The 72,089-nt window shown below is 34.8% G+C and overlaps 4 protein-coding genes across 12 annotated transcripts in view; 3 read left to right on the top strand and 1 right to left on the bottom strand.

Annotated features, from left to right (window-relative positions):
• LOC144978236 (uncharacterized) overlaps positions 1–1,669 on the top strand; it is a 34,035-nt gene extending 32,366 nt beyond the window's left edge. For all 7 annotated transcript variants that reach the window (XM_078924051.1, XM_078924047.1, XM_078924053.1 and 4 more), the window contains exon 9: positions 1–1,669. This exon is cut by the window's left edge and continues 612 nt beyond it. In XM_078924051.1, the coding sequence (XP_078780177.1) occupies positions 1–1,173 (1,173 nt within the window). In that variant the 3' untranslated portion in view covers positions 1,174–1,669.
• An 8,412-nt stretch (positions 1,670–10,081) lies between these two features.
• Positions 10,082–21,497, top strand: LOC144977788 (heat shock protein 27-like). Of its 2 annotated transcripts, none has more exons than XM_078923183.1 (4): positions 10,082–10,215; positions 17,947–18,190; positions 19,413–19,515; positions 20,545–21,497. In XM_078923183.1, the coding sequence occupies exons 2-4, from the start codon at positions 17,958–17,960 to the stop codon at positions 20,704–20,706; spliced, it is 498 nt and encodes a 165-aa protein (XP_078779309.1). In that variant the 5' UTR covers positions 10,082–10,215; positions 17,947–17,957; the 3' UTR covers positions 20,707–21,497. The 2 variants fall into 2 exon arrangements, with proteins under 2 accessions (XP_078779309.1, XP_078779310.1); XM_078923184.1 differs by having other exon boundaries at positions 10,102–10,215; positions 17,950–18,190.
• A 5,635-nt stretch (positions 21,498–27,132) lies between these two features.
• LOC144978239 (protein YIPF3-like) lies at positions 27,133–54,317 on the top strand. Of its 2 annotated transcripts, XM_078924058.1 has the most exons (11): positions 27,145–27,217; positions 30,841–30,922; positions 31,489–31,580; positions 32,990–33,096; positions 34,314–34,452; positions 37,271–37,402; positions 39,782–39,904; positions 40,738–40,861; positions 41,255–41,341; positions 44,745–45,027; positions 51,163–54,317. In XM_078924058.1, the coding sequence occupies exons 1-10, from the start codon at positions 27,182–27,184 to the stop codon at positions 44,978–44,980; spliced, it is 1,158 nt and encodes a 385-aa protein (XP_078780184.1). In that variant the 5' UTR covers positions 27,145–27,181; the 3' UTR covers positions 44,981–45,027; positions 51,163–54,317. The 2 variants fall into 2 exon arrangements, with proteins under 2 accessions (XP_078780186.1, XP_078780184.1); XM_078924060.1 differs by lacking the exon at positions 44,745–45,027 and having other exon boundaries at positions 27,133–27,217.
• Positions 54,318–66,518: 12,201 nt separating this feature from the next.
• LOC144978235 (dihydropyrimidinase-like) overlaps positions 66,519–72,089 on the bottom strand; it is a 25,900-nt gene continuing 20,329 nt past the window's right edge. Inside the window, exons 15-16 of the mRNA XM_078924046.1 lie at positions 70,174–70,366; positions 66,519–69,753 (exon numbers count right to left, since the gene is read on the bottom strand). Of these exons, the coding sequence (XP_078780172.1) occupies positions 69,668–69,753; positions 70,174–70,366 (279 nt within the window). The 3' untranslated portion in view covers positions 66,519–69,667. The remainder of the gene's footprint in view (positions 69,754–70,173; positions 70,367–72,089) is intronic.

The raw sequence follows: 72,089 nt of genomic DNA, 5'->3' as shown, positions 1-72,089 counted from the left end.
TTTGGAAATAAATCTGAATTGTGTTCTGTCTGTGGTATTAAATTAAAAACCCACAATGGATTAATGCAACATCTCAAAACTCATGAAGAATTTGATAAATTCGGACCCCAGACATGTACAGTTTGCAATAAAGAGTTCTTAACAAAAAAATTTCTAGATCAACACATGATGAGTCATACAAATGAAAATAATTTCATATGTGATATCTGTGGCAAGGGTTTTAAAGCGAAACCATATTTGCAGAGACATAAGAAAGAGATGCATATATTAGGGCATAAGCATAAACCATGTCACATCTGTGGTAAAAACATAGGCCATTCTAATTTGAAGCGGCATTTGATGATTCACAGTGGAAAGAAACCATACAAATGCCCAATGTGTCCCATGGCATTTACGCAAAATTTCCAGCGAAAACTTCACATAATGACACATACCAGACAATACCCATATGAATGTTCAGTTTGCCATCGAAGATTTAAAGCAAATTTTCTTTTACTCCAACACTTACGTCGTCATGATCCATCTCAGAGACATAACCCTTGTAATGAAAAATACAAATGTTCTCTGTGCAATTTGCAATTTGTGCATAGCTTATCTTTTGCCTTCCACATGTTGTCAAAACACAGTACAGAGCTCAATCATTGCCTCATATGTAATAATGGTGAAACATTTGCCTCCCAGACAGATTTTGAATCCCATTTGAAAAATAACCACCTGACTAAAATGCCATTCCATTGCGATATATGTGGAGAATCATTTTATTCGCAGTATAAATTTTACAATCATAAAATGTTACACAGAGATGAGAATGCATTAACTTGCAAGGAATGTGGAAAAAAATACTCTAGTTACATATGTTTGAGACTTCACTGCCAAACAAAACATACTCCAGAGCCTAAAAAGTTTATTTGTGACATTTGTGGGAAACATTTTAATTCTAAATGTAATCAATTACGACATATTAAACAGCACGCTGGTTTGAAACCACATAAATGTGACATATGTGGAGGTGCATTTGCTCAGAAATCAACCTTAAAATCACATATGTGGACTCACTCCCATGAAAAAAGATATCCTTGTATAAAATGTGCAACTGGTTTCAATGACAAACGGAATTATCTCTCTCATTTAAAAATAATGCATCCGGAAAATGTTTCCAATTTTTCTGGATAATGGGATACAAATTATGTAATTAAGGAGAAGGCACCAGTGTAAGATAAAGATCTGAACATGTATGTATGAAAGTGCCAGACAAAGCATGAAAGAAAAATGGAAGAAAAATACCATCCCAAAAAAATCAGTCGACCTCGACTGGGGATCGAACCTCAGACCTTCTGATTAGCTGTCAGACGTGCTACCATTACACCACAGAGGCTCCCGATAATTGGGACAATTCTACCACTTATATTCTTCACAAAGGTACGCATTTTACACTGTGAACCCTCGCTTGCATCAAACAACACATGCATTGAACACGATAGGACGAGAAGAAGTTTTTTTGGGGGGTTTTTCTTCCATTTATCTTTCTTGCTTTGTCTGGCACCTTTCATACATACTTGTTCAGATCTTTATCTTACACTGGTGCCTGCTCCTTAATTTGATATTTTAAAAATATAAAATGGAGCACATTGATATTGCCAAATAAAAGCTTGGATTTACATTTGTTTGCTTTTGATTGTTTTGTTTTCTTATTTATTTGCAAACATTTTGGTGTGTCCTTTAAGTGGGGCCTTTGCTTGGGCTGGCTGGTACTTTTAGGTAATGTCAAAATGGGTGCATCTGCATCTGTGGATTACTGGTGGATATACTACTCCCTATTTGAACCAGGCCCTCTTGTCTTGCCTTTTCTTTGGTTCTCTAGATCTACGTTTTTCTCTATTCTATTATTATTATCCTCCTTTTTACTGGTACTGTAAGGAACTAACAGTACTAATGTTGCAAGCGCCGTAAAATACCTTTTTATTAGATTATCTAAATCTGACAATTCTATCATCTTTATTTTTTACTGGCAATGAAATAAATTAAAATGTCACAAGTACTGTAAAACTTAACAACATAATCATTAACAAAAAGAAATCTTGTCATTAAAATGGAATCTTGATTTTTGTTAAAAACATGTTTTGAATATTGAAATTAGTTTTGAGGGTGAACTTTTTAAACTTCTCCATGCAAAGTTTTGTTTGAACTTTTTAAAACTTAATTTCACAAATAAAATATACATATATTCCATGTGTAAAAAATACATAGGTTCTCTTGATGCTTGTCCTTTTCTGCTCTCGTGTTCTGATTTAAATTTGTAATTACCTTCACAGTGAATACTTATAAAGTCAACTTTGCCAGACTATGTGCGGTTATGTGGTCTTGTGTTATGACACTCGCTTTCGGATTGGAAGGTCCTGGGTTTGAGCCTCACTCGGCGCATAGTTGAGTCTTTGGAGAAGGCTCTTTACTCACATTCTCTCACCGTACTCGGGTGTAAAATGAGTACCTGGCCGTTAACAGCGTTGTCTGTGTCCGAAAAAAATGTAATATCATCTAACAGGCATCATGTCCCGTCCTACGTGTTAAATTTTGCTGTTGGCCAGGGACCCCTTGTAAAGCGCTTTGAGCACGTTTAGTGGATATTGCGCTACATATATAAAAGCTCAATTAAATTAATTAGACTAGAAATACTGGTCGATTTAAAGCAAGGTTGACTTTATCCAATAGCAATGGAACACACTCAGGTAAAGAACAGAAAATTTTGACCACCATGGCCTGTTTTTGTGAACGAGGACTAGATTTAGTAATTTACTAGTCTAGTAAATGACTAGCTTGTCTTAATCCCAAGCGAAGTAAGAGTCTAAAAAAAAATCGCCTAGAAGTGGGCATTGTAAAGACAGTGACTAATTCGACTATGTTGTGCAGGTAACATCACCTCTCTACTACTACTACATACCAACTTTCATACTTACAACGCAAGAGATTTTCAAAGAGGAAATTAGAGACTCGTGATATTGACTGTCGATTGTTATAGACTGCAGTGATGTCCATCGTCGATGTCAATTCTATATTTAGAACAATGGCAGTTTCACTGAGACATCGAACACTGAGATTGAAACTCAAAGAAATTGAACAAAAAAAAAAAAAAAACTAATAATTAAACAAAAGAGAAAGTGTGTTCTGATTAATCACATTATTTCAGTCAATTGCAATGTCAACAGAATAACTTTTTACTCCACTATACTTTCTAATCATTTTGTTTTTGTTTTTGGACGCAAACCCTTCGATTCGGAGTCTTTCATTCACTCTCAACTCACCGAGCCGATAGATTCAATTTGTTTTTAGTTTTTACTCACAATAATGTGTACTTTCGACGATCTGCACTTATCTTATAGTTTTTTAAAGCCAGTGTCAATGGCATAAGGACACTTTTTGCCTCTGTCATTTGTAACCGATGTATTTTCTTTCCGAATCAAAGCACACTCACTGGGTGAGGTTCCTTATCTCCCATTGTGGGCAGGGAGGCACTTACTGTGTCTTCTATCCCCCTCTATGTGTTTTCCAACATGCTTTCTGTCTTTGTCTTGGAATGAGATTACTTGGTTTTGTCCAGGCCCTGCCGGATACCCTAGCTGGGAGGGAAACAGTCAAATTTTTAGTTAGAGTTCTGGGAGATGATATTTTTTCCCGTGTAAATCATCTCTCTGTTTTGCACTGTATTGTTTTGTTTACATATATATGATTTGAGTGTATCTCTCTTAGTTGGGACCTGTGCTTGTGTCTGGATTAGACTTTTAGGTGATCTCAAACTAAGTACTTTGATAGTGTGCTCTTTGAATCTACATCTGTTTCCTATTTGAACCAATTCCCCTTTGTCTTACCTTTTCTTGGGTGCTTTAATTGTACGTAATTCTAGAACTTTTTATTATCCCATTTCTTCCATTTGACTGGCTCTGATATGATCTTAATGTGTTGCAAGCGCCGTAAAACCCTCAAAAACAAACAAAAACAAAGCACACTCAATCTAAAAATAGCTGCTATCTTGTTGACCCTATGGCGTTTCCTAGTAACTAGTATCAGACTAAATGATGAAGTCTTGCCTCGGCAAATGACTAAAACTTAGTCCGATTCTAGTCCCGGACTTGCTTAGTCAGTTTACATGAAATCCAATTTTTCCAAGTCATTGTTCAGAGATAGTTAGAGACTAAGCGCAAGTCCGCGTTTGTGAAAACGGCCCATGAGGTGTTGATTTAAAGCAGAAGTTGACTTTATGAGAGAGTATTGACTTTATGCGAATTTCACTGTACTGAAAACCCACCAGTCAGAATTGAGAGTTAGGAGTTGGCATTCCCGAGATTTGTTTGGATTCTCCATTAGTCCAAATCCTTGCTATATCTTAATAATAATAATACTTTATTGCATCCCAAAAAGGATTTTTTTTGTACAGACGTGTTACAATTTACGCAGTAAGATAACTAGATAATGGAAATATGAAGTATATATAAATAAGGAGCGGTTCCACAGCCAGAGCCGCGCTTTATATAATGTGAACATTGTAAAATAGTTAAAATTGTCACTTTAAATTGAAAATTAAAAAGATTGCAAAACAAATACATTAATATTTACATTATTTGGAAGCTTTATAAAATCGAAAATAATTATCTAAAACTAAAATGATTATTGGTTTTTTGTTATAAAGCCTAATACTGGACTGCAGAAAAGTTTTTCGGTGTCTCTCTGTTTTTGTTGAAATAGAGAAAGGGCGACCACACCTTCCTGACATAAAAACTGATGGTCTTAGTGGATGATGCTGGTATTTAATGTTTTAGTTATTTTACTAATTCAAAATTTCTTATATAAAAGACATACATTGTCAATATCATTCATATAGCATTTAATGGATTTTTAAAATATTTGAATTTATTCTGTTCCTTCCACTACTCTAGTACTAGGCAAAAAACTCTTTAATCTGGGCCTGGGACTATGGGTTTTTTTTCCAGAGTACGGCTGCATAGTGTTTTGTTTATTTCACCATCAGACCTAATGTAAATAATGTTCATTTCAAAGAGTGCAAGCCCTCTGTCACCGTTTTGCGTCCTTGAGTACTAGTACTAGCATTAATAACAACCGTCATTGTCGAAACGAACAGAGGAACCCTGGCATACACATCCATTCACATCTTGATAACGCCAGCGGCAGCCAAGATGAGGGTCATTTAAATCGATCGATATTTGACGGACGGTTTCTGGCCAATAAATTTTTAAATATGTTGTTTTTTCTCCAGAGTACGGCAGTGTGGAGCATAATGATCATGGTGAATCAAATGAATTGCTGGATATGGATGTTCATGTTTATTCATCTTGCTCTTGACTAACTTCGCTTGCCAACAATAATTTAGTTGATAACCACAGTATTAACTCGCTCAATCCTAGAGTTTTTTGCAACTTTTCAAAATTGGAAAAAAAATGCCATAAAATGAATATGTGCATAGATAGTTTTATTCATCTATCATTATCATGCAAAAACTAAAAACATTAGCTTTGATACGACGCCTATAATTTGTCTCAGAAAAATGTAATAAATAGGCATGAGGTAAAAGTAACCTAGTTAAACTACGTATATAGTCGGTGTTAGGGTTGAGCGAGTTAAAGCTACTGAAAATTGGGAGAAAAACAAAGAAAAGGGCGAAAAAAATAGACTATTTATATAGCGCAATATCCACCAAACGTGCTCAAAGCGCTTTACAAAGGGTCCCGCCAACAGCAACACTTAACATGCAGGTCGATACATGACGTCTGTTAGGCGGACAAAAAAAAAGATAAATAAAATTCCCTTTATTCATTCCCAAGGGGAAATTTGTCTTTTGGGTCTATTCCACGGGAAGACTGGAATGACCCAGGCGTCAGCCTCAGTGCAGCGCCGCAAAGTGAGCTCGGGCGAGGTGACAAGCTCAAGGCGGATAGTCGAACTCGGTATCTTTTGGCACTGTGGAGCATAATGATCATTGTGAATCAAATGAATTGCTGGATATGGATGTTCCTGTCTGTATATTCATCTTGCTCTTGACTAACTTCGTACAATGCCCGTTATTCTTGCATGCCAACCGATTAGTTGATAACCACAATATTAAAGCTACTGAAAATTGGGAGGAAAACAAAGAAATGGGCGAAAAAACTAGACTATTTTCTAGCGCAAAATCCACTAAACGTGCTCAAAGCGCTTTACAAAGGGTCCCTAGCCAACAAGAACACTTAACATGCAGGTCGAAACATGGCGCCTGTTAGGCGATATTGCAATTTTTTTCGGACAAAAAAAATCCCTTTATTCATCCCATAAGGCAAATTTGTCTCTAGCTTCTATTCCAAGGGAAGGCTGGTATTACCCAGGCGTCAGCCGCAGTGCAGCGCCACAAATTGACATAGGGCGAGGTGACTTGCTCAAGGCCTCACAGCGTAGCGGCGGGTGATCGAACTCGGTACATTTCGGGTACGAAGCAAAGACCGCACCGTTGGCCACGCTGTTAACGGCCAGGTACTCATTCTACACATGAGTGCGGTGAGAGAATGTGAGCAAAGGGCCTTTTCCAAAACTCAACTATGCGCCGCTCGGGACTCGAACCCAGGACGTTCCGATCCTAACGTGAGTGTCATACCACAGACCATATAGTCACAGAAATCAAAAAGGGGTGAAAGAAAATTCCATGGCGAATAAAAATAAAATAAATAAAATTCCCTTTATTCATCCCCAAGGGGAAATTTGTCTTTTGGGTCTATTCCAAGGGAAGACTGGAATAACCGGGCGTCAGCCGCAGTACAGTGCCTCAAAGTGAGCTCGGGCGATGTGACTTGCTCAAGGCCACACAACGAGGCGGATAGTCGAACTCGGTATCTTTTAGGTACGAAGCAAAGACTGTACTGCTGAGGCACGCTGCCCCTAGCATAATGAAGCACAACATAACATAACATAACATAACATAATATGGTATAGATCAAAATAGGATAAGATCCCTTGAATGCCCTTAATAATAATAGTAATGCCTTAAATCTATTGATTAAATATTACAATAATGATATACGCGGTAAAGTTAGTATTTCAACTTAAATGTTCTCATGTATATATGGTGTACAAACATATATCTTTAACCGTGACATGCAAGCACACACACACACACACACACACACACACACACACACACATATATATATATATATATATATATATATATATATATATATATAAGAGAGAGAGAGAGAGAGAGAGAGAGAGAGAGAGAGAGAGAGAGAGAGAAGATAACCATAATACTATAACAATGCATAATATATACATACAAGATTGAAAGCCATGTTAATATAACAGCAGTGCAAACAAGTATTATTCGTCATAAATTAAGCTCCCATCATATAATTCCCTGCCTACTAGCACCTTGAAATAATCCATAGATTTTGCATTCTTTGTTTCAAATTTCAACTTGTTCCATTTCTGGACAATACGAAAACCGAACCAGTTTTGTCTTAATTTTGTTTTGCATCTAGAGACAAAATCTTAAACTTGTGCCCCTCTAGTAAAAGTAATATTAGAATATGACAAAAATAAATCAGAAAAGTCTATCCTATCAAGACCATGTACAAATCAATAAACTTGAATTAAATCCCCACGAATTCTTCTATATTTCAAACTTGGTAAGTCAAGAAATGCTAACCTTTCGTTATAAGATAAATACTGTATTGCATAAATCTTTTTGGTAGATCGCATCTGTACACTTTCAATACTAATAGATTGTCTTTTATATAATGGGCTCCAGATGCAATTTCCGTATCCTAGAATTGGTCGAACGAGCGATTTATACAAATATAAAAATATGGTTTTATCAAAACTTATAAAGGTTCTAGATATCTATATATTATTCCCATCATTCTGTTTGCACGGCTTACACAATTATCAATATGTACATCAAAATTCAAAAGTGAATCAAAAGTAACTCCCACATACTTTTCATAAGGCACAACGGAAAGTAGATTTGACATAGAAGTATCGGTAAAATAATTATGACATGGATTATTTTTTCCTATATGTAATACTTTACATTTCGAAACATTAAAATCCAAATGCCATGTTGTAGACCATTTGAAAAGTGAAAATATATCATTTTGTATAATGTTATGATGTTCAATTGTACTATAGATCTTCGTATCGTCTGCAAACAGTTTGCAGGCTGAATTTATACCACATGGTAAATCATTTATATATAAAAGAAATAAAAGTGTTCCTAATACGCTTCCTTGGGTTACACCACTAATTACATTCTTAAAATCCGACCCCACCCCATTGACAATGACTGTTTGTATTCGATTATTAAGAAAGTCTTTAATCCACGTAGATTAAGATTCCAAGATCAAATTCTACAGACTAAATTATTCCATTCTTTACACCCCGAATCTAGTTTTTGACGTCATAAGAATTTTAATCCGTTTTTGGGAAATCCATTTGAATGTTCTGGATAAAAGATGATTCAAAACATTTCTATTGGTATGTATTTAATATACAATACACACACACACACACACACACTCACTCACTCACACCCACACACACATCTCCCTTTGAGCGCTTGTCTGTTATGCAGACTAGAGGAGAGAGGAACAAGGAATGCTTACCTTAGCGTTCGATAATAAAATTTGATGATCATCATCATCCGTTTGGAATGCGAAGTATTCTAGAACCTGGTGAGCAATCGCTCAGGTTATTTTACTCTTAGAATCTACGGAAACCCGTGTGGGTCTGAATCCATAACAACAAAGCTTGATGGGGTACCTAGGAAAGATAAATAGGTATGTAGAGAAATTATTATTAGGATAATAATAATAGAAACAATAATACTGATGATGATGAGAGTTATAATGATGATGATATTATTATTGACAATAATAATAATAATACTAATAATAATAATAATAATGGCGAGGATGATGATGATGATGATGATGATGATGATGATAAATAATAGTAATAATAATAATAATAACAATAATAATGATAATAGTAACAATAATATAATAATAATAATAATAATAATAATAATAATAATAATAATAAAAAAATAATAATAAAATAATAACAATAATAATAATAATAATAGTAATAATAATAATAATAATAATGATAATAATAATAATAATAATAATAATAATAATAATAATAATAATAATAATAATAATAATAATAATAATAATAATGACAACAACAATGATGGTATTGATAATAATAATGGCCAATGTTTCACAAATGATTACGTCCATGTTTTATGCCATGTTTTACGTTCCAATAATTTACGAGAGAGTGTTGTAAGTGACGATATTGTTTGTTCCCCATCATTCTTTATTTGTTATGATGATTTATTGTCTATTCCAGCTTATTTATTATTCTTTAGACTCTCCACTGCATCTCTATCATTTCCTATTGTAAGGCATCAAGTATTGTATTATTTGTATTAAGCTTCACATTCAGGCCATTGTCTTACTTTGTCCTTCTGTTTATTACTTCTTTCTTATTGGTCAATAGGTTTCCGTTTTCATCTTCTATGACACACGATTTAGAATATTCAAAGTACCAAAGACATTCCTAAGATTACATCCCCTCCCCCTCCCACATCTCTTTCCATGCCAATATTCAAACATTGGTCATTCACCAATTTATCTTTCGCCTTTGGCATTCCCTTTCTAACAATTTTTCTGGATTCTTCGTATAGATATTTATGATATATGAAGAACCGTTTCAGATATTCGATGAAGTTATGTAATCGATGTTCTTTAGATACACGGTAAAGCCGCTTGTGTGTGTGTGTGTGTGTGTGTGTGTGTGTGTGTGTGTGTGTGAATTATTAATTAATTAATCAATCAATTTATATCTCTTTGGTTTCTGATATTTTAAATTAAGTTTTGTTTTTCTAGTATCATTATTTTTATTTTTATTTTCTCTTTTTCATTTCAAAATACGTAGACCTCTACATATTTTTTTGTTTTAATTTAGGTAAATATTAAAGGATTAATGTAGAAAAACTGAGTTTCCATACTTTTTGACATGGAACTTCCATACAAAAGAGAGTGTGGGCAATGAACTTCGTATCTTTTCTATTTAAATGCCAGAGTTGAGTCCAGTATTCAGTTTGGGTTGAGTGAGTTGAACATAAATCAGTAGTTGTTAACAGGTATTTATCGGTTCGTTGGAAACTAACAGGTGAGGCTTTTTATGTTAAGATTAAGATGAATAAGAAAGAATACGTTTTTGCCAATCAAGTTTCAGAAAACCATATAACATGTTATTTTTATTTTGTCATGCTCTATGTTATTCAGATTGTTTTAATGTTAATGTTTTAGAATAATAATAATATTCCCGATGTTGTGTCCTTATAGTGGGCACAATACTCAAATTCCCCAGTCGACTCAGATGTGAATGAGTGCCTGGTACCGATATTGTAAGAGTGATATTACTAAAAGGCCGCCTTACAGGAGAATTACACAGTATGGTATAACAACAGGTTCCATTTGGCCTACTTGGAGAATAAATTAAATGAAGCATTGTAAACTGCACGAAGCATGCTAAAGCCGTGAAAATGTTTATTTCTTCTTTTATTTTCGATGCTTTTTCGTAAAAAAAAATAAATGAATAAAACAGGTACACTTAACTTGGTGGTGGCGCGAGTGGCGCTAATAGAGCTAGTACTTTTTATCTGTAATAAATGTCAAAATGAGCAATATGTCCGCAGGTCATAAACACATAATAATATGTTTAAATTTCCACAAATCAGAAAACCACCATAAAAGAAAACGGGGGAATAGTTTCAGAAGTGAAAAGTTAAAATGTTACCAATTTTTTTTTTCAAAACAGAATTATACCGGGAAAGGACATGGTGATTAAAAATAAATGTTATGTTTAACTTATAGCATCAGTGACTTTTTTTTTTTAATGTTTGCATTGGGTAGAGCCAACGTGAACTGAGTACCAAATAGTATAGCGATTTCGTTTCCTAAACCTCTCGTGAGTATCTATCGAGTTCATATGGTTGTAACTATCGAACAAATTAGTACGCTTTTCAATCATGGTAACCTGGAGAGAAGTTACACATCCTTATCCTAATCATTTAGATTGTGAACTAATTTTTCTGCATCTATTCAGGGGGGGGGGTGGGGGGGGGAGCTCCTTGTGCAAGATTAATAACCCCTCAATTTGCTCATCTTGGACAACATGGGTAGTCTTGTTGACATGTTTAATAGATTATCTATATTTTCTTCATTGAATGCCAAGGCGACGGCAGCTAACAATTCTGCACGGAAGGGCGTAATTTTTTTTATTTAAAAAAGAAAAATCACTCCAACATAACACTAGATTGGAGTGGCGGGTAACATATAATATCAAGAATTTTAATACTTATTTACCATTTTTTAAATCAATTGCATTCGTCATTACCATTTTGATTCATAAGTATTAAAACGAGGCCATTAGGTTATCTGGTTAGACCATTAAGAGAAAATAAATTATTTTCGAAGTTAACATCCAAGAAGTCGAGGAGAGTGGCTCAAGATAGACATAGAGTTTGAAACCACTGTTTTTGGAGTGGTGGATATAATATAGCTCACACAGTAGAGACACGCTCTCCCCGGCCAGGTGGAGTTGTCGTACCAGTAAGGTAGCGGGTTCTTCGCCGCCGCGAAGTTTTTATACTCCATTGTCTTCTGGCACTTTCCTATTCACTTCACTTCATCTTATTATCAACATAAGTGCCTGCTCCACTCACCTTTCTGAATTAATTTTCACCCCAAATGTCTCAATCTTTTCTATGTTGCATGTTTGTGTTGAGAATTCTGATTAATCACGTTATTTCAATCAGTTATAATGCCAAAACAATAACTTTTGTCTCCACTATACTTTCTAATCATTTTTTTCTGGTTGTTCCTTGACGCAAACCCTTCGATTTCGGAGTCTCGTTCACTCTCAATTCGCGAGCCGATAGATACAGTTTTATTTTTATTTTTACTAACAAAAATGTGTGCTTTCGACGATCTGCACATAGTAGTTTTATAGTTTTTTAAAGTCAGTGTCAATTGCAACAGGACACTTTTTGCCTCTGTCATTCGTAACCGACGTATTTTCTTCCCGAATCGAGGCGCACTCAATCTAAAAATAGCTGCTATCTTTTGAACGCTATGACGTCTCCTAGCAACTAGTCTCAGACTAGAGCATGAAGTCTTGCCTCAACAAATGACTAAAACCTAGCCAAACTTAGTCCGAAGGAGCCGTGATTTTAGTTTCAGACTTGCTTAGCTCACGTGAAATCCGATTTTTTCAAGTCATTGACTAGTCAGAGATAATCAGAGACTAAGCGCTAGTCCGCGTTCATGAAAACGGCCCAGGACTACACCGGTGTGTGTTGCAGGTCTGATAACCCAAATTGTTATGGTTTCATTGTTATAATTGAAATACTCTCAAACAAACGCAAAATATTGTCAATTACAAGATCATAATTGCGTTAGGTTATCAGACCTACTAATTTGGGCACCTTGGTCTACACCCAAGAAGGACTGCACAATTTTGTTTGACCCAGATTATTTCTGGTTGACCTAAAATTCAAGCTGATTATTTCCCTAGAGAGGGGGTAATAATTATTCCAGTGTCTGTACATTGTTGACGTTTGTGTTATTTTCTTGAGAAAATTTGTATTACGGACGACGTGCACTTATGAACCGGTTTGATAACCCAAAAATGTTATGGTCTCATTGTTGTAATGGGAATACTCTCTAACCAACGCAAAGTATTATCAATTTGATTCAATAGTCTGATGTCACGTCGCCCAGCAACGGCGGCCATCGTGGTTCTAAACAAAGAAAATCGGTATTTTTTATTCTTCATGCTGGCTAGAACTTTTCATATGTCTTGTGATGAGAATGTGTAAAAGTCAAAACATGATCAGTCTATAATGTTGTTTTTTTCCATCTGGATACGCTTTTATGCTCGTCGGAGAAATATTTCATAAGGGCGTCCGCTATTGTTCCGATAGTTTAGAGCCAGTTACTAAGTTACCATATGTCATTATGAGGGAAGTGACGTTACGACTGTTGAAGCGTATTACAACGATGTTAATAATATTATGTGCACCTCGACTGCGGAGCATACTGTCATGTCTTTGTCTTCGCGTGTTCAATGTTTATATTATGATATCGATAATAAAGTTCATAATACAAAACATGCATGTACTTGATGAGAATAAGGTAAAACCTCTACAGCGTCACAATTTGGACCTAAGAAAAATGGGCGATATAACACACCGCACCATGGGACAGCGTGGCTCAGCGGTACGGTCTTTGTTTCGTACCCAAAAGGTACCGAGTTCGATCAACCGCCGCGCTGTGTGGCCTTGAGCAAGTCACCTCGCCTTAGCTCAATTTGTGGCGCTGTACTGCGGCTGACGCCTGGTTTATTCCAGTCTTCCTTGGAATAGACCCGAGAGACAAATTTCCCCTATAGGATGAAAAAAGGGAATTTTATTTTATTTTATTTTTTATCAACCTGATAATTTGACAGGTAAATCTGGTGTTGAAAATTGATCATAAGTTGTTTTTTTTTCAAAAGTTCAGAAATGTAGATTTTTATTCATCAACTTATTTATCTTTTTTGTTTTCTATTCCTTTTTAATTTCCCCCTTTTTTATAATATGTTTCTATTTTATAAAAAAAATATTTATTTATTTATTCGTTTGTTTTTTTTTTTTTTTGTTTTTTTTTTTTTTTTCTGCAATGTAAGAAACTATAATCATTTCGTTCAATTACGAATCAGGATTTCACTTTTGGCTTCACTTTTGGGTGAACTTCTCGATTCACTTGTTTTTTTTAATGTTTTTTTTTTCATCTGGTTCAACTCGACATAATATGGTTAGGGCGGTAAGTCACATAATATATTATTTATTCCATATTCAGTTCAATCCATGCTAGTCATAAAGTTGGTAGGGCGGCGATGTGGTCTTGTGGTATGACACTCGCCTTCGAACCGGAAGGTCCAGGTTTCGAGTCGCGCTCTGAGCAGTGCACAGTTGAATCCTTTGAAAAGGCTCTTTACTCACATTTCTCATCGTGCTCTTGTGTAAAACGAGTACCTGGTCGTTAACAGCGTTGTCTCTATCGCTCTCCTTTTTAAAGCGCTTTGGCCCGGTTTACTGAATATTTCCATTTATAAATTCTCTATCTTTTAGTGGTAGTATTGTGTGGGATCATCTACTTTGCCATTTTACGTCCACTTAAGTTGGTGATTGGAGTTGGAAGTAGGAGAGGAGGTGGGGGGGGGGGGGGGTATAACGAGATTTCATTTTATAATCATTATGTCGTTCTAACTTATATGATGTTATGGTAGCATATCTGAGCTGAAAATCACTGGGTAAAAGGTTCCATTAGTTAAATTCAAGAACAGTTGATATTCTGGTATGTTTTTTTTTTCTAGAATTTTATTTTCTGCTTTGTGTCTAGCATCATTTTGCCTAACAGACCTTTTCATGTTTTTATTACAATAAATATCATACTTTATTATTGGGTATCAATATGAACATTATCATTCCCACACAACACACTAAAATAATATCCGTGTATTTATTGTACTGTGCTGACGAAGCACGACCTTTCATTTTCAGGAGAAGATGCTCTTTACCTGATGCATATATTTTTCGTTTTGTTTGCACCTGATCATAAACAACAACCTTACCGTTTTGGTTAGAATTCGCTGATGTCAGCATGATTTAAATTTGTTCATTTAAAAAAAAATTATTTTATGATTAGGAAAATTTTTGGGTTCAACCCTAAGTGCACATCTTATTTGCAGGTCTTGTGTTGAATGAAGTGGTAGCTGAATTAATCAATTATCTGAGATTTTGTTTATTTATTTATTTATTTATTTATTTATTTATTTATTTATTTATTTATTTATTTATTTATTTATTTATATAAGCTGTTTGTATTTATGTCAAACCTACAGCACCAGGCACCCTGGCCTATTCATTGTAGAGGTTATCACAATATTTCATTTCTGACACTTTCTGAGGCGAATCTAATCTTAGCGCGTTTTACCTCTAAATATTATACATGTCTCATATTGCCAAAAACTTTTTAAAAACGTAATTGAGGCAACAAAATACTCAAATACTAAGTTATTTGGAAAACTAAGTCAATTTTTAAAAAGTGTTATCATCACGTTCTATCAGTTGAATTATGTAAAATAAACAAACAAACAAAAAAACCAACTGGAGATCTAGCTCCAATTGATTAGTAGAGATAGTTTCTCGAGGGTTCAAAAAAGTGTAGGCAGAGCATCAACTTTGTCCACACTTTTTCAACGCTTTAATAAAAAGGTATAGACGTCTAACTACTATACATTTTGATGCTAGATCGTCGATTTTTGGTTTATTGTTCATTTTTAACACAGAGATACGATGATAGCGAATTATTTCCTTAGTTGTTGTTTTTTCCCAATACCTTAGTATTGGAGTGTTTTTTTTATGGCGAATGTCACAAAAACGACCTTTTGGTACAGCCTCCATTCCTCGAGCATTGATTTTGGCAATGCCATCGATATCCGGATTGTTTATCTAGTCCATTTCTGAACAAGTGATGCTTGTGAAAAGAAATAAAGAAATCAACTAAATATCTTAAAATTAATTTAAGTTCCAGCTACAAACCTTGTTTATACGACTGTCTGTGTTTATATTATCAAAAACGCGCCACTCTCTCTCTCTCTCTCTCTCTCTCTCTCTCTCTCTCTCTCTCTCTCTCTCTCTCTCTCTCTCTCTCTCTGTGTGTGTGTGTGTGTGTGTGTGTGTATGTGTGTTTGTCTGTGTATGTGTGTGTGTGACTATCTACACGGCTCCACATACATTTCGCGTGTGTGAGTGCGTTCCACCTCTCTCTCTCTCTCTCTCTCTCTCTCTCTCTCTCTCTCTCTCTATATATATATATATATATATATATATATATATATATATATATATATATATATATATATTATGACTTATCTTTTTCTCAATCAATCAGCCTTTCTTTACATTTATCTCTTACTAACTGGATAGAGTTTTTTGACCTCTCATGATCGGTGGCGAGGTTACCTTTGTTGTGTTTTCTATCCCCTTATATCTAAATCCCTTATTTCCAGGTTCCTTTCTATCTTCTTATTGAAATTATATGACTTTGGTTTGTTGTGACCCTAGCCTGAGTCCTTCACTGTCAGAGAAACAGCCACTATTAATTTTGGAAATGATTTTTTCCTTACAAATCATCTTTCTGTTGTTTACTGATATTTTGTTTTAAAAAATAATACAATAATATTATTTAAACATTTGAGCGTGTTCTTTTTAATGGGAAACTGTGCTTGTGTCTGTGTGGGACTGTTAGGTGATCTCAAACTAAACAAATTGATAGTTTGCTCTTATAATCTACTACTTCTGTTCCCTATTTGAACCACTCCCTCTTTATCATAATTTTATTTCGTAAATCTATAATTTCTGACTTTCCCATTCTCTACCTTTATATTGGCGCTAAAATGACCTAAAAGTGTCGCTTTAAAACCCCTAAAACCAAAAATGAACAACATAGTTCCCTCTATATACACCTTTAATCTAAAGTGATAACACACATATTCTTTCAAACTCTTATCCTTTTCTTTGTTCCTTCATCTATATTACGTGTCTTCCAATTTTGAAATAACAACAATAGCACCAAAAAAAAAAAAAAAATTTTATATCTGAATGAGAAAAAAATGTTGTATCTCAGCGAATGTAAAGATTTTTCTCGAGCTGGTAAGGAAAGGGTTAACCTTTTTTGTATGTCTGTTTGTTTGTTTGTTTGTTTTTGTTTGTGGCATTGACATGTTCTACAACCCACTTGTTTATAGTTTTCGAAGGCGATGTTCTGCGACTTTGAGAAATCAATTGTTTAAAATGTCTACTGTAAACGTTTGACATTATTGTTTGTTCTGGGCAATGTCGAGTTGTTTTCTTTTCTTTTTTCTTTATTTTTTTCTCTTTTTGTTTTGTTTGTTGATTGTTTATTTTGTGTTTTTTTAAATATATTTTTTAAAAATTGTTTTTTTTTTCTTTTTATCACGATATATTGTTCATTGATCTCACCAGACCACGGTTTAGTTAAAACACCAACAGGTCTGATCTCTTTTTCTAAATTTCGTTCTATCTTTATTTTTCTTTTTTTTTATATTTTAAATCTGTCTACTTACGATTTATTGGTTATTTAAATCTATCGCGAGAAGAGGAGTAAAGTAGCACTGCATTTATTCTTATAATAATAATAATAATAATAATAATATAATAATAATAATAATAATAATAATAATAATAATAATAATAATAATAATAATAATAATAATAATAATAATAATAATATACTTTAGTCATCTAAATAATGGAAATTCGTTCACAGACGTGGCATGCATAAAAATGTATAAATATAAAGTTAATGATTTATGGCGATAACGTATATATATATATATATATATAATATAATATATATATATATATATATATATATATTATATATATTTATATATATATATATATATATATATATATATATATATATATAAACATATCAATTTTACAAATTGAAATATGTTGTCCCTATGACCCCTAGTTTGAATTTCTATGTAAATCCATTAAAAAATTATAAATATAGACCTAGAATTAAGATTTAATAGCAACACTTTATCTATTAAATTTATAAATTGAGATTATTTTTATGGCCTCTAGTCCGAACTTGTGTGTGTATATTTTTAGAAATAGTATTTAAAGACGACGGTCCCTGTGGAGAACTTAATATATAAATTAGATGTCTCATTATGATTGTCTTTTACCGCCCCCCCCCCATCCCACCTCCCCCATGCTGAAATAATAATGTTATTTTATTTTCATTGTATCCACACCAGAAGAATAAAAGATGGATCAACATTTGGTGCCCATGAACTTTGGAAACTGGAGCTTCTTCGACAGACAGAGGTCCGTTTTTAAGGACATGTTTAAAGATATGGACAAGGAATTTGCCGAATTCGACAAGGAGTTAGAGCGCATGCGCATGGGCATCGAACCCGATATTGGTTCCATGAAGATCATTGGACGCCAAGAAAACCCCATTGTTTCCGATGTTCAAGGCAACAAACATCTTTCTTTGAGGTAACTCGATTTAATTTTTCAAAGTCAAAATTCGGTGTTTATGTATTTTAGGAATATTTTCACTTCAGTGCTCTTACTCGTATAGCGAACTTATTTCAACAAAGTACTATATTAGATGTGGCTTTGAGGTCAAGTGAAATTATATTTTAATTTTGAAGTTTTTAAATCCCGCTTTTAACATCTACACAAATAAAGTGAATATCCAAAAGCCCCAAGAACGATACCGAATACAATAAATTCTATTAATTGCGATCTGACTTCATTAAATTCCCGAAGTCCCAGGTTTGAGAGTTTTTGCGAAGATGAGGGTCATTTAAATCGATCAATATTTAAAGGACGATTTCTGGCCAATTTTTAAATACGTGTCTTCAACAACGGATTGCTACCAGAGCATATACACCTGTCAGCATGTGTTGCTAGTTGCTACCCCATAGATAGGTTGCCAGCCTTGTACAAAGCGCTTTTCAATGCTCTATAACGTTTATCGTCCTAATTCAAGCCCAAATCCCAGGGTAATTAATGTATAGGTAACGACACATTTACTACACTGCTATTGAATCGAATCAGGGGAGTAATTGAAACATTGACTGAGCCCAATACTGTTTCCTTTGCCGGCTCAATACTTGCAAGTCAAATGCTGCACCAGTTGAGCTATTGCTCCCCCCCCCCCCCCCACCACCACCACCACTTCCCCCCAAAATATTTTTTTAATGCATAAAAATAGTGATAAAAAGCTAACGAGGTTTAATAGTGCAGGGATAAAGGCTTGAAACAAAAGGATAAACTGTACAGGGCACTTACCTTGTTCACCCCAGGGAATTCTTTTGTCCATGGGTTTTAAACATAAACCTTTATTCCTCTAGTGAAATATGATGTCATGAAAAGTGTTTTTGATAGAGCAGCGTCCCATTCAACTTTCTGTCATAGAATCTTTGATAAAGTTACTTGTACATTAAGCGCTAGATAGGTATTAAATGATTCCTTTAAGGTATATATATATATATATATATATATATATATATATATATATATATATATATATATATGTGTGTGTGTGTGTGTGTGTATATCATATATGTGTGTGTGTGTGTATGTTGTTGTTGTTGTTGTTGTTGTTGTTCTTGATGATGATGATGATGATGATGATGATGATGATGATGATGATGATGATGATGATGATGATGATGATGATATTGACGATAATGATGGTGCTTCTTAACAGATTTGACTGCAAAGGTTACAAGCCAGAAGAGATCACAGTGAAAACCATCGACAACAAATTGATCCTGGAAGCAAAACATAGTGAGGATACACCCGGAAGGAAGGTTTGTAAAATTCTATTTGGGGCGTCGATACATAATCCTATTTACTTTTACTTTTAGTTTTAATCAACCTATTGTTTTCATACTCGACTGGTTCTTCCAGTTCTGTATTTTTTAAATTATTCACACCAACAAATCGTCAAGGATTGCAGAGTCCAATATTTTAAAAAGTGTTCTTGTTTGCATTTGTTCCATTTTGTTTTGTTTTTAATAATATTGTTATTGCACCAGTTTACCTTTGTTTATTCGCGCAGATGTAAGGAGAGGAATTGTATTACGTTTTGAAATTGATAATATATTGAAAAGGGATACCTCTTTTAATAGTTTAAGTTTAAGCATTACATTTTTTGTTGTTGAAATAATAAAGCCGGCATGCTGAAGTTGTTTCTTCGATTTTTACATCTACGATTAATGTTTCTTGGGTCTGATTTGATTCAATAGATGTGTAGTATAATTGTGACCATTCGCCTCAAAACGGTATTAAGTCGGGTTTGTTAAAATGTTGAAAATTTAATTTATAGTCAGAAATATTAGACTTATTTTGAGTTTATATGATTTATTGGGGAGAATGGTGACCATATTTTATGGTTCGAATGCCAACAATTTATATTTTTGACCAGTTTAACATTAAATTCGGCTTTTAAGCATGTGGTTCGTTCCGACATAATACCGTTTTGAGACGATGGTCACAATTTATCGTTACCTAAGCTTTGGCAAAAGGATCATGCATTAAACCTACTATATATTACAATCAAAATGCAAACAGGCACTTTAATTTATCTCAATTGAAGGTTACATAATGCTAGAAGGGAACATTTTCGGTCAAGGCACCATTATGCATTTGTTATACACATAAAATTATAACACATGCATTTTAAGTCGACCCGATCTTGGCTTACTTTATGGCCACTGTTTAATGATCGCCTAAAATTATTTACCTGACTTTTAAAAAATTCCTCCAAATTAAGACCTTGTCGACTTTGTGCAGAACAATGTAGAAACCTTAAAGGTAAATCTTGTTTTGTTTTTCAGAGTTTCAAAAGTTTCAGCCGTCAGTACGACCTTCCAAACAAGATTGATCCTTTGACTTTGAACTCTACCCTCTCTGCAGACGGTGTGCTATCTATCGAGGCTCCAGCCCCGAATGCAATCGAAGCACCACGGGAAAGAATTCTCCCAATCAAATATATGTAATTTGAAACAGGAATTTGAAGTTATTTGAAAGTTTTCCATGTTTGATTATATGACCACAGGACTGAAAAATTACAAGGCATTTTTGCCTCTAAAATCTTTCCACAGTCAAAAGACTATTTGGTTAAATTTAATTCTCAAAGTTAAGTCATAATCTGTTCCTGAAATGTTTTGTTAGTAATTTAGGAGTAAAGTTGTGTGTCTTTAGATCATATAAAAAGCCACAATTATCTTATTTCAAAATCTCCATGGTGAATGTTATATTGTCTCTATGTGATATTGATGAAAACTGCTTTTGAATGCGTATATCATTTACCATTCTTTTTTTTTTTTTTGTTCACTATACAAAACCAAAATAAAATACCCATAAAGCTTTTTATAATAGTAAAACTTAGAATAGAAAGATTATGAAACATACTGTAGTTTTTTACAACTCGTCAAATAATTTTAGATCAGAGAGAAAGTTACAAAATGCAAAGAGAGAGAGAGAGAGAGAGAGAGAGAGAGAGAGAGAGAGAGAGAGAGAGAGAGAGAAAGAGAGAGAGAGAGAGAGAGAGAGAGAGAGAGAGGGAAGGGGGGGGGGCGGGGGCGGAGGAAGACGGAAAGAGGTAGAGAAGAAGAGAGAACGTGTGTGGAATAGGAGGGTGTATGTGCGTGTTTCTCAGCGTCTGTTTGTGTTTAGAAGACAGATATTTACAATCAATGTTGATATTTGCAATTGTATATGTGTTATAATATGAAGAAATAAATGAAGATAAAGAAAACGATAACTGCAAATAAACTTGTTTTACATACTCAATCGTGTTTGTTTTATCAGTCGTACTCTTCAACTTTGCAAATGAACGCTCCCAAAACAGCTCTATAAACTGCAATATTTAGATACAGATTTGAAAAGGTGCTAGTATATCAATGTCAGTCTAAGCAGAGAGAAACATACAAGTAAAAAAAAAAAAAAGAAAATCCCCCCCCCCCCAAAAAAAAACCCAGCCTGGCTTTATTAGGGATCGAACCTCAAACCCCCTGATCACCGTAATCAGAAAGATCTATATATAGCATTGGACGCGCAAAAAACCAGCAGATTCCCATGAAAATAAACCGAAGGTTTTCCATGAATTTTCTTCGAGACTTAATTACGCAAAACGCTCTGGGAGGTTTCAAAATTATTTCTACTTCTTCCTATTTTCCCGTTAGAGCTATTAAGCCCACGTAACCGGATTTATCCCGGTTTTTTTTTTATAGCGCGAAACGGACAATAGCAATCGCTTACTACCCTTTTGGTGGGATGTTAATCTGTCACATTCGAAATGATTTTGTCCGACGATAATTGTCACTATCTTTCGGCTTTTGAACACACATGTGTCAAATCGATCAAAAATATGCTAACTGTCGCGTCTATGAAGGAGAAGTGGCAAATAGGAATAGACAAATAGGAGTCAGATAGTTTCCTCAAAGACATAAGTTGTCTGATCCCTATTTTACCCTGTTATAGTTGGGTTAAAGTTCCTGACAACTACAGGTAGTAAGAAAATTTTAAGTTAAAGAAATAGGTAGTTGAAGTAGTTGTAGATTATTGGCACGTTATACAGGGATATATAGGTTCAGAAGGTGAGCATTAATCCCCGTTAAAGCAGAAATACTTTAATATAAATCGTCAAAATTGCCTAACACAATAACACGTTAACACATAATAGGCCAAAAGAATAATAGTACATTTTATTTAATTTATTAAAGTTAGGCTACGGGTAGTTAATTTTCCTCTCTTATGTTCCGTTGCTCACTTTATTATAATTGGTTCCTTATCTGTTTGGATGTGACCGGGGGCGCCGTTACGGTTGCTTCTGCCTGGTTATTTTATGGAGGAGCCTTTTAGTCATTCTCTGATTATCCCAGTGGGTCACTTGATCAACGTGTAACCAAATGGAGTTAAATTACAGGAGCAAATCTTTGACTTTTTTTTATACTCCTTATGAACAATGATGTCGTGAGGATTTCCAATTAACAAACCCTTGACATCACCACCGATCTAAATTTTTTTAGTCATTATCCTTAATTTAATTAACGGGATACAGGTAGGTTAATGGGATGGGGAAAGAAAAGTAAACAATGACAGCATAAGAATCAATACATATAAATGCATTATAGTACTATCGCGTATTAGCGATAGCACATTTGTAAATGTAATTCATGTAAATGTAATTCATTCATTTGGAAGGCATACATACAAATACAATAGCTAATATATACATATATGATAATATTCACATATATAGATAAAGAGAGTGAATGAAATATTTTCGTTTATAATAACGCGAGTTACCTATTTCTGTTAATAACATAGCTATCAATTTCTATTATTTCATAGGTTGTGTCTACTTACGGCCTAGGCGAAAATACTATATTAATTATTACTCACTACACATACTAGTTTTAAATGACATTAATTAATCATAACACAATTTAAGTCCACAGAAATATTTATTTCATACCCTTGCCCACACAATGATTCCCACTAAATAGAATTTAAAGTTGGTCACGAGAATAGCCTGTTGGTGATAGAGTGATGGAATGAGTTAGAGAGAGCGAATTATCCGAGTCTTTGCTTATATAGAAATATGAACCTCTTTCCAAAAAGGAGTAGGGATGATCTTAGACCAAAAATCAACCAAATTTTACAAAGGGCACGTAGCAATCTCAGACAGAGTTTTGCTGGTTAAGCTAAGAGGACCTGTAGTTGACACCAATATTATTCAAGTTTATGCACCAACAGAAGAGGCGACAGATGCAGATATGACAGAGTTTTACCATTCACTAGACAAAGCAAAACGAATGTGTAAATCACAAGAAGTCCTTATGGTAATGGGGGACCTAAATGCTAAGATTGGCAGAGGCAGAGATGGTGACATAATCGGACCACATGGACTCGGAGACAGAAATGAACGAGGAAACATCTGGGCAGATTGGTGTAGAACAAATAAATTAATGATTTCAAACACCTGGTTTCAACAACACCCAAGAAGAACCTGGACATGGCAATCACCAGGGGACAGAGCAAGGAACCAGATAGACTTTATAGCAGTATCATCAAGATTCAGAAATGGCATATTAAATTGCAAAACCTACCCAGGCGCCGATGTAGACAGTGACCATGTCCCAGTTGTTTGTACAATAAGGATAAAGTTTAAAGCTATTCAGAGAACAGCTGGTAGAATAAAGAGGGATTACAGGTTATGCAAAGACAATGGCATACAAACAAAAATGAGAGAAGAATTTGAAAATGCACTCATGATACAAAGCCAAAGTGAACCTGATAATGAAAAATGTGAAAAACAATTTGATATATTCCAAAAGTGTGTCAAAGCAACTGCAGAAAAGCATTTACCAATAGCTCAAATAAACAGCAAAAAGGAATGGATGACAAATGAAATTCTAAACCTATTTGAAGAAAGACGAAAATGCAACAGAGGGTCTGCAGAATACCAAACATTGAACAACCACATTAAATCCAAATGCATCGAGGCACACGAGAACTATCTAGACTGGAAATGCTGCGAAATCGAAAGAGAATACAAACCCAACCCCCAACAAGCTCACCAAAGAATAAAAGAACTATCAGGGAAAAGGAAAAGCAAAGCAGCAGGAAGTTGTATCCAAAACAAACAAGGGGAACTGCTATTTGAAGAACAACATATAGAAAACCGATGGGTAGAATACATAGGCGAACTGTACAATGATCCAAATAGAAATGAACCACCACTGAAATTCAAAGAACCATTAAGCGGACCAAACATCACCAAAAGTGAAATTGAACATGCCATGGAACGAATGAGGGATGGTAAAGCAACAGGCCCTGATGAAATATCTGTAGAGGTATTAAAAAGCCTAGGAGATCTAGCAATTGATGAACTTCACATATTATTCAACAATATATACAATACTGGGAAAATTCCAGAAGATCTCTGTAACTCTATTTTCATAGCAATACCAAAGAAAGCAGGTGCAGTCAGATGCGAAAATTTTAGAACTATAAGTTTAATAAGCCACATCAACAAAATACTGTTGCGTATAATTATCAACAGGCTAAGGAATAAGATTAACCCCGAAATCGCAGAAGAACAATATGGATTCCAACCTGACAGAGGGACAAGGAACGCAATATACCTCCTCCGTGTTTTAAGTGAAAGAGCTATACAGGTTCAGACCCCACTATACCTCTGTTTTGTCGACTACAAAAAAGCTTTTGATAGAGTACGCCACGAAGAAATACTAAAACAACTGCACTCCATTGGCGCTGATGAGAAAGACCTCAGACTCATGCAAACATTATACTACACCCAGCAGGCATCTATCAAAATCGGAAACTCTACAGGAAATTCCATTCCTATTAAGAAAGGAGTCCGTCAAGGGTGTGTTGCCTCACCAGATCTGTTTAATCTATACCAAGAAACAATCATGAGGGGCATAAATAATATGGAGGGAATAAAAGTGGGAGGTCACAACATAAATAATATAAGATACGCAGACGATACGGTACTCATTGCAACATCAGAAATCCAACTTCAAAAGATTGTTGACAAAGTGGTAGTAGATAGTGAAGCCAAGGGAATGGAAGTGAATATCACCAAAACGGAATGCATGGTAATACAGAAAAACCCCGAAAACAACAACACCTGCAATATAACGATTCACGGCGAGCAACTTACCAACGTAGAAAGTTTTAAATACCTAGGTTCAATAGTGACAACAGATGGAAGATGTAACCGAGACATACGAGCAAGAATAACTCAAGCCAAACAGGCCTTCATGGACCTGGGAAACATTTTGAAAAACAAACAGATGTCGTTCGGGATTAGATTCCGAGTCTTGAAGTGCTACGTGTGGCCAATCTTGTTATACGGATGCGAAAGCTGGACTACAAATGCAGAAACACAAAAGAACATTGAAGCTTTTGAAATGTGGTGCTTGAGAAGGATGCAGAGAATATCGTATACTGCACACAAAACGAACGAAGAAGTGCTAAAACAAACATACCAACAAAGGAAACTAATGCCCTTAATAGTGGATCGACAACTATCCTTTTTCGGACACATAGTAAGGAAAGATAAGAATGAATACCTGGCAAGTTGTGGAAAAATACCTGGTAAACGCGCCCGGGGGAGACAAAGAAAAACACTCATAGACCAACTGAAGGGCTTCACCAGCCTAACAATCCAGGAGCTGTTTGAAAAGGCAAGAGACAGGGAGGAATGGAGAGAGATAATTCATGCAGTATCCGAAGCCTGGACCAGGCATGGAACCTAGAAGAAGAAGAAGAAGAAATATGACCGGAATTGAGTCAATCCCAGAAGCCAATGATGTATTGAGCTACTTAAAATCCAGATAGAGTTAGGAGGGATTTGAAACAGATCACTGCACTAACTGGAGTGTAGCTATTCACAATTAAAATAATGCAGGTTAATTGTTTTCAGTTCTTTTTTTTCTGGTCAACTGGTACATGTTGAGTCTATGCTTTAAAACGAACTTAGGAAGTCTTATAAAATAAATATGAGTTGTCAACTGTTTGAAAAACGCGCTATAATTACCTCGTAAAGTAAGACGAACGTCTACAAAATATTCATAAGTTTAATTTATTCGAATGAAAAATTTGGACTAATAGCCTAATAGCTAAGGAAGATTCGAATGGCTGCTATCGTGACAAACGGCCTGGTGTGACGCGATGAAGAAAGAGAGGAAGAGAGTATTAGCAAAGCATGTTTCCACCACTTGTTTCATCAACCTAATCAAGCTAATAATAGAGACAAGCAGATAAAAATCTGCTTTCCTTGCCGCTATATGAGATATAGAGAGAGCCACGACTAGAACTGGCAACTCGTTCGTAGCAAATTTAAAAGGACCCGGTAAGCACTTTCAAATTTGAATGCCTTTGGAGACAGTCAGGGCCGCGTGTCCGAAACAATTTTTCCAAGAATCTATTAATAACAAAACAAATGAGAGGGTCTAGCTTGTGCGTGTGTGTGTGTGTGTGTGTGTGTGTGTTGTATTTATGTTTATATTTATGTATGTATGTATGTATGTATGTATGTATGTATGTATGTATGTATGTATGTATGTATGTATGTATGTATGTATGTATGTATGTCCAACTCCACCACCACCTCATTCCCCTTCTTTATATTCAGTAAGTGACTCAGTTTGTACAGTGTAAACACCATTAAAATTCACTTCTTCGTGGCAATATTTTTACTTTTAAAAAACACAACAAAACATTATAACATTAAAAAAAAATTCTGAAATCTATTAATGTGATATTGTGTAAAAAGATTTGTGTGGATTTTGAAAATGATGTGAAGTATGTGTTTTGTAGCTTCGGCAGTCTTCTATTTTCAACGTTTCATTTATCTAACGCAATTTAAGGCTAAAAGGCGAAGTATTAGTCGAACGAGTGCCACTTCCTATTGTTTTGTTTTGTTGACAACTCAATATGGCTGACATGTCGTGGCAAAATCCGAAATCTCAGGTTTGATAATCACACAGTTTCTCACTGTTACTACTATCATTGATCAACCAGACCAGAATTACTGAATCAATCAATTTTAAAACTGACTTAACATGGCGGATATGATCATATTCCAATCCCTTTGCAGCGACAATAATAAAATAAAATGTTACACTTCAGTCAGACATCATCATCATTATTATTATCAGTCTTCATTGTTATAATAATTGTTGACCTTCGTCTTCAATCTTCACTTACTCTTTACTTTTTCTTCTTGATTCTTACTCTTGTTATTGTTACTCAGTAACTCTAACTCTTAACTAACTCATGCAAGGACTGACTAAGAGCTGAATGAGGGTTTTTGGGATTTAATTTGGTCATTCATTCTGGAAAAAAAGCGAACATATATTATTTTCCTCATCCTTTTGGGGAAAGAAACTCAAGATGCAACATCTATCAAAACCAGTTAAGGAATTCTTGAGATCAAGCATCAACACCCTCTGTGTCTCCTTCCTCTCCTAACTAATCTGATGAGTAAGTAACTCCAAATCTTTCCACGTCATTCAGTCTCCTCCAATATGCCAACAGTCAGTCTTTCTCTTTATGCAGTGCACTTTGGATACAGCGAAATCGGCTCTAACAAAACTTTTCAAATTCCCATTTTATTCATATTTGACGACTAAAGTCACCTTGCATTCAACAAAGTTATAGAAACTATGAAGAGCATGCCATATGGAGTCGAGACGGGCATAAAACAAAAAAACTGTGCATCACTTTCTGATAACACCACAATTGTCTGAAAGATATTCTAACAAGCAGGGACATTACATTGCAAGTGGTGGCGCGACTTACTGTCAATGGCAGCGACACTCACCGTCACATCGTCATGGAATGATTTTGTCTCTCTTTGTGTGGTTATGATATGTGCACATGGTAGGTTTGGTGCATATATAATTGCAAAGGACGACAAGTGAAGTGGGGAGGTGTGAAGAAAAATGGGAGTGTGGAGATTACATTTATGAGACAATTGCTGTGAGGGAGAGAGGGGAGAGATTGGGTGTAGGGCGATGACCCATTAATCTTAACCTTTGAACCCATTCAATAAGGCATTAAATGGATCAATCCTATGAGTATCATGGTGCTTGTGGGGCAATGTGGCAAGGGAAGCGGGTAATCCATTTATTTTTACCAACTTTAAGTACTTTACAAGGTTATATATCTATTGACCATTGTATTTATGTCAAAAGTGACACGTTGGATTCAACTAAACCTTGCTTATAATGAACATTGACCCTCAGTCCCGTCGACTTAGAGGAGGAGGAGGAGGATCTGTATCAATCTCCTGTTCAATTTTTATCTTCTGGAACATTTCTTCATTTTTCACCTTTTCAAACTTTTTAATATTTATGATTTGTCTTACATTATTGTCAGGATCCATCATTTACCCTGATTCCTCTAAATCTAAAATGTTGATAGACGCAGCGTATGACATGGTCAACCTTTTAAAATCTGAATTAATATTTCAGCACTATTACTAATTAATCTTAACCTTAAACCTTAATTGTATGGTATAAGCAGGTGACTCGTCGGTACAGTGTCTCATCTTGTAAGAAATTGACCAGATGGTCAAAATTCTGGCCCAGGTCATCATCCATACCACTACTACCACAAGTACAACCACCGCTACCACCACATCATCACTACTACCACTACTACAACCATCATCATCACTACTACTCACTACTACAACAACCACAACCACCTCATCATCATCATCCCTAATACCACTACTACAATCATCAACACCACCGTAGCATCACTATTGCCACTACTGCGACTCATAACCACCTCATCATTACTACTACAACTACAACCACCATCACCAGTACATCTCTATCACTGTTATCTCTATTACAATAACCGTCACTTCATCATCATCACCATGACTACTGCTACGACCACCACCAACACACCATCTCTACAAACATTATTAAAACCACCAATACCACACTATTAATTACATTTGTACCACAACTGCAACCACTAACACATAATCATCACACTACTACCATTATTAAAACCACCACCACCACATTATCATCATCACTAGTACCTCTACTATAACACCTACCACTTTATCATGACCATAACTACTACTACTACTATTACTACTACTACTACTACTACTACTACTACTACTACTACTACTACTACTACTACTACTACTACTACTACTACTACTACTACTACTACTACTGCTACTACCACTACTACTGCTACTGTACTACTACTATTTCTACTACTACTACTACTACTACTACTACTACTACTACTACTACTACTACTACTACTACTACTACTACTACTACTACTACTACTACTACTACTACTACTACTACTACTACTACTACTACTACTACTACTACTACTACTACTACTACTACTACTACTACTACTACTACTACTACTACTACTACTACTACTACTACTACTACTACTACTACTACTACTACTACTACTACTACTATTACTACCACTACTACAATTGCTATTACTACAACTACTACTACAACCAACACATCATCATCTTAACTAATATTACTACAGCCACCCCCTCATTATTTATGGATAATAATATTATCAATTGTTACTGTTAATATCATCACTAGCATCATCGTCATCATGACTACTACTACCACCACTTTATCATGACCATAACTGCTACTACTACTACTACTACTTCTACTCCTACTTCTACTACTACTGCTACTACTACTACTACTACTACTACTACTACTACTACTACTACTACTACTACTACTACTACTACTACTACTACTACTACTACTACTACTACTACTACCACCACTACTACAACTGCTATTACTACTACAACTACTACTACAACCAACCATTATTATCTTAACTAATATTACTATAGCCACCCCCTCATTATTTATGAATAATAATATTATCAATTTTTACTGACAATTTCATCACTATCATCTTCATCATCATGACTCCTACAACCACTACTACAACTGCCATGACATCATAATTACTACCACTACTACCACTGGTAACAATCCAATATCCTAACCACCACCACCACATTGAAATCATCACTTTCTCTTTTTTTCTCTCTTTTCTCTCTTTTTATCTTTTTAATTTAATTTTTCCCCCCGCTGTTATACTATTTATTATGCTGATGAAATCAGTGATTACAGTGGTTTTTGTTGTGAATCATGAGTGTCACTCATAGACAATAGGCAATAACTGTCCATCCTTAAAGTTTGGGCGCTTTCCGCCCTGGGTATTCGTGGATCCATTTTTCCCTCTGAAATCATGAATTTCAATTCCCATCTATGAAAATGAATACCTGCCCATTAACAGCATTATCTCAAAAACATTGTAATATCACCTAACAGGCATCATGTCACACCCTACATGTTAAGTGTTGCAGTTGGCCAGGGACCCCTTGTCAAACCCTTTGAGCAAGTTTTGTTTTTTTTAGAATTAGTTCACAAGAATACTTGCTTAGAGTTAGAGATTATAGGAAGCGTGGATGTTGAGCTTGATAAATCCATGAAAATGAATTAAAATTTTCATAGTTATTTTATTTCTATTTAACTTTAAATTTCCAGCCTGGGGCTGAATCTGCTGTCCTTGACATGGAGATGGAGGATGTTCAAAGTGATGCTTCTGATTATGAAAGTCATTTTCAAGGTGGGTAAATTTTAGCAGTCTCTGAGTATACTAAGTTTTAAAAACATACAACTTGACCTCCATGGTTTGTTGAAAGTATCAGTAATTACTCTACTGAAGTAAAAACCTTCAATGAAAATGAAGCACAAAGACACTGGTTTAAAACCTTAAAAGTTGCCTGCGTTCAATACCAGATTAAATGTATTGTATTTATGTGACCCCATCCAGCCTCCCATCATATTTTTGGGGCTTTTTTAACTACTCAACAACACTTACAGAAAGGTAATGGCGACTCAGAAAGAAAGAAAGTGTGTTGTTACCATTCAACATGAAATCCTTATCCTCTAATAAACAGATTCGTTTCAATGCTAGCAGATAAAAAGCTGTATCATGTGTTTTAAAGAACTTAATATGGGATTGGATCATGCATTGAAGAGTTTGGATCATATTGAAGATAATGATATATAAGGGAACTTATTAACAGTGTGTAAAGAAATTCCCCGTGAGTTTGAAAGTTTTTAAAGATTTTTCCATTTCTTATTCTGAAATGATAATTTAACCTGTTCACTGTACTTTGTCACTTCCAGAAACACCACAACAGAGGGGGAGGGAAAGTACCAAAGGTAATTCCATGGTTGACAGCATCAAACAAAGGATGGGAGAAAATGTCACACAAATGGTAAACCCACTGCATTATTTGAGATTAAAGAGAAGTAAGGGAGACAATTTCGAGCTCATTTCCTTTACCATATAAATTGTCTCTTTGTTTATTTGTATTATTGTCATCACAGTGAAATGACAGATTTTTCAACTTTTCTAAATTCGTGACATATTAATCTGTTGCATAAAATAGTTTCCTTATTCTTGACTCACTACTTTACATCACTTGCAATATATGAAAGTAATGTCGAAAATAAGGTGAAAGTTGCTATAGAATCAACAAATCTACTTGGATCAAAATTAGACTTTCACGTATTATTCTTACATATTTCTGTTGTGAATAAATATCGCTTTTGTGGAAACCTACATCAAGATTTTGCAATCAAGAGTTCACTTCTGCAAGGCTTTTTTGATTGAATGAACCACAGATTATTCAATTGAAAATTAAATTGATCTGTTTCTTTAACTCTCGTTTTTTTCCCAACTCCATGAATGTTTGTATATTGTATTTTAGACCTAAGATTAGAATTCACCTCGGCCAATCACTTTCAATGTTGTTTGAGGTTTAGGGAGGCACTATAGCTCAGCTGATAGAGCACGGTTCAAAATCAAGAAGACTGACTAGTTTCAGTCCTGTGTAGAGTCAAGTTTTTTTTGTGTATTTTTTTTTTATTGTCCACCTAGAGGTGATTGCATAGCTTGGTCGGTTAGATCTGTTTGAAGGAACTTTACAGTCACCAACATTCCATACTAAATGGTTGGAAGCAGTTGTCATTGTCTATTTAAAGGGACATAATCCGTAATAAGCCTCAACTCTTCAGATTCTAAGGCTTATGAGTATACTTATGAATATAATTACTTTACATGAATTGTCATATTTTTAAAGTATTTCTCTTAATTTTTATAGGATTTCTCATAACTTTATTTGTGATAAAAATTTCAGATTTCCAACATACAAAAAAAAAATCATGCATTTAAGTGCTTTTTCAGCATTATATTAGTGTTAGGTTGCTATTGAACGCTCAATGAAATTATATGAAACCACACAATTTTCAGAATATCTAAATTTGGCATTGGCAATAATATTGGTTGGTAATGCAAAGATGTCCTAGTTAAAGTACCCCATTTGTAATCTTAGTTACGCTACACTTTGTTGTAAATTTTAGTTTCGTAGATATAGTGGTTTGACTCATAAATGAACTCAAATGTCAACATCAACTCACAGACCAAAAAATAAACTTTTTGACTTTTTGAACGTTATCATTCCTGACGCAATACTAATTTTATTTACTAACAAAATATCTCATACTATGATACGATTAGGATACAAAAATTGCATACTGTGGTTTAAAACACATAAAGCTTTCTGGTTTTAGGCATGTTACACTGATGAAATATTAATATCCGTTTTGTTTGATGGTTGTCTAGGTGTGGCAGGCAGGAGCTCAGAGTGCCAAGAGAGCCTGGTCTATTTATGGCAACATAGATGTCCTCCGCCCTTACTTTGATGTTGAGCCCAAAGAAGTTCAAATGAGGTAAATTGCAATTTTGGATTTTCTTCATTTTCTCACCTGTTTTGTCGTTTTCTTATCAGTAAAATCCAGTTTCATCTCTGGACCATAGAAATTTGGGTAATCATCTCAAAACAGTTATCTGGGTTCATTTTATAAAATATGAGGGGGGAGAGGGGGAGATGATGCATTTATTTTTGATAATATTTGAACAAAATTTCCATTTCGTGCATTATAAGATGGAAATAGACTAGATCTGTCTGTGCTCATTTTCTTTGAGAGACCCATTTTCGTTATTTTTCATCTTTTATCCACACATTAGTATTATTTATCATTTAAAACTTTGAATGTAAAGATGGATTCTGAATATATGACTTATAAGAAGGAGATGGTTATGAAACAACAAAAAGTGGGTCATTCAGCAATGACCCCAATTTACATGGGTATAGAATCATATTAGGGCACTTTGTTTTATTTTAATTTAAACATTTACATTGAGTTACAATAACTACTCGTGTACAGTAAAAATTGCATTATTTCTGTATTTGTTTTGTTTTTGTATTAAATTTATTTTTCTTACATCTGATGGTTAGAAATGGAAAATTCCGTATTCCTCTCTCTCTCTCTCTCTCTCTCTCTCTCTCTCTCTCTCTCTCTCTCTCTCTCTCTCTCTCTCTCTCTCTCTCTCCCTCTCTCTCTCTCTCTCTCTCTCTCTCTCTCTCTCTCTCTCTCTCTCTCTCTCTCTCTCTCTCTTTCTCTCTCTCTGTGTGTCTCACACTCTTTCCCCTTCCTATAATTTGTATCAATCTTTATTTTCAATTCAAATCAACAGTCTCTCTTCCCCTACCTGTACAACACTGTCTCCTCTTACAGCCAAGTTTATCTTCATACTTTTCCTACCACTTACTCCCTTCCCATTTACACAAGACACTCTCTGTCTGTCGTATGGATCTCTCAGTTATTTTTATCATTAAAATGTGTTTTCTTTTAAGTTTGTCTCCTCGAAACATCATTTGTATCGCTTCAGCATATATGAGTCAATTCACTTTTACTATTTTCTTTACAGCTCTCTCTCTCTCTCTCTCTCTCTCTCTCTCTCTCTCTCTCTCTCTCTCTCTCTCTCTCTCTCTCTCTCTCTCTCTCTCTCTCTCTCTCTCTCTCTCTCTCTCTCTCTCTTTTTCTCTCTCTCTTTCTTTCTTCTCCCCACTCTTTCTACTTTACTTTTTTTCTTCTTCTACCAGACTTATATACTCCCTGATTCCCCTCAAGCCTACAGATCAGAGGATCAGCGTCCCCAAGGAACTCTATGGTCCCTTCATGGTCGTCTTAACCCTTATTGCCCTTCTCCTCTATCAGATGAAGTCTGCTGATCATGTTGTGGTTAGTGTCACTCGATTTGGGGTAGTCCTGAGAGTATTGGAGTGGCTATGTGGTCTTGTGATATGACACACGGATTGGAAGGTCCTGGGTTCGAGCCTCGCTCAGCGCATAGTTGAGTCCTTGGAAAAGACTCTTTATTTACATTCTCTCACTGTACTCAGGTGTATAATATGATTTCCTGGCCATTAACAGCATTGTCTCTGTTGGAAAAATAATTCATCATGTCTCGTTCCTTTATGTTACATGTTGCTGTTGGTCAGGGACCCTTGTAATGCGCTTTGAGCACTTTTAGTGGATATTGCGTTATATAAAAGATCAATTTATTATTTTTTTTTCTATTGGAGATCTTGGTAGCTCTCAATTCACAAGCAAATGAACTGGCTCTGAATCCAGATGATATCAGGATTTTCTTTCCTGAATCTTTTGTCCACCCAGCAGTCATTGTTCGCTGGGTCTTTTTCATCGGGTGGAAAGTATTTTGCAATAAACTAGTATTCTATGTAACAATTGTTACTCTCTGTTTGATGCCATAGAAATGGGGATAAGTAATGGCTCTATTTAACCTTTATGGCTCAGAACTGGACATCAAGGCTTATATTGCACCCAATATCCTCAATAAATCAAGTTACCATCAATGCCACGCTCAAGGGAATTAATACTACATTCCACGGACTAGTGCTAAATAATGTATATATATATGAATAAATTTGTAATTTTTGGATTTAAGTGCTCTCCGCGGGTGGTTGGATGGGAGCATCACCCTTGAATCATATACCTATGATGTTCGCATGGGTGTACGATCCAATAGTGATGTTGTTTCTTCTTCTCTTTACTAGCCTATCCTGCTTCTTTGGTTTGTGATTGTATTTTTGACAGGGGATATTTTTTTTTCTGTAAATCTTCTGCCTGTTTGTTCTAGGTTATTTATAATTTAGCTTATGATATCTTTAGGTTATGATTTTGATTTACATTTGTACTATTTTTGTTAGATTGCTTGTTTTTTTGTTTCAGCGGTCTCTCATATAACCTCAATTGTGTTGGAAGAGACCTAAAGCAACAAACAGACAAACAAAAAAAAAAGTGCTCTCCAATTCTAAAGTACAAGGGTCAGTCAAAAAGTAATTGGACTCTGCTTATTACTTTAAAACAAATTGAATCATTAACACGCATCACACGTCAAATTGAAGATTGGCATTAGCCGAGTAGAATGCTACTTCTCAACATCGTCTCCACTTCTCTCGATAGCCACAGTCCACCTTTTTGTAAGGCCATGTATTCTGTCCTCGTAAAACTGAGTTGACTGAACTTTCAGCCAATTTTTCACTACCCTCTTGGCTTCTTCATCTTCTTCAAAGGGATGTCCCCTCATTGCCTCCTCCTTCAGTAGATCAAAAAGATGGAAGCCTGAAAATGTCAAGTCTGGTGAATACGGAGGGTGAGACAGCATTGTCCATCGATTACCTCCCTTTTCTTTCGACGAATTCTTGCTTTCAGTCACTTCAATGTCTATTTGTACATGCTGTCTCATCAAGAGCAGTTCTTCTATCAGATCTGACCAATGTTTCTGTCTTTATTTGATTCACTGAGTTGACACTGCTTGGACGGCAATCATCACAAGATTTGTCAGATAAAGACATGGTTGATGGGTTTCAGTTTAGGTGTTGGATTGCATCTCATTTTCTTCTAAATGACCAGATACACATTCAACCCACCTAAAAACACTGCCTCTACAAAATACCTGAGTTTTATCAACTTTCCCAAAGTGTTTAAAAATGTTACTCAAGGTTTCTTCTTCAAAAACAAGAAATTCAATGGCAGCTTCTATGTCGCTGATGGACATTTGTGGGGGCAGCCATTTTGAATTGCCATAACTTTGTCAAAATTTGACAGAATTAAAATTTTCAACTTTTAGTTTAAAGAGTACATGTACAAGTTCAATTGAGCCAAATATGACGTCACATGAAAAAGAATTGAACTCAATGGGACATTTGTCCCATTACTTTTGGACAACCTCGCAACTGACGATTACCTATTTTGCTAAACAATGCTAAGTTGAAAACATGCTAAATGATCTCAATTTACCATTTTGAATTTTTCAGGAAACAGTAACATTGAATAGGGACATAACATACCATTCTTTGACTGTTCATTCTTGTAGATGGATGGACAGTATAAAGGACAGGTGGGCTAGCCCATGTTATGAAAAGGCTGTGAAAAAGTTACTTGGATACCAATTAAAAATTATATTGGACCGGATCATTAATAGTTTTAAGGTTAAAAGAGTTAACCCGGAACGCTGATATTATGTTGGTGAAATGAAACTTGGCATTGACATTTTTTAAAATGAAAGAAAATGAAAATACGAGTTGTGAAAACTTGAGGGATAACCCACTTGTTTTTTTAAACCACCCTTATATGTAGGCTTAATGTTGCAAAAGTCAGTTTTATTGTCTGTCAATAATTATTCCAAACATGTTTCATCAGTTTATATACCCTAAAGTATATTATACCTCTACTGTTAAGAATAGATGTACACAATAATAATAATAATAATAATAATAATAATAATAATAATAATAATAATAATAATAATAATAATAATAATAATAATAATAATAATGATAATAATAAGAATTCTATTCAAGAAAGGCTCATTGTTATATTTAATTGGAATTCTTATGCACAATCTATCCTTTTGGATGATTTTAAAAATTCCAATTTTATTAGATAAAAAATAATGATAAAAACAAAAAGCACAACAAATCCTTTTTGCAATTGTGTTTTTCATGGCCTTTTCTTTCTTTTTTTTTTTTTAAAGGAGGAGGGCACTCTGATGGGTTCAGCTTTTGGCGTCTGCTTCATGTACTGGTTTGGTTCATCTGCTTTTGTCTGGTTTTTATCTTATGTCTGTAATGTCAGGATGGCCATCTTACAGATCTTGTCAATGATGGTGAGTAAAGTAGTCTATTTATGACCTTGCAAGAAATTTAAAGGAAAGAATTTACCTTATGATAGCATAAAACAGCAGCATAGAACTTTAACTTTTCACTCCCGGATTGATAAATGACAGATTCAAAACGAAAAGTGAATTAATGATAAAGGAAAAGTTCAACACTAAATAGAAATAATGCCACATTGTTGTCAACCTTAAAACCCCAGTTTGATGAGCGGTGAGTGAAAGAGCATCATCAAGTCAGAACTTTTATTTTTTATTTTGGCTCAGAGAAAGGCACAGCTGACTGAAGAAGATCAGTAAATCAAAAATTATTTTTGGGCAACCTGCCAATAATGAGGTAGATTATTTAGAACATCAACTATATCCTTCACAATCACTCCCTCTTCTTGAGTGACAGTAAAGTGGATGAAAAAGTACTTTCACAGCTTTACAAGTTTATTGTAATAACAAAACTGAATGATGAGATAACATTGGTGCCAACCTTATGTAAAAATTGTCAGTGATGATAATCTTCCGCAAATCCGCAGAATTCCGGGGTTGTGGGATTTTCTCAGAAATTTTACATGATTTTGCCCTGTCAAACATTTTTCTCTGATAAAAGCTCAGTTTAAGTTGTGAAAAAATCACCATCATATCTTGTGTCATATTTTGACACCTGTGCTCAGTTGCATAAATTTTGGTGACACTCCCATTTGAAAACCACATCTCTTTATGACATAAATTGCAGACTGCCAGCTCCATTGGTCTTTTAGGAATAACGTATAATAACCCCCCCCCCCCCCCCCAAATCCAATTCAGACACAAAAACTATAGCAACCATAGTGCCATGCACATTTTAGTTATGGATTTCTTTTGTTTTAGGCATTTGAGTCCAATGAGTTTGTCATGGTAATTTAAATTGTTTCGATAAGTATTCAGTGAGATTTTTTTTTTTTTTTTCATCTCTTGAAAGTGTGATCCTTTTGTTACCATGTCACTTTGGATTGCAGTTTAAGAAAATCACTTGAACAAATAAGGTTTTGTGAGAGTCTTTGTTAGAGTCTTATTAACTCATAATATACGGATTAGCTGGACTCTTGTAATGATGATTTCTTTTATATAAAATTTAAAATAAATGCCGAATGACACAAAAAAATGGCAATTCTTATAGCAAAATTAAAAAATTAAAAATAGGTTGAAATAAAAAAACAAAAACAAACCAAGATAAAAAGAAAGAGCAAGACTGAAACTTTTATAGAATACCAATTTGAAAAGATGTGCATTCAACCTTTCAATACAAATTGGGGGATCGATCCTGTGCAAGTTGAGCAATGCTTGAATCGAAATTGATGAAGTGATTGTTTATTCCCTCTATAATCTGTATTCAATTTCTTTTTTTCAGGGTTATGGTTTATTTGGTCACTGCGTTGTTTTGTTCCTTGGAACTGCCATCCACACATCACATGACCACATGTTTTTTTACTTACTTTGGGCCATCCTTACGTAAAAATGTTTCAGTGATGATAATCTTCCGCAGATCCGCGGAATTCCGGGATTATGGGGTTTTCTCAGAAATTTCCCACTGATTTTGCCCTGTCAAACATTTTTCTCTGATAAAAGCTCAGTTTAAGTTGTGAAAAAATCACCATCATATCTTGTGTCATATTTTGACACCTGTGCTCAGTTGCATAAATTTTGGTGACACTCCCATTTGAAAACCACATCTCTTTATGACATAAATTGCAGACTGCCAGCTCCATTGGTCTTTTAGGAATAACGAATAATAACCCCCCCCCCCCCAAAATCCAATTCAGACACAAAAACTATAGCAACCATAGTGCCATGCACATTTTAGTTATGGATTTCTTTTGTTTTAGGCATTTGAGTCCAATGAGTTTGTCATGGGAATTTAAATTGTTTCGATAAGTATTCAGTGAGATATTTATTTTTTTTCATCTCTTGAAAATGTGATCCTTTTGTTACCATGTCACATTGGATTGCAGTTTAAGAAAATCACTTGAACAAATAAGGTTTTGTGAGAGTCTTTGTTAGAGTCTTATTAACTCATAATATACGGATTAGCTGGACTCTTATAATGATGATTTCTTTTAGATAAAATTTAAAATAAATGCCGAATGACACAAAAAAATGGCAATTCTTATAGCAAAATTAAAAAATTAAAATTAAGTTGAAATTAAAAAAAAAAAAAAACCAAGATAAAAAGAAAGAGAAAGACTGAAACTTTTATAGAATACCAATTTGAAAAGATGTGCATTCAACCTTTCAATACAAATTGGGGGATCGATCCTATGCAAGTCGAGCAATCCTTGAATCCAAATTGATGAAGGGATTGTTTATTCCCTCTAGAATCTGTATTCAATTTCTTTTTTTCAGGGTTATGGTTTATTTGGTCACTGCATTGTTTTGTTCCTTGGAACTGCCATCCACACATCACATGACCACATGTTTTTTTACTTACTTTGGGCCATCGTTGGTGGGCTGTCTAGTCTAAGAATGGTGAGAATAGTTCAGATCTTTATTTTGATGTAATAATTTTTTTTGAATGTTTAAAAGTTTAAGTTTGATTTATTTTGAAATGAATAATTTTGATTATGATTTTTTTTTAAATATCTAACATTTTATATTCAATATTGTTGAAAAAGAAAGTTTAGGTTCTTAGAACCTATATTCAGGACTTTGGAGTATTTTTAGACCACGCTGAGAGCAAATTGTTTATTTCTAAAGCTATTTAAAAGAGATTTTTTTCTTTTTGTGCCTTGGAAACGACGAATTTTTGAAATTACGAGTAGGCAGCTCTGGTCAGGAGTGAAATGATGCTTTCATTTTCTCCTCAAATATGATCTGAAGGTAAAAATATTTTCTATTACAAGACACGTATGCAATAAGACACCAATTGACTTATGGTTCAAATTATATCATTATGGAGCCATATTGAAAGTGGTACAAACAAATATGTAAATGTTATCTTTTATGGGTGTGTGTCATGTTAAATGTAAATGTGTTTACTAGGTCCACTGTGCTTGGAAAGCGCCTTGTACTCTGTATGTGTACCATGTCTCTATAATTGACAATATCCACCACCATTATTATTACTATTCTTCTTCTTCTTCTTCTTCTTCTTCTTCTTCTTCTTCTTCTTCTTCTTCTTCTTATTGTCATTGCTATTATTATTATTATTATTATTATTATTATTATTATTATTATTATTATTATTATTATTATTATTATTATCATTTTCATCATTATCATCGTCATCATCACCATTTTTATATTTTTTCTCCTCATATTATTAGTATTACTATTATTATATTTACTCACTCACATTCCAGACCAGTATAATTTTATCAAGGACGAGAGGCAAGAAAGAGAGGATGATTGTCATTGGTGCTCTCGTTTCTCTTCACTTGCTTTTCCTTCTTTATCTCCATTTTGCCTACCACACCATTGTAGAAGGTAAGGAATTCATTATTAATATTTAACGTTTATATTTATATTTTTTATTCATCTATATTGTTCACTTGTTTTAATAAGTGCCCTAGTTGCCACATTTTCGAGTTAAAATATTGTATTTAATCACCTTGTGCATCTTGATATTTGAATTTGATTTCTTTTAATGACCGCAAATACAGATCCACAAGACCTTTGCAAACTTACAAGATAAAAATTAATTGATTATTGAAAGTTTTTTTTCCCTTTGGGGGGATGGTTTATGAAATATTTAATTGAAAATAATTTGATTTTAGTATACTATATTATGTGCAAAACAAAAAAGTATTTCTGACAAATATTATGGATTAATAGTAAAAAATGGCATTTAAAAAATTATATTTCACTTTCCTCCGCCAGAATTATCTCAAGCCTTAGGCGGTGACCTTATGCCTGCCCCTGCTAAAGTACCGGTTGCCACAGCAGCTGATGTGATTAATGATGAAGGTTTGTAGTCAATTTGTTGTATTATATGTGGGTATTTGTTGGGATTGGATGCGTTTGTAGTTGTAGTTTTAGTGCATCAAACAAATTTCATGCAATGGGTAGAAATTTCAATGGGGAATGCCTAATTCCTAAGTTGTGTATGTATGTATGTTTATATATATATATATGTGTGTGTGTGTGTGTGGGGGAGGGGGGGGGGGTTGTAAAAACCTCTCCACTCTTAGTCGCTGTTTCTTTTTTTAGTCTCATGGTCTTTTGCTGAAATGGAGAGGGTCAAACGGATGTCTTCTTTTGTGGTGATAGGTGATTTTTAAAAATATTTTAAACTGCGTATTTTGAATGTCTATACCTGAAAAATGTTAAGATTATTTCCCTTTAAAGTATTAGGATTCTAATTGCTCAGTGATAGAGCATTCGTCAAGATATCTCCTCTGACCTTAGTCTACCCAACATTGATTAGGATTAGCTATCTCAGTCAATTAGATAAAGTGAAACGTTTTTTGTAGTAGATGTACATCCTATCCAAAGGGTAGGAGGCCATTGCTACTACCTGTTTAATGCTACAGAAACAGATTAACTTGAAGGACTTCTACTACAATAAAAATGCCACTTCAAGAAATAATCAGTCCTTTACTTTTGTAATACAAGTGAATATGTTGATTGATAGATCACTAAGTTTGTCTCCCTATGTTGATGTGCACACAAACACACAAACACACAAATGATTTTGTGTTGGATTGACTTTTGGGGTGCAGGTGTCTATTATTCATTCCACCGTCAGTCTTGCATGGAAAGGATTTGATGTTGTTTTCTATGTTTACATTGTGCATCTATTTGTATGTGGGAAAATGTGTGTTAATGCATGTATGTGTATGTATGTACAGATCTATTCATTTTGTCGTAATGTCTGAACTCTGACTGTCGCCCATAGATATGCTGTTAACAATTTTTTAAACATAATTCCATATGGTTTTTAATTCTTGTGAGCAAAGTTATTCTTGCACAGCAGATATTACAATTTAAAACAAAAAAACAGCCTACTATAGAAGTTGAGGTGTGACTGTCTTAGCTTGCATTGATTTTTCACTTTGTTGCCAAGTCAATAAACTGTTTGACTGTTTTAGAAATCGTACACAAATAGATAAGGTTCACTTTCACATCATGTATCTGATATTAAACAGTTAGAACTTTTCTTATTCATTTTTTTTTTTTCTGTTTAGATTTATTAATCCTAAGGTAACAATTGTTAATAGAAATTTAGGCCACACTATTAGTGATAGGGAAACTAAGATTATCTGAAGGATCCCTTTTGACTATATGCTATGAGTCTTTTTTCTTTAAGAGGACTCAGTCTGTGAAATCTACATACCACAGCAGTAAAGGCAATCTCTGATTGTAAGTCTTACTTACTTTCAGGGAACATTTTAAGACAGTTCTTTGGAAGGACATATAAATGATTTTAAAAAGACTCGAGCACACTTTGTATTTATTTAAACCTTTTAGTTGAATATCATTGTCAGTGTTTGAATTTATGTGTGTGTCAGTGAGTATTTGTTTATGAGTGTGTGTGTCATCACAATACATGAAAGGAATGAGAAATGGAATTCATGAGCAATTGCATTACTATAAACGAGCTAATAAAGTGCCTTTAAGCTTTTATGTGGAAATACAGCTCTATAGACATGAATTATTATTATTATTATTATTTTTATTATTATTATTTTAGGGGGCAGCGTGGCTCAGCAGTACGGTCTTTGCTTCGTACCCAAAAGGTACTGAGTTTGACTACCTGCCTCGTTGTGTGACCTTGAGCAAGTCACCTCGCCCTAGCTCACTTTGCGGCGCTGCACTGTGGCTGATGCCTGGGTTATTCCTGTATTCCCTTGGAATAGACCTAAAGACAAATTTCCCCTTGGGGATGAATAAAGGGAATTTTATTTTATTTTATATATTTATTTATTTTATGATCATTATTATTATTATAATAATAATTATTATTATTATTATTAGAAAACAGTAGTCAACAATAATTTTGGCAATATGGTATGCTTAACTGTGAACATACTTATCCGCAACAATAACTGTTTAATACCATTTTTATTTTCGTTTTTTAATGTATTTATTCAAAGATAAAATTTAATAATTGATTTCATGATAATAATAGTCAATAAAATTATTTCCTTGTAAATTATTACTGATATGAATGACATCTTTCATCAAGTTTTGTCCAACATGCCCACAAAATTCAGAAATATCGATTTCATAATGATGGCAAGTACCCCTGAATGTGGTTAGTGTTGGGATGAATGACAATTTTATCAAACTTTTGCCCCAGTGTCAGGTCCAAAAATAATAGAGCAGAGAAGTCGTGATGTCACACCTTCTACTCTTTCAATTACATATTGAATCAGAAAGTGGCATAAATATCTTAGTAGCAGGATTTGTATAGGCAGATTCTGAAGATTACAGGACGTAAAAGGGCAAGGATGAATGGTCTTTATTGACGACCGGCATATCATCGGATTAGATAATCAAATGTCATCACTCTGAAACTGAATTACACAAGGTTTGTGTCCAGTCCTCGGGAAGAGTGATTTTACACTTCCAATGAGATTGGAACCAGTTTTTTTGTTCCCTATTCTATGCCTCATATGACTTAGTTGATGACAAGTACCGTGATTGATATTATAAGAATGCTAGTACAGTATAAAATGGAAATTTAGTTCTATGCAACCTTCAGAAATGAATGTTAAAGAGTGTTAAGTAAAATCGTGGAGCTGTGCCATATAAAAAGTTTTTATTTTTTATTCTGGAGTAGAACCAAATTGGCCATTTTTATTTACTCCCAACCACTGGGCAATCAACTCAATTCCTACAGACATAATGTATCTCACGCAGATTGATTGAATGATTGAAATATCATGTTTGTTCATTCAATGCAGGGGTAAAATAAGTAATTTAAGGCACCTAATGAGAAAAAAAAAATTCTTGGTGCTTTATGCTGTAAGATACTTTTCAAAGAGAGTGAAATTTCCAGCTATACCTTTGATTTTACAATTTTATCTAATGCTTTGCCAGAAAATGAATTATGAAGCAAGTTATACTTAGCTTAAAATGATAATGTCTTATGTATCTTTTGAATTGCTGTGGGGAACCATGGTTTTACTAAAACTTAAAAAGGTTATTTCTTGTTTTGTCTCATTTATGCAAATTATCATGTTCGTGCAATCATAATATATTTTGTGATATAATGTTTAAAAATGAAATTCCTATGCAACTAGAGTTATGTGTACTGATTGTGTCATTTAAAAAAAATTGATTTTATGTCTGATGGAATGGTTGATGTGATAGGATAAACAATTATTTAAAATCTACTGACTGTGATGATTCCATCTTCTCTCAGCATTCAAACAAGGAGCAGATGTCATTAACAAAGTGGTAAGACCAGATTTGGCTGTCCATGCCGTGACTAAAGCACCTATTAATATGATCCATGACAACAATGCCCCGGATTCAGTGAACAAAGTAGTTATTAAAACAGCTGTCAATGAAACAATTAACGCGGTGAAAACAGTTGGACGAGTCACTGTAGCCATGATCAACAAAGGCAATAATTTCCTGGATGACCAGAAGCTATAACCAACTACCTGATGACTGATCAATGTTATTTCTTCACATCTAATGAGGTTAATAATTTTAGTTAACTTTTTTGGATAAGAATTTAAGTGATTTTGTCCATCTCATTAATGCAAATTATTATTTAGTTTAAATTGAATAGAGTAAAAGTAATGATGGTAATAGTAATAATAATAGGAATAATGTAGAGAATATGTGAGCCTTACCCTAGGGAGGATTATGATTTTTTTTCAAATTTTATGTAATCGTTTGTCAGCAACTGTGGTGTTACTTGAGATTTGATTCTCCAGTATCAGTCAGTTTTGCTGGACTCCTCCATCAATGAGGATTATAATGAGATATCAACATAACTTCAACAATCGTCAGCTGTAAAAATCTTCTGAATTTTTCTTTTTTTTTACTGGAACAAATGAGATACTTCGTATCTAATTAATTTAGAAGCGCCACTTTTTGGATGTATTCTGTACTGAACAAAATAAGGCTATTGTCCAAATATAAATTAAAATAGATGCACATTCACTGTAAACAAAGAGAAGTATTTCTGTTGAGTAGACTATACGCAGACTGTAGAACTATTATAAAATGCTTTAGATGCAAACCACCTCGTACTAGATTGCCCAGAGACAAAACTGGAAGGGGGATTTGAAACCATCAACAAATGTGATGATGACTTCCGAATCTGGATTGATACCTTGAATATAGAAGTGTAGCCCAACGCTACTACTACTACATAAAATGCTTTTGAATGAGAAAAAAAAGAACTGTGCATTAGGGTTTGCAAAACTCCAAGTATAAGTTACATTTTTATGGCTTTGAAGTTTTAACAAAGAGCAAGCAATAAACGTTTTGGGTACAAACCCTTCTTTGTTTACCAACAAATAGAAAAGTCAACACTAATGTGATTGGAGCTTAATCTGAAATGCAATATTAAGTCATCTACTGTAAAACCTTATACCCAGGTCTGGGATCTTTGCGTAATTTGCAGTATAACAAATTTGATTCATCATGCCAAGAGAATTATTTGACTTGAAATAGCTACTTGGGATAACTACTTGAAATAGTAAAAACGTCTAAAACTTAAGGAAAATAGATATTTTCAAAATTATAATAATGCAACGGGGATGAATGTTTTGACATGAACCAGTCAATACCACAGTCAACTAATAGCAAATTATTTCTAAATGTTCATGTTGTCACTAACAAAATAACGAAATAAATAAAAGAAATCGTTAGGAGCCATAAGTTTGATGGAATTGGAGATTATCTCTGTTTCTGTGTTATTAAATTGTTAGACAGACAGTACCAATTGCTTTCTACCCTTTGGATAGGATACTAGTCTGTTGCCAAAACGAACAGACTCCGCTACCCAATCACTGCTGGTTGGATATCGTGTCGAAAAAGTCTCGACTCCATACAGGATCATACCAGTCCCTGATCTTATGAGGCAAATGCTCAGCCAATTGAGCTATTGGGAACCCATTCGTAATTTTACAAACAGAGATGTATATATTAATAGAAGCAGGAGGATAGAGCATAACCATCATTGTGATTACAAGCAATATTAATTCTATTATGTCGAAGAAGATTGATAAGACAGGGTTGGCCAGGTTCTATCACTCGCTGTGTATGGAAATGTTAAAAGTTTTGTTTTGAACAATTTAATTTATTTGTAATCATTAGGGTGTACTGACTGTACAGAATATTATATATTATAGTTAAACAGCTTAGTTACCACACTTTAATTGTGTAACTGCTGTTTTTAGCTTTTTAACAGTAAAAAAATATAATATTTTTCCTAGTTTTCATTGTCAGAAATAATTTGTATGTTCAATCTCTACTTTTGTAGTAATGTATGACTTTTCATATGAATGAACCAGGTTTTAGGTCTTATGATTTTATAAAGATAAAAAAACAAAAATCAACTCCATACCAAACGCTGGCAGTAAGGGGGGTTACCATAATAGCAAGCGGTGGGGTGAAGGTTTTATTATAGTTTGTAGCTTCAAGAACACTATTCAGATGACTGCATTTCAGCATGAGGCTGTATCATGTTGCTAAAGAAATTTTTATCCCAAAATTTTCATTGTTTGTTATTTCTTTTAATTTGAAGCTTGTGCAATTTAACCTTATTGCAATTTGGTTGTTCTGCATTAAACTTAGTTCAATGTATCAGTATTTTAGATAGCTATCTTTGTTGAAGCAAGTGCATTTGTGCCTTCAGGAATCATTCTTGGCATGAGTTTTTTTAAAAATAATCATTTTATAAAATATTTGATATTTCATGTCATATATGACCTACGGCCTCAAACCGTTATTTTTATGTCATGGTGAACTAGATGCCTTAAAAGGAATTTAATATTCAAATTTGTTGCTCAATCCATTGCCATGAATAATCCATTTCAACTTAAACCAAGGTCCATATTGTCGACTATAAATTCAATGTTCAGCATCAGTTCGCTCTATGATACTGATTTGAGGTGATAGGTCACATATTTGATATTCAAAGCTGTGATTTTGTTATCTTGTTTTTTTTGGGTTTTTTTTTTTACTTTGTTCCCTGTGTCATATTTTCTTTTCCTTCGTCAACCTTTCTTTCTTTATTTGTTATGGTGGTAGTAAAATGCTTTTAATAAATCCCTTTTTATTTTTATCTTCCTGGTGATTTTTAAGTAATTGTACAACATTTCTCGTACAACGTGGCTTATCACTTACTTGAATTACTGTCAAATGATTAATTATGAGCTTTTATCAATAGGTCATCTTAGTTGTCGTTGGATGATTTTTATTCAACACAGTTATCTCTTACTTCAACAAGTCAATTTTTGCTCTTTTCCGCTTCTGTTCATAAGTTTTTTATTCTGGTCAATATCTCAAAAAAAAATATTTTTAAAAAAAAGATTCATTTGTCAAAGCTGGACACCATTCTTTTATATATGGAATTAGCAATTATTTCCTAAAAGGCCTCTGCTGTTATGAAGAAATTTAAAAAAAAAAAGAATCAGACCAAAATTACAACAAAAATTTGTTTCCCATGTGAATTTCTATCACTATCATTCATCTCTAAAATGTCACTTGTGTTCAGTGTACACCTGAATGGGGACGTTTGGGATGAATTTTTTTCTTCTCATATTTTTTCCTTCAACTCTACCTTGCACTTTTGCACTGAGCCTCGTTTTTTTTTTTGTGTTTTTAAAAAAGATTGTCTCTGTGAACCAATGTCTCTTTTTTTTATTTTGATACTTGTTTAATAAGTCTGCTTCAAACAAAATGATAAGCAACAAAGAATTATTTGTCGTTTAGGGACTGACAAAGTGAGCAGTTCAGTATATTGTTTCTTTAAATGTTTGATTCTAAGAAAGTAGAATCGAAATTGGTATTCTCCAGCACAATTGATAAAAAATAAATTTCTTACACAAGCTAGCCAGATCAACGTCCCATCCAGTCAGTACGAAGCATTTATTAATGTGGTTTCATGCTTTATAAATCGGGTAAAACAACATTAACCTTGCTTGCCCTAAAGTATGACTTTATTATCATATTCTGATCATTTTCATATCAAATTCAAGTTTTGATGTTTTAGTTACTCCTACATGTTACCAGATTGAGACAATGGGACACATGTTGTAAAAAATGATCTTGTAGTAGGACATCTATTTTAATACATTTCATGACTAGTTGTGTCTCTGGCTATCAGTAGAAGATAAATTATATTTTTATATCCTTAACTATTTTGATTTGTTGAATGGGTTACGGTGACCTATACAATGTTTACAGAAATTCAGTAAGCTATGACTTTTTTTCAACTTTCTCAACCCAATCCATGTTTTCCTTTTCATTTTCTCCTCAAAACGAAATTTTATTCTCCGAGTACATATTAAAACTGGTAACGCGGGTGGTTGGATGGGAGCATCACCCTTGAATCATATACCTATGATGTTCGCATGGGTGTACGATCCGATAGTGATGTCGTTTCTTCTTCTCTTTACTAGCCTATCCTGCTTCTTTGGTTTGTGATTGTATTTTTGACAGGGGATATTTTTTTTTCTGTAAATCTTCTGCCTGTTTGTTCTTGGTTATTTATAATTTAGCTTATGATATCTTTAGGTTATGATTTTGATTTACATTTGTACTATTTTTGTTAGATTGCTTGTTTTTTTGTTTCAGCGGTCTCTCATATAACCTCAATTGTGTTGGAAGAGACCTAAAGCAACAAACAAACAAACAAACAAAACTGGTAACTACTTAACGTGTGACAGAAGATTAGTTAAATGAAAGCAATATGATTTTTTGCTGTTGTTGTTTCAGCCTGTCATTGTGTATGTTTATTTTATTTGTTATATTTTATGTCTTTCTCCTCCTTTATTCCTTTTTCTTTTACATCTTTTGATTTGATATTGTCCACCTTTATATGAAGCCTATAATCTGCTTACTATGTTTTTACAAACACAAATTAATATAACAGCTTCAAAAAAGAACAAAATACCAAACAGAATGTTTTGGGCTCAAAACCCTTCTTAAGCCAAGAACAAAAAATAATGAAACTTATATTTGAATTCAATAAATATAAACAAATTGAACGAGGTGTTAGACAAGTGACAAGGATGTGTTTTGTCACCAGACCTTTTTAATATCTACAGCGAAACAATTATTAGAACTTTAGTCCAGGCATTAAGATCAATGGTGAGAATATCAACAATATAAGATATGCAGATGGCACAGCACTAATTTCAGTTTTGAGACCGAAACATGTTTGGTATTTTGTTCTTTTTTGAAGCTGTAATATTCATTATTTTTTGTTACTTTTTACAGTCCACAGCTTTTAGCAGCTTTTCTGTATCACCTGAATCCTACACGGAGAGTTAGTTTTAAACCAGTTTGCTTCAATTTCTTCTTCTTTATTTTTTGGGGGGCCCTTTTGTAACCCTTTTTACTATGATTGATTTTTTTCTCCTACAGTTTCAAGATACTCTTCAATATTATATTTCGCAAATTCATTTCAACCAATTTTGAATTTGAGTAAAATGAAGACCAATTAAATTTAAAATGGCTTAATTGTAAAGATTGTTAAAACGAAAATTATATTGGAATATCATTTTTTTTTCTTTTTGTCATCGATAACAAACTCTTGATAAGTAGATATTGTTACTCCTCAAACCACCTCTAAACTGAAATAACTGCATCCAAGCCATTCTTTACATGGCCTCTATTAAAAGATTCGCAGGTCCTTTATAATAAAAAACTCTTCTCAGGCGTCACCTCAGCACTTTTAAATACCTGCAACTGTATATAGATGTAGCAACTCAACAATTTTAGACACTTTAACATGATAGAGTCCACGTTATCTGTCTTCGTTGACACTTTCATTATATTTCCTGTTGTTATTTTTTATTTCTTCGAGCTTCAAGCAGCAACATTTTCATTTCTGTACTCATGATAAGTGGACCATTCCTTGATGTTGCTTTCATTTTTGTGACTCATCCTCTCAAAACGATGAAGCTGATGCTTAAAATTGTATTTTAAACTTGACTTGAAACATAAATTAAAAATGAATGCCTCATTGAGGAGAGTAAATTTTTGTTCCTTATAGTTTTATAGTTTACATTTCCTGATAATTATTATTTTGACTTTAAACTCAATTTTCTTTTTCCAGGCCTTGCGGATATGATAACAGTTTGACGTCACATTTTTAGTCCTTAAGCTGAAATGGAAATACAGTCATGTCTCTCTAATCAGAACTCCTCCATTTCCAGCATTTTGTCAGGATTACAGAGATATCTGAATAGTGGAATCAGTCTCTAAAGTGTACAAATGAAGAAAAAAAATATCCGTTCCCAGGCAACCTGTCGAGATAATGGAAACATCTGGATTGTGGAGTTCTGGATTAGAGAGACATGACTGACTGTATATAGAAACCGAACTGAATATCCAGGCCTCTTGAATTATGGTTTAACCTGTTTTGACAGGTCTTATCAATGAAATATACCTAACTCCTAAGTTGCAAACGACTAAAATTAGAAAGGCTGACGCATTTCTACAGTTAGAAAATGTTAAAATAATACTGGTACAATATTATTAAAATGATAATCATTTATATTAAGTCCATGGTACCCACACCAAGTGGGTATTTGCTTTCTTTTCAGTCAGCATTAACTAAATATTTTTTTACTTTTGCTTTTGCATTTCAGTGATAAAGAAAACACCACCACCGCCACCTCAACTTTGATGACATGTGACGTGGATTTTTTCATCTGTACTATTATCACCTGAATAGTCATCATCAATTTTTCTTTATTTCTAATTGAAATAAACTTAATATCACAAATGTGGGATGGAACTACAGTATTATAAAAAAATCATTCTTTTAATTAATTAAATAAATAATTATCATTATCATCATCATTACCTCCTCCTCCTCCTCACATCGTCATCGTTATCATTGTATAGGATTCTTGTATTGTAGTCTTCTTGCATTTGGGATTCTTAATGTTTTCTTGTTTTGTGGCGAATTGTTCTTTCGGCCTAAACAACAGCTTCAGAATCACAATATTTATGTTTGACTGATTCTGCCTCTCCCGTTTGATCTATGTTTATGTGTATCATTTCATACTAGAGAGAAAGACAAACATGTAGAATTTTTTGAAACTTTTGAACTGTAAATCAACACGTTTGACAATTCTATTGGGCAGAGGTCGTGACAAATGGCCATGTTTTTTGTTTGTTTTTGTTTTAAGAGAGGGGGGTGGGGGGTTGTTTTTTTTTCATTACAAGTCTATTCTTTTTAAAATGTTCTAATATATTTGTATTTCTGTAAATATTCTGAAAAGATGTAAGAAATAAACTTTAAAGTGAGGGTGGGTATATTTTTGGTGATTGAGATAACAATTAATTCTGGAACTATTGGAAAGGCCATCTATCATTGTGGTCGCCTTGTAATCACTGCATTTTGTGGAGTGTGATGCTATAATGTTTTTCATTTAAAAAAAGTTTTTTTCATTATATATAATTAGGGGTTTTAAGGTTGGAATGAGATTGATGGAGGAATTTTTTGTGTGTGAGTGCCTAAATTTTAAAAATAATTCTCTTCTTTTATTTGTTTTTTTCTGTTTAAAATCAATGAGTTTACCACTTAGTGCTTTGTTTAGAATTTCCACATGAAAGAATAGCTATGGTATCAAGATTTTAATCAAAATGGTCAAATCAGAGACGTGAAATATATGAATGACATAAATATCTATCAGAAACTATTGGGATGGTGTAGAACGCGGACATAATTCATTGGAATTTAGTCTTTTTTGCAAAATGTGTACATGCGCTATAAAGGTTGTTGTTATTGAAGTGGAACAGCAAATATCGGTTCAAAATAAAGTTAAACCAACACATATGACCCAATACCTAAATCTGGTATAATATTAGGAGGCTGAAATGGAGTCACATTGATCTGATTTGTTGTGTATGTCGTTTCTGAAACTGACAAGAACTCCAATTTTGTCATTCTGATCATTATAGTTTACTAATTTACTCCAGATGGATTTATCAAAACATTCAATAATGCTCACCAGTGACAGGAAAAACATGAATTTTCCACAAGTCAGCATTTTATTCCATATCCGGCATCATTCTCGTAGTTTTCAAGCTTGATCAATTGCTTTTGTCAAATAGTTAATTACTCTCCGTGATACAATGAAATTTAGCAATAGATAATTTAAACTTTTACCGATTACACTTTATAATTGTTTAAAATGTATAATGGGGGATTATTTCGAATTCATTACTCTTTTGAACCACAGGCAAGTGACTTACCCTTACTTCAATATTGTTGCATACCTCGAGTCCCAAACTCAATGTCTGAAAGAATTCAGTAAATATTTTCCCCATTTTCGTGTGTCAATTTGCAGAAAAAATTGATAGGGATCATGTAGGAGTATTTGGATACCATATTTAAATATTATAATATGTCAGTGCAATTGAGAAGTGTTGCCACATCAATCCTTGGTCTGATCAGGAAAAGACTTTTTGCACTGAATTGCAATCAGCAAAAGAACTTCAACCCTGACTATACTTCTGTTACTGCAAAGATCAGAGGGATGATAAGTTCCTGACCTCCCATAGTGGGCAGGGGGTACATGCTGTGTCTTCTATCCCCTTATATCTGTTTTCCAACATGCTTTCTATCTTTGTCTTGGAATGAGATTACTTGGTTTTGTCCTGGCCCTGGCCGGAGTCCTAGCGGGGAGGGAAACAGTCAAATGCATAGTTATTGTTTTGGAGATGATAATTTTTTCCTTGTAAATCATCTCTCTGTTATGTATTATTATATTTATTTTGAATTTATATTGTAAGCATTTGAGTGTATTTCTCTTTGTTGGATTTTGTGCTTGTGTCCGGATGAGACATAGGTGGTCTCAAACTAAGTACTTTGATAGTGTGCTTTTGGAATCTACATCTGATCCCTATTTGTTCCCAGTTCCCCTATGTCTTACTTTTTCTTTTGTGCTTTATTTGGAATTCTAGAACTTTTTACTATCCCATTTTCTTCCTTTTTACTGGCGCTGATATAACCTGAATGTGTTGCAAGCGCCGTAAAACCCTTAAAACACAAAACAAAACACACAGGGATGATAAAGATCTAGATCTAATCTACACCATCTAAGGAAACCATTCAAAGGTGGCATGTATTTCAAAGTGATGGGTGGTTGCCTTTCTGTAAGTCACACCGATGCAGGACCTCACCAAGACAGTGTGAAATTTACCAGAATGAGGTCAAGTGAGGCAGTATATATTCCACGAATTGGCTTAATTCTCTTGAGCCGTCTCCAGACCAAATATCAGTTTTCACAACAAATCCTTCATGATCTAAGAAATTGATTTGAAATGCTTGTGAATTTTACCACGACCCAACAGTGTGATATGCTTCTCAACATTACCACGTCAGAACCCAGGAATGCAGTGGAGCACATTTTAGAAGTGGTAAACCAGCATCATGTAATTCATTCTGTAATTATCTGTCCTAAAAGCTCTGGCATATTTTAATAAAGAAATGTGCTGTATGTCTCAAGCAGCTTTTTTTTTCCTTTGTTGTTTTTTGATGGTCATTGAGTCTGGGATACCTGGTGTTATGTTCTTCATATCATATTATTACCCATATCATCTATTTTCTTATTTCAATTTACATCTAATGAGGTAAGCCTGCTTTGATACGGCAACATTCTGCTTTAAGTAAGGGTTTTTTCATATTTGGGAAAAAAAAAAAGATTTAACTTGGTTTTAAATGAATATTGCAATAGCCTTTGAAATTATTATGTATTGTTTCATGAATAAATTCTCTTATATAAAACACTAATATATTTGTTTTGATGTTATGAAATAAATTCTTAGTTGAATTATTAGAAGAGCAGAAAATCGTCCAGCTCTTGAGGAGCACCACAAGATCACAATAATTTACAGTGCAGCCCACTTATATCGACATCCGTTATAATGACATCCTCTCGATATCAACATGGAGTCTAAGTCCCTATATTTTCCCCTATATATCAGTAATAAAAAAAACTCACCATTGACATACATTTTTAGTAAAAACCCTGTATAGCGACAATGCTGTGGTGGTATTCGCAAACTTCGACAATCAAGGCAAAATTTCTGATCCAACAAAGAAATTTGCTTTTTTTTTTTTTTTTTAAGCGCTTGCAACACATTAAGGAAGAAAATAGGATAGTAAAAAGTTCTAAAATTACAATTAAAGTGGCCAAGAAAAGGGAAGACAAAAGGGGAACTGGTTTAAATAGGAAACAGATGTAGATTCCAAGAGCACACTATCAAAGTACTTAGTTTGAGATCACCTAAAATTCTCATCTAGACACAAGCAAAGGTCTCCACTGATGTATACACTCAAATGTTTACAAATTATATAATAATATGTAAACAGAAAATAATACACTGCATAACAGAGAGATGATTTACAAGACAAAAAATATTACCTTGTGGCGATCTCCGTTTCCTACGAACTACGAAGACTTACCACATACTGCTGACTGCAAGACTACTCTACACGCCAGATCAGACAAAAACGTAAACACGAGAGAACTCATTAAATTTATAAAATTCACTACACATTGCTTTCATTGTTTGTTGTTTCCAGTAAAGTAGATGCTACATTGGTGACCCCGACTTAAAACAACTTAAGAGATAGGTATATATTATTATTATTACTATTTACCAGTTCAACTCTTCACAAGAACATAATAATAATAAACATGTCTATCGACGCCGTAGCATTGAAATTGCCCACATTCTGGACCACTTGTCCTTCAGCGTGGTTTGCACAAAGCGAGGCACAATTTGCCTTACGCGATATAGCAAGCGATGAAACAAAGTACTACTATGTAGTGGCTGCCTTAGACTCAGACACAGCAACTAGAGCCCTTGCTATTCTATCATCACCACCCAAGGAAGGTAAATATGAAATACTGAAAAACTTCCTGCTGTCTGCGTTCGGCCTTTCGGAAACAGAGAGAGCGGAATCTCTACTCAACATGAATGGTTTGGGCGACTTAAAGCCATCTGAGTTAATGGACAGGATGTTAGTGCTCCTCGGCAAACACAAGCCCTGTCTGCTCTTCAGACAGTTATTCTTAAGACAACTTCCAGCAAACATCAGACTTCCATTAGCAAACTCGTCCAACCTGGATGATTACAGGGCACTTGCCAGAGAAGCTGACAATTTTTTCTACGCTGCTCACTCAAACTCTAACTCCTTTTCAATTTCTCATACTACTTGTGAAGTTGACACACCAACCATGACCAGTGAAATAGATTCCCTCTGCTGGTACCATCAACGGTTTGGTTCAAATGCCCGTCGATGTGCACAAACATGCAAACTCTTCAATTCATTTAAGAAAAACAAGAAGAACCAGGGAAACGCCAAGCCGGGTCAACAGTAAATTCTGCTGTCGACCCGGATTCTTACTCAGCCAACGCGCCCACATCAAAAAATCTCCAACTCATCGTCGTCGATGAAAATTCAAACCGACGTTTTTTAGTAGATACTGGAGCTCAAGTATCTGTCACACCCGCCTCTGCGCCAGACAAAAGCTTGGGTTCCTCTGATCTCGCATTACAAGCTGTTAATGGTTCTACAATAAAAACATACGGATGCTTCGAAACTAACATACGTATTGGATCGCGTTCATTCAATGCACGACTTATCAAAGCTGATGTCAAACGTCCCCTACTTGGAGCAGATTTTCTACGTCATCATAATCTGCTTGTGGATATTCGTGGTCGACGCCTTATCGACGCTGAAACGTTTTCGCACGTACCTTGTTCAGTAAGTTCAGTTTGCGCAAACGCCGAACTCTCACCACTCGAGCCGAACTGCAATACATTCAGAAAATTATTGAATAACTATCCAGAACTACTTCAACCAACATTTTCAACGGCAACTGTGAAACATGGCGTGCAACATTTCATCACAACCAAAGGTCGCCCAGTATTCGCACGTGCTCGTCGCCTGGCTCCAGAAAAACTCTTGTGTGCAAAAAAAGAATTTTTGGAAATGGAGAAAATGGGCATAATTCAAAAATCAAAGAGCCCTTGGGCTTCCCCATTACACATGGTCCCCAAGGCTGATGGCACAATGCGTCCCTGCGGAGATTTTCGTCGACTTAACGATGCTACTATACCAGATCAATATCCTGTCCCACACATTCATGATTTTACAGCAAACTTAGACGGTAAGATCATCTTCTCGAAGATCGACCTTGTCAGAGGATACCACCAAATTCCAGTCGCTCCAGAAGACGTCCCAAAAACGGCAGTGATAACCCCTTTCGGCCTTTGGGAGTTCTTAAGAATGCCATTTGGATTAAAAAATGCAGCACAAGCATTCCAACGTTTAATGGACTCCATTTTACAAGATTTAGACTGCGTATTTTGTTATTTAGACGACATTCTGGTTGCAAGTTCAACTGAGGCAGAACACATGGAACATCTCAAAATCGTATTCGAAAGACTTAGAAACCAAGGCCTCGTTATCCGTCTTGAGAAATGTCTTTTCGGTGTGAGATCTCTTAACTTCCTTGGCCATCACATCTCGCATTCTGGATCTGTCCCAATGGCGACAAAAATTGAGGCTGTTAAACAATTTCCACAACCAAAAACCATCAAGTCACTTCAAGAGTTCCTCGGGATGTTGAATTTTTACCATCGTTTCATTCCGAGACTAGCTGAAATACTTCGACCCCTATATAGTGCTTTGAAAGTCAAAAAACAACGTCAAGCACTTACGTGGACGCAAGAAATGTTGAAAGCCTTTACTGACGGTAAAAATGCACTAAGTAACGCTACAATGTTAGCCCATCCTTGCTTGAACTCACCCTCCGCTTTAACGTCTGACGCCTCCGACCAAGCTGTGGGCGCTGTCCTTGAACAACTTAATCATCAAGGTAATTGGGAACCATTGGCATTTTTCAGCAGGCAGTTACGTAAACCTGAACAGAAATACAGTACCTTTGATAGGGAGTTGCTTGGTATTCACTTAGCCATCCGTCATTTCCGTTTCATCATTGAAGGGAGACAATTCGCTATTTTTACAGACCATAAACCATTAATCCATGCCATGTCCAAATCAACTGAACCATGGTCAGCTCGTCAACAAAGGCACTTATCTGCCATATCCGAGTTCACAACTGACATCCGACACATTTCTGGAAAAAACAACACTGTCGCAGATTGTCTCTCAAGAGCAGTTACAAACTCAGTCTCAATTGGCATCGACTATCAAGCTATGGCGGAATCCCAAGAAAATAGCATTGACATACAGGCTTACAAAACTGCATTAACAAGCCTCAAAATCGTCAAAACATCCGTTGACTCGGGTCCAGAGTTAATTTGTGACATCTCAACTGGCTACCCAAGACCTATCGTTCCTACCGACTTCAGAAGACCAGTTTTCGAAATTATTCACAATATGAGTCATCCTGGAGTTAAGGCCACAGTCAGACTTATCAGCAAGAAGTTTATCTGGCATGGTCTTAAGAAAGAAGTGTCAGCATGGGTTAAGCAATGTCACAACTGCCAATCTTCGAAAATTCAAAAACATATACGAGCACCGTTAGAAACATTCCATGTCCCAGGAAAGCGATTCTCACATATAAACATTGACCTCGTTGGACCATTACCTCAGTCAAGGGGTTCACCCATCTCCTTACTATAATTGACAGGAACACCCGATGGCCTGAGGCAATACCGTTACAAACCACAACAACAGAAGAATGTGCAAAAGCCCTGATCTCCAATTGGATCTCGCGGTTTGGTATTCCTGTTGATATGACTTCTGACAGGGGCTCACAATTTACATCCACGCTATGGAAACAGATGGCCAGTCAACTTGGTGTGCAGATTCATCACACAACTGCGTATCACCCTCAGTCCAACGGCATGATTGAACGGTTTCATCGGGCCTTGAAATCATCCCTCAAAGCTCGTCTAATAACTCCAAATTGGGTGGATGAACTACCTTGGGTTCTGCTTGGTTTAAGAACTGCACCTAAGGATGATATCGGTCATTCTCCAGCTGAATTAGTATACGGAGAACCTTTAACAATCCCTGGAGAGTTTATACCCGACCATCCTTCAGACTTCCACGCTAAAGACTTTTTGGCAACCTTTCGGCAAAACGTGTCCCTTCATTCACCACGGCCAACACATCATCACAGCTATCATCAAACAAATTTACCCAAGAACTTGATGTCAGCAAAATATGTTTACATCCGTGTTGACACCCACCGAGGACCCCTTCAGAAGCCGTATACAGGTCCCTATGTTGTCATAACCCCTGGAGATAAACAATTCCTGATTGATGTTGGTGGCAAAGCAGAACGGATTTCGATTGACCGACTTAAACCTGCATTTGTCGATTCTACGCAACCAGTTTCCCTTGCCACCCCACCTCGTCGTGGACGCCCACCGAATACGAACAGAAAGTTATCGAACAGAAACATACAAAACTCCCGTACTGCTTCTGATGATACTAACGTAGTGCCTACTAAGAAGCTATCTTGCTCAGGACGTACCATTAAACGACCTCGGTACTACGAAGATGACTAGTCCGTGTTTGGGGGGGCATGTGTGGCGATCTCCGTTTCCTACGAACTACGAAGACTTACCACATACTGCTGACTGCAAGACTACTCTACACGCCAGATCAGACAAAAACGTAAACACGAGAGAACTCATTAAATTTATAAAATTCACTACACATTGCTTTCATTGTTTGTTGTTTCCAGTAAAGTAGATGCTACAACCTCCCAAAACTCTATACATTTGACGGTTTCCTTTCAAGCCAGGGCCAGGACAAAACCAAGTAATTTCATTCCAAGACAAAGACGAAGCAAGTTGGAAAAGAGATATAGGGGGAGAGAAGACACATAAGTGCCTCCCTGCCCACTAAGGGATTTCTTTTTGTGAGAGATATTTTTTATCCTTGTAAATCATTTCTCCATTATTTGGCATTGTAAGGATTTAATATAAGATCAATAAACGTGTCCCTTTTGAGGGAGAATGTAAAGAGCTCTTTACGTGAGGCCAGATGGTCGTATTTTATAACAAGAACACAAAGTTACATTAAAAGATTAATGATGATATAGGGATAAGTTGGCACAAAGGACAAAGCAAAGGCGGATCGTTTTGTTTGTTTGTTTTTAAGGGTTTTACGGCGCTTGCAACACATTTAGGTTATATCAGCGCCAGTAAAAAGGAAGAAAATGGGATAGTAAAAAGTTCTAGAATTATAATTGAAGTTCCCAAGAGAAAGTAAGACAAAGGGGAACTGGGAACAAATAGGGATCAGATGTAGATTCCAAGTGCATACCACCAATGTACTTTGAGATCACCTATAAGTCTCATCCGGACACAAGAACAAAATCCAACAAAGAGGAACACACTCAAATGCTTACATTATACATTAAAAACAACAAATATAATAATACATAACAGAGAGATGATTTACAAGACAAAAAATATCATCTCCCAAAACAATAACTACGCATTTGACTGTTTCCCTCCCGACCAGGGCCAGGAAAAAAAAACAAGTAATCTCATTCCAAGACAAAGACAGAAAGCATGTTGGAAAACAGATACAAGGGGATAGAAGTAGTGCCGCGCTGAGGACCGGACCGAGGACCGGTCCCACGGTCTTTTAGCTGTGAACCGTGGTCCGGTCCCAAAGAGGAAGACCGCCGGCGGTCCTCACTTCTTATCACCTTTCAACGGTCTGGCACCATACTACTTCCCCAGCGATTCGTTGCCTCGGTCCTTTGCCTATCTTCCACCAATCACCACCCATCCCACTTAATTAATCGCACCCATCCCCCTTTGCCATACACTAAACGACACAGACGACCATAGAGGCAGACGACCACCTCCCTCCACTCCGCAAACCGCCCTTTCGTGTGTGAGATGGGGGGAACAGGAGGCGCACGCCTTGGACGATTCCATTATACGGGGTAAATTTCAAAATTTACTACACCATAATGATCGCAATGACAATGATCTATGATGAAGGCATGACCCCTCTTCTCTAATGGGTTATTGTTTGAAATGTATGTGACTACTAAAGATGTGTGTGTGTGTGTGTGTGTGTGTGTGTGTGTCTCAAACCTAGCAAGTTGCAAGTCTGATTTTTTGTTTTCTTTTGTCCATCTCTTGTCGCCACTCCTTTCTATCGCATTGTTGTCATTTAAAATAATACAATAATATTAAAATTTCGTTTGGTGTTTTAACTAATCAAATAATATGAGTTTCATTAGTTTCTTCCTTCCAAAAAAAAAACCAGTTATAACGTCTGTATTTTTAAAAGGTCCAATAGAATATTTGGGGACCCCGATAGCTCAGTTGATAGAGCACTCTCTTTATACGCAAAGGGCCAGAGATCGATCCCGGGTGCAGTCGAGTTTTTTTCTGAATCCCTGTCTACTCAGCAGTGAATGGGTAGCTGGGTTTGTTAGATCTGGTGAAAAGTCACCATCGACCCCACTTATTACTTATTACTTATTACCGCATCCACCCCCTCTTATTATAACTTCACGTCTCTCTCTTACTCTTCAATGCTCGCTGCCCTCTCATGTGTGTGTGTGTGTGGGGGGGGGGGGTTGGTAGGAGTTGCGTGTGTGTATAAACGCCACGAACAACTCGATCAACGCCTTGGGTGATTCCATTATCTCCGTTAATGGGGATAAATTTCAAATTTTATTCACGCTAAATTATCGAAGTAACAATGAAGTACTGTGATCAAATAAAGAAGGCATCACCCCTCTTCTCTAATTAGGTTACAATTTGAAATGAGTGTGACTACTCCGTGTGTTTTACTCCTGTAGACCACGGTTTTCATCGTGTAGCGGTCTTTAACGGTTCAAGAATGAACGATCCCATGGTCCCAAAGGTCAAAACGGTCTCTCAGGAATGTTCAATGTCGAAAAGGACCGCCGGTCCTAGGACCGGTCCTTGCGGTTTTCATTTCCCAGGGACCGTAGGACCATGGTCCTTAAGCTTGCCAAGGACCGCCTCGCACTAGATAGAAGACACAGTATGTACCTCCTTGCCCATTATGGGAGGTCAGGATCCCCACCCAGAAAGGCGGATCCATGCAGCTTCCCACCACTGACCTGGGAGGCTAACTTTTGCTGACTACGGGGTGAATTATTACTGTTAGGTATTGTTATTAGGGCAGCTTCCCACCACTGACCTGGGAGGCTAACTTTTGCTGACTACGGGGTGAATTATTACTGTTAGGTATTGTTATTAGGGCAGCTTCCCACCACTGACCTGGGAGGCTAACTTTTGCTGACTATGGGGTGAATTATTACTGTTAGGTATTGTTATTAGGGGTTTCATGGCACTTGCAACAATTCTGCACATTGTATTGTAGATAATGTTATCAACCAGAAAGACATTTTTGGCTTAAAAGAAATTTATTTCTTTCATTAATGTATACGATTATCATTGTATAAGCTACATGTAGGAGTCTTAAATAAGTTGGTTTAATAATTCAGGTATACAATCTGAAAGGAGGGGAAGGAGGGGGAAGAATCAGAACAACAAAAAAACTAGTTAACAATCCAATAAAAAATGAGAATAAAATCTCATAATGTTTCATTGACATCATAATCAACAAAATTGTTGTTTAAAAAAAAAAAAATTCTTAAGTTACACAAAGGGTTTTACAACAACAGACAAAATATATATATATATATTAAACAACAACAAAAAGACAAAGATAAACCAGGAATCATTTTTATGTGGGCGCAGTAGAAGTAACAGGAATGTGAATATCACACACACACACACACACACACTAAGTCTTTTATTTTGCAGACAATATAAATTTCATGAATAAACTGTGTTCCAAAGATGTATGGCAACTTTCAAGGACCTTGTAATTTTATTTTGGTAATTATGTGAACCAAATATAAATATTGTGTTTTGTTTGATTTGAGGAGTTTGGTTTAGAAAAGAGCTAGCAATAATTTCCGTTAGTTCTAAGGTGAAGCAGTTTGCTTGTGCTTTGAGGGCTTTTACGGCACTTGCAAATTTTAGGTCATTTCAGCACCAGTAAAGGGAAATGTTAGGCGGGAAAAGTTGTAGGTTAAAAGCACTGAAGTAAAAGTAAGACAAAGAGGACTGGTTCAAATAGGGAACAGAAGATTCAATGTACCTATTTTGACATTATCTCTAAGTCCAATCCAGGTACAAGTACAGGATCCCGCTATGATGTTTGTTTTTGTTTTTAAGGATAACAATACAATAACAAAACATAACAGAGATGATTTACAATGAAAAGAAATATCACCTCCCAATACTATAACTCTACATTTGACTGTTTCCTTCCCCACGAAAATCCCTGTCCAGGAAAGGACATAACAATATCATTCTAAGACAAAGACAGAAAGCAAGTTGGAAAACAGATATAGAGGTATAGCAAACACAATAAGTGACCTTCTTGTCCACTATAGGAGGTCAAGAACCTAACCCAGCCCACTATGAGAGATACGCTCAAATGTATATAAAGTATAATACATTCAAAACTGAAACTGAAGTATGTAAACGGAGGGATGATTTATAATGAAATAAAAATATCTCTCAACAACAAAAAAAAAAGAAACTATACATTTAAATGCCTCCCTCTTAGCTAAGGATCCCTGATAGGACATGGAAAAAACCCGAGATTTGTCAATCCACAACAAAGACAATAGCAACATGGAATGGGAAAATATACAGGGGATAGAAGACAGTTATAGTGACCTATCCACCCACCATACGTTACTAAGGAGAAACAACAGGAATAAGCATTTGACATACTTCTTATATCGTCTGTGTACTTTTTCACTCTCTAAGGAATCATAAATAAATTTTAACAGTACACATGACACTTTGAAGTTGGGATCACTGCTAGCAACAGATGTAGTCACTTGACATGCGGTAAAAGAAGAGGTATAAGCAGTTGTAAAATTGTTATATGGAATAATCATTTTACAAGTGATATTATAAGGAATGATCATCAAGACAACATCAATAATGATGGAAATAACAATAATAATAATAATAATAATAATAATAATAACACTTAGAAACAAGACAATACAAATGTATAGTATTCTTCAGACAAGTATGAGACATCATTCCAGAAAAAAAAATAATCTCAAAACAAATATTTTATTATTGCTTTTTCTGGGGTTTATTTTTTTCTTTTATTAAAACCATAATTTGATTCGTTTCATCTGGTCATGAAATGTAAAAAAATCGAAAAGTTCTCCTTTTGACAAGAGACTGAACAACACAACAAAAATTGCCAGAAATATCCCAGTCCACCTCTATCAACATCAACTTTTGTCAACATTTCTAATATTTAAAAAGGTCTTTCTACATTGAGCCGTTGTCAAAATTAATCACATCATCATTTTAAAAATAATATAACATGTCTTTAAATTTTGGATTAATCTCTATTACACACTGATACGTTTATAGTAAAATTTTGGGGACAGGAAATTCTTTCTGTTATAATTAGATCAATGGAAATGGAGGCATACCAGGATTAAAACAGGGTTGAGTCTAACGAGAATGTATTGGTTCGGGATATTACACCATAGAGTACTTTTGCACTGGAGAATAGCGCGTTGCAGGACTGACTCACCAATATATTGTAATAATACACAGAAAATAAAAGTGAGGGGCAACACGTTACTTTTTTGTTATTCGCCACAACTTTGTTACAAGGGGAGGGTGGAGTGTGTGAAAGTTCAACTCGTACAAATAAGATGGGGATGTAAAAAAAATAATTCATTCACCAGTTTCAAAATAACACTTTTATGTTCCAAAGGCTATAATATGATTGACTGATTGTTGCTTGGATATGTATTCAGCTAATTTTAGGCAGTCAATGCATACACCAAGTAACAGCATATCTTTACTAAGTGTATGTAGGCAAAAACTGGATGGAAATGAGCGGTGTCAAGAGTGCCGCAGACCAGAGATAGTCATCAGTTAGTTCATTTACAAAGGCATTGGACTATCTGTGTTTATATTACATGGGTTGCCCTCTCAATTCAATGGATGGATGAGGTAAAAGAGAAGGGGATAAGAGTGAGCTGGATAGCTCTTTTTTTTTCTTTTTATTATTATATTTCAACACTGCTGCCCTCCCCTCCATATTTTCTCTATTTCTCATATGTTGAGAACATTGACATCAATGTCAGTATACCAGGAATGGAGGAAAATAACAACACATACTTCTTTAAAATTATATAAAATAATATTTCAAAAAATTCAATCATAAAAATGACAGTCCATAAAATGAAATTCCAACTGATTCAACTCATCATTAATTGGATGATGTAAAATGAATACTTGGGTGCCATCACACAAACTACAAGTCAATAATGAAGTGAAGAATATAAGCAAAATTAGGGGACAACCACCAAATCTAAATTTCAAAGTCTCAAAAAATATTATTCCTAATTAATAAGCAATGCTCTTATAAAAAATGGCACATTTCATATTACCAAAACATATACATTTAAAAGTTTAAATGCATTCCATTGATTATCAACTGAAAACAGTTGTATAAAAAGTACCAAAGGGGCATCTAAAATCAAATTAATACTGGAAACTTTGAGGAATCCTAAATCCAACACGCTAAAACTAAAAACTGTCTCAAAGACATTCGCAGACATTCAAGCTAGATTGAAATTGAAATAAAGAGTAAAATGCTAATGGTGTTATGAACATTAAATGGGCAATAGTTATTCAATTGTTGCAGTAGACTCGGTACCTGGTGCATTCCAGTATCCAGGCTATGATGATCATTATCCTGAGCTAACTTTTCAGAAACAAACACTCGCAAAAAAGAAATTTTCAAAGAACTTCAATTTTTGTTTTATTTACCGTAGAAATGTTTCGACTTGATTGAGGCAAAACCTTACAATTGTGATGCACACATGAAAAATTTTATAACTGGTCAGAATCAATGTCATATGGATCGTCTGTTTGTCCAGAAGAGACTTGAAGTTGGTTCCTGTCCCCACTGGCATTGGGGAAGGCAATATACAGCAAATTAAAAAGACTTTCTCATCCTCATCAACAAAACCTAAGCATATAAAGGCTCACAGCTGATCAATGGTTGTTTAAAATCATTCAATGCATAAAAAAAAAATATTTATGAGAGTTTTAGAATTTTGTTATGTGGATTTTAACTAGAGTTATTCTATACTATCACCCCCCCCCCCCCCCCCCCCCCCCAACCAAAAAAAAAAAAAAAATGGATAAGACAAAAGGGAAATTGGGAAAATTAATACATTTCAGAAGCAATGTCCTCACGAGTGAACATCAATATATTTTCATAATATGACACTACTACTTTGGTTACAATATAATTGAGAATCATTGGTAGTCACTTTTTTGACACCCATTAAACAAAAAGAATAAGAATTCGTAACTCTCGTAATACAAGTAAACTAGTTTATTCCCAATCTTGGCAGTGCCCCAAGACTATGAACAACGTCATGACCATAACAATAACCTGAAATTATGTGGAATGAGTTAAATTTTATGGAATGGTGATCAATGCAGTAAAGGCAATGTTATCATTTGGATTCAAATTCAAACAAATATGTTGATGAGGTTTAAAAAACGTTCTTTGGAATAAGGAATGAAAGAAACAGGCCTTAAAATCTTAACTGTACAGCTTGGACATTTACTAATACACAGAGCAAGGACAGAAAAGCATATTCTATTGTGAGTAAAATTTCATCAGTGAAAAGCTGTTTATATAGAAAAAACATCCAAATACAATAAAAATATTTATATTGCGTACAAAAACACTGGAACTTAGGTTCTAAGTACATAAATCTCACTTTATTTTTTTCATTTTTTAATTGATCGTCGTTCCTTTGCAAGCTGACAAGGTTCACTGGCATTCATTTAACTTATGCTTGAATTAAATAAAAATATAAAAAATAAATCAGCTATTGCTCTCAGAAACAGTACAATAGAATTTTCCAATCAAGCAAAAAGCTTTGGCGTCATTGATAAAGATCTTTCCATGACAAGCCATGTGAAATACACCATACAATCTTTTCCATAGAAATGAAAAAATAAACAAAAAATTAGCTAAAGACAAAATGTATAAATTTCAGGTTGCTCAAAATAACGCAGAAAGGCTCATTGTACGAAATAAATACAAATACCCATCGGCAACTCTTCCTTCACCACGAGTTACATTGGCTTCCTGTGGAGAAAATAGTTGCCAAAAAGGTTAGTACTGTTGTCTACAAATCTTTGAGCTCCTATATTAAAGACATGAACATCTATGTACCCAATAGAAACTAGAAGTCAAGCAATGACCAATCAATCCTTGTCAAACCTAAGACCTTGTGTAAAATAGGTGAACAATCCTTTCAATTTTCAGCTACCAATTTTTGGAACTCTCTCCCATCACACGTGAGATGCTTGGATTTGTTGACAACTTTCAAATCTCGCTTAAAGTTTTATCTTTTTATATCATAGGTTGCTATACTATTATGTTTTATTGTTGTTAAATTGAATTCGTATCACTTTTCCATCTACACTTGTCTTATTGTAATATGCTTTGTTTTATATCACTGTAAAGCGCTTAGAGCTTGTAACAACGGGGTGAATTGCTGTATAAATGTCATTTACTATTATTAATATTATTATTATTATTATATTGAAATTTGTTAGTATTCGATCCTATCACCAATTGCAATTTTTTTGGTTTCTCTTTTGCTTTTTCCATAGAGGTTAGACAGTCTAGACTTGTGGGACTGTGAACTTTAAAATTGTATGGATTATCTAGGAACCAATATATAAGATTTTTCTTACTATTGAAAAAATATAATACAAATACAGGCACCAAAGGATTTCTTACAAAATGGAAACTCAGGGGAAAATAGAGATCAGCAATGTATCACAAAGTATTTCAATGAAAAGAAAATGGATATATAATGTATATTAACATGCAACATAAGCAATTGTTACATCCCACACGTTTCTTCCAAATACTGAAATTAAAGAGATTCTATTTTTTTAAAAAAGGTGCAAAGTAACCCATATCAAATATTTCCAGTTTATGGAGGATAAAGTGAAATCTTTTTCTTGAGTAAACAAAAAAGGAAACACCATAAGTTAAATCCCTCGGCAAGGTATCAAATATGAAATGGCATCAAAATGTATGAATATCAAATGAAGCTTAACAGATCACAACCATTAGACAAGATTCTTTTGGCAAAAAAAGGTGTAAATTTTGAAAATGTCTTATGTACCTCTCCATTCCTTTGAACCAAGTGGCACCAAAATATAAATATCACTTTGTTTAATATAGGTACTTTTGTACTAATCTAAAAACTTGTTGGATAAATGTTTTCTTTCTTAATTCGCATTGATAATCCTTAAAAGATAGCTCAAAAATAAAATACATTCACCACCGCATACCAGGAATAGCAGCATTTTGAAAAAATGGTATCAACTAATTTGTATTAAATTTACTCAATGTCCTGGAATGATACATACCTACTACAAATATGCAAATCTCTATGGTGATGCTTATCTGAAAAAGTGTGTCACTTTAAAATTGTTGTGCTTATAAAGTTAACAATACATTTGAATTAAAGTCTTCAAATCAAAATAAACTTGCATAAGACCTATTATTCCACCCCTTCCATTGGAAAACCCTATCATTTCTTAGTAAATACGTAATCGTTGAATAATGCTTTAAACGTGTTGAATAAAAAGTTTATTCAACTATTGCAGAATAGTTTTGCATATTTTATTGGTGTGAAATATGGTGTAAAAGACAGCTGATCGGCGTTTTTCTTTTTTGGTCCAATTGGCATTCAATCAGATGGAGAAAAATACAAATTATGGTGAATAGAAGTACTACTACCATACAATTGGTCACAAAATATCTAAAAATCTTACTTGGAGGGGTGGAATAAAGCTATTCTTTCATTTCTTTCCATTTATTAAACGCGCAAGCGCAAAGTGTTATTGGGCACGCTAAAAATAACTTGTTAAATAAATACAAAGAAATTAAAGAATCGTATATTATATCATGGTTTAAAGTTCATTTGTAATTTGCAGTTATCACTACCGTTTGGCAAAACTGACTGCAAAAGACATGGGGCAAGTTGCAAATTCAGCTATCCCTATCAATTACGCATAGCATCACTAACCCTGAACAAAAGAGAAAAACAACCAGTTTGCATGAAATCAAACCACCAGTGATCATCAGTTGCCATTTGTCTTAGTGTAGAGGAATCACTTATAACCAACATAGACAAAGTGAATAATTCTGGCAAGGTGATTAAGGAGAACAAGTCATATAATTACCTCACAGAGGCTGCCATATGCATATTGATGTACAAACAGCACTGTTGTATAATCTTAAGATCGCCACATTCTAGCTTAACTTAACCAAAGATTTACAAATAACACTGAATGGAGTTCTGTTATTATTCTAAGTGAAATGCATTCCAACTTGGTATTAGATATTATAAAACTAATATGACCTAAACAAATCATTCCAATTTAGTAGCTGTTTCGATTAATCAGCATTTTAATTAGTCTTTGATTTACAATACAATTCATAGGTAAATAAGAATAAAAAAATTAATCTGAGTTATGCTCCTCAGCAGAAATAAAAAAAATTCAAAGGAAAATTTTACCAAAATCTCATAAACTATTATTTCTAATTAGTGAATGCTTGATGACTAACGTTGATTAATGCAAAACATTCAAATATTTTGGTGACTTTGAAATGAAATAATGAGTGCAGTCATTAAATACGAAGAGGGAGCCATGCAAAAGTGTAAATTTATATACTGAAATTAATTGTAATACTGGCTTCCTATAATTATCAAAGTTAATAGCAATAGTAGAGAGATTATAGACATATAAATATTTATATGAGCTCATTAAATTTTTAAAATGAAAAAACATGCTTTTCTAAAAACATATGTATGAGAGTGAGTAAAACTGGTATTGGTTTTGCGTCAAAAGCCACAAGAGCAGTTGCTGTAAAAAAATGACTATTCATTTCACTGTAGGAATATATTGATCCAGTCATGAGACGACTTGTTATGAAAACGGATCAATCATAACAGTTGTTGTTGTCAGATGGTTTCTTTACCAAAGTGCTGAAGACTTTCCACCCGGTGGGTTGGACACTTTGGTACCAGGACGTCTGGGTGTTTTCTCATCAAATTGGCTCCCTTCAAGATAAAATAAATAAATAAATACAATTCACAACAAAGAAAAAGATAAATTTTTCCTTCGACTTTAAATGCCATTTTAATCTTGAAAGAAAGTTTTGGATATATTCCAGACTATAATGCAAAATTGATTATACAAATCAGTCTAAAGTGTTCTCCTAAGATATTATGGTAGTCCTTCAGAGCCAAAAGACCTATGAACTTAGAGTTTATCCTGGTTACTGTGGTGTTAAACGGACAGTTGCAATTGCATACAGGATCTAAGGGTCCCAGCACTCGATTACAACTGGTCAGAAAAAAAAATCTTAAATGCATCCAAGAATAAAAAATAATCCCTTTCCTTGTGAGGCAACTGCGCTAACACTGATCTATTGGGACCACAAGACCATAGCTACCATAAAAGCTGAAATAACAACTCACCACTAAGAGCAAAGGAAGAGTCCTGTTGGTTACGTACACCACTGGAGTTAGTACGTCTGTTGTGGAACTCATCATTAGTACTAATAGGATTGTTCTCACGCAGTCTCTGGGTGATGGGCGTCTCCCCACCATCTCCAACTTTGACAACGGAGCCACTGTAAGGCTCACGCTCCACTAGCACTGGCTTTCTAGCCTGAGAGAAAAACAATGGTCATAATTTATCAAGTGCCTGCATTCAAATACTCAATGAAATATTTCAGTGTGTAAGACATTGTAAAAATATGGTTTGTTTGTTTTTATGGGGTTTAGGGCCCTAGCGATACTATTAGATCATTTCAGCATCAGTAAAAAGCAAGATGATAGAGGAAAGTTAAAAGCACAGAAGAAAAGAAAAGACAATGGGGACTGGGTCAAAAAGAAAACAGAAGATTCCATGAGCAATCCATCGATGTGAAAATCTTGACATTACCTAATCCCATCCAGGCACAAGCAAAGGATCCTGCTATGAAAGATACACTCAACTGTTTACATAGTACAATATACAACAAACAATATTCAAAACCAATATTGCTCATAGAAAATAACAAGAACTGAGAGACAGAGACGCCAACTTTAAATTTGGCTCACAGGAGTTTCAGACACCACTCGTAGGAATTTCAATGCCGAAAGAGGAATTTCCGCACACAAGAAAAATGAATTGGAATGATATTGTGTTTACATATTGTATAGTTCTAAATAGATAACTGATAACTGATAACTGAATTATATTATGATACATAAACACGTTGCCAAATACAATCCCAAAGTTTCCTTATTTAAAATGAAGTAAAGTGCCAAAACCTAATGGTAGAGATTGTAGTATTGGTGGTAATGTGGTGTTGGTGGTTATAGTAATGATGAAGATGTGATAGTGGTTGTTGTTGTTGTAGTAGTAGTGATGATGATATGGTGGTGGTGGTGGTGGTTGAAGTAGTAGTTGTAGTGATGATGATGTGGTGGTCGTATAGTGGTTGTAGTAGTTGTGGTCGTGATGATAATGATGTGGTGGTGGTTGTAGTAGTGGTGGTAGTGTTGTTGATGTGGTGGTGATGGTGGTACAAATGGTAGTGATGATATTGTGGTAGTGGCGGTAGTGATGATAATGTGGTGGTGGTTGTAGTAGTAGTGGTAGTGATGATGATGATGTAGTGGTGGTTGTAGTAGTAGTGGTAGTGATGATGATGATGTAGTGGTGGTTGTTGTAGTAGTACTAGTAGTAGTTGTAGTGATGATGATGTGGTTGTAGTAGTAGTTGTAGTGATGATGATGTGGTGGTGGTTGTAGTAGTAGTGGTAATGATGATGTGGTGGTGGTTGTAGTAGTAGTGGTAGTGATGATGATGATGTGGGGTGGTTGTAGTAGTAGTGGTAGTGATGATGATGATGTAGTGGTGGTTGTTGTAGTAGTGGTAGTGATGATGATGATGTGGGGTGGTTGTAGTAGTAGTGGTAGTGATGATAATGATGTGGTGGTGGTTGTAGTAGTAGTGATGATGATGATGTAGTGGTGGTTGTTGTAGTAGTAGTACTAATAGTAGTTGTAGTGATGATGATGTGGTTGTAGTAGTAGTTGTAGTGATGATGATGTGGTGGTGGTTATAGTAGTAGTGGTAATGATGATGTGGTGGTGGCTGTAGTAGTAGTGGTAGTGATGATGATGATGTAGTGGTGGTTGTTGTAGTAGTAGTACTAGTAGTAGTTGTAGTGATGATGATGTGGTTGTAGTAGTAGTTGTAGTGATGATGATGTGGTGGTGGTTGTAGTAGTAGTGGTAATGATGATGTGGTGGTGGCTGTAGTAGTAGTGGTAGTGATGATGATGATGTAGTGGTGGTTGTTGTAGTAGTAGTACTAGTAGTAGTTGTAGTGATGATGATGT

The sequence above is a fragment of the Berghia stephanieae genome, chromosome 8, assembly GCF_034508935.2.
Source record: "Berghia stephanieae isolate SIO BIC M18660-M18661 chromosome 8, UCSD_Bste_1.3, whole genome shotgun sequence".
In the NCBI taxonomy this organism is placed as follows: Eukaryota; Metazoa; Mollusca; class Gastropoda; order Nudibranchia; family Aeolidiidae; genus Berghia; species Berghia stephanieae.
This window is presented reverse-complemented; position numbering and strand designations above follow the sequence as displayed.

Coding starts and splice junctions, on each gene's coding strand:
- LOC144977788 (XM_078923183.1), top strand. CDS start 17,958: ATGGATCAACATTTGGTGCCCATGAACTTTGGAAACTGGAGCTTCTTC. Junction 18,191..19,412: donor AACAAACATCTTTCTTTGAG/GTAACTCGATTT, acceptor GCTTCTTAACAG/ATTTGACTGCAAAGGTTACA. Junction 19,516..20,544: donor AGGATACACCCGGAAGGAAG/GTTTGTAAAATT, acceptor TTTGTTTTTCAG/AGTTTCAAAAGTTTCAGCCG.
- LOC144978239 (XM_078924058.1), top strand. CDS start 27,182: ATGGCTGACATGTCGTGGCAAAATCCGAAATCTCAG. Junction 30,923..31,488: donor TTATGAAAGTCATTTTCAAG/GTGGGTAAATTT, acceptor TGTCACTTCCAG/AAACACCACAACAGAGGGGG. Junction 41,342..44,744: donor TGATGTGATTAATGATGAAG/GTTTGTAGTCAA, acceptor ATCTTCTCTCAG/CATTCAAACAAGGAGCAGAT.